We start from the raw sequence: 72,089 nt of genomic DNA on the forward strand, positions 1-72,089 counted from the left end.
AATTCATTTTTATAATATAAAATATTGACAAACAAAAAAATTTAATATAAAATACAAATAATGGTTTTTATTATATTATTTTGTAATAAATATAACACTTCATAACTAAAATGTGCAAATAACATTTCAAACATTATTTTTGTTACAAGACTCAACTATTTAAATAAAGCAAACAAATTATATGTATCGTACACTTATAAACTGTTGAATATTTTTAAAATAACATTGTAAAATATTTGCATGTTTTAAAATATGTACAAATTTTTTAAACAATCTTTAATTTTGTATTTTATTCAAAGATAACTAGATTTATCATTTTGGATAAGTGAATATATAATAATATTCATAGAACTTGCATACATGTGTATAATATTACTTCGAAATGCATTTTTAAGAATTAAATCAGGCAAATAATTATATTATAAGGAAATGTGACAAGAAATTGATTACTTTTGAAGGTACATAATTTACTTATAAAAACAAGATAAACATGAGTTTTTCTACTGACATTTCTTGGTGGAACTGCATTTTAATTATAATAATAAAAATACTTTATAGTTTTATTCCACTTTTATTTATAATTATAGACCGGACCAGTCTGACGATGTCAGTCATGACGAAACTTGGTCACTGGTAAAACATCTATAAAATAATTAGAAATAAATGTGGAATAAAACTTTAAAGTATTTTTATTATTATAATTAAGATAAACATGGTTTAAATGGTCGTATGGATTTATAAAAAGTAATGAAAATATATAATAATGAAAGGAGTTAAGATTGTTTGCTAAAGCAGACACGTGTAGTCGTCTATTTTCTTTATTGGTTCGATAGTTGTTGTAGATGTAAAATTATCGAAGAGTTTTTTTTTAATAGTTTACTCTTGGTGAAAAATTATTGACAAAGCAAAAAGGAACAAAAATAAATGTAATGTTTAAACAAATATCAAATGGACGTAACGAATGTTCATGTTATTTAAGAGTTACGTGAAACCATACTTAGTATTTTATTTACTCATATATATGTAACCTTGATGAAATATACGTACATAATTTTAAAACAATAATTCAGAAACTGAAGTATCATGATATTAATGATTAAAAAATGCACAAAGAATAAAAATAAAATCTTAGTTTACGAAAATGGAAAATCAAGGATAATTTTATAAAAAAATAATAAACACATAAATTTACATCAGCCTTGTAATAGTCAGCGCGTTTGCCTACCATGCAAGAGGTCTCAGATTCGATTCCCGACATGGTTGATATGAAATATTGATTGAAATGATGTTTTTATTCTTTATTTTACAGTCCCTGGACTGGTAACTGAAGCGTATGACTGATCATCTTAGCCTCATGTTTAAAAAATGATCAAGATATGCTGCGATTGGTGTCCAAATGCAGTGCCCTATGCGTCATTAGGTGTAGAAAGGAATTTATGATGATGGTGAAATATACGATACCTACTATAAAACAAGTTTTTAAAAAAAAGATTTTTAAAATAAGAATAGAAAAACGATTAAATTAATTTTAATAATTTGCAAATATAATTATTTATTGATAAAATAGTATGCGTAAATTTAAACATTTTTGGTTTAATTTAAAATGTTTAAGATTTATATTTTCCACATGGCGGTAGAGCTTGTCTGCTTACATTAAAAATCGCGGCGGAAAATGGCGACCGTAAGCGATCGCTTGCGGTGTTATCGTAAAGCTATAAACACACAATTTTCCCAACCCTTGGTGTTTGTGTTACCCCCAAGTACATAAGGGTGGAACTTTCAATATCAACTGCTATCGTCACTCCATGATGTTTTATATTTATTCCGAAATGGATACGTTCAAATGTTTTTCGAGGCGACCAAAAACCCGCTAATATGTGGCACTTTGTAAGGCCAAGAAAGAGTTTCAATATAAAATGTTATTAAACTTTCGAGAGGATTGAAGATAAAAAAATATTTGAGTTAATTCAAATGCTTGCAGACTGGTTGGATTTCCTCTCCAGGGAGTTATTCATATTGTAATTTATTTCAACAGAGGGTAAATGCCTAGACTTCTATATTGCCTTCTGAAAAATGTTTTCCTTCTCTATTGAAATAAATTTAAATATGGATTAAATATAACTCAAACGACGACTGCGGTACCTTTTAAATTACTTTTAAATGTTACCAAATAATATTTTTACTTTTCATCTTAAATAAATAATCGGTAAGTTTTTATTATCAATTTACGTAATGAAAAAACAATACTAAAAAAAAACAAATCAAAAAATTATTCGATTTTTAAAAAATCACTCCAAATTACCTAAATTCGGTTAGTGGACGCCATCTTTCACAATGTGTATAAAACAACAGAGAAAATCAACAATATTTGGAATCCAGTTCTTGTCTACAAATATTTGGATAAACTCAAAATATTGTTCTTAAATAAACCTAGTTCATGAAGAAGTATAGATATAGAAAAAATAAGATTTTCAGGCGTTGCCTAGTATGTAGGTTAAATAATTCAATTAGATGAATCTCATACGCATTAATAAAAGTTCCAGCTCTTTAACTTCACAAACATCAACAAATGAAATAATTGCAGGAATACAGATGTTCAAATATGAAAACAGAATGGTGAATGTTACACAGTGTGTAAAATGGTCTCTTAAACCCGCCAATGACTGGTCATAAGCCCTGTAGATTCCTAGAATTCTAAATTACCTTCTCTAAAATGTTCTTCATCTCTGTTGTAATATGTAAACACAGGAATAGTTGAATACACGTTTTTTTGCTATAATAAAGGTACTTAGCATTATTTTTGAATAATACATATTTTTTTGTTAAAAAAGTTTTTACAAAAATTATCTGTTTTTACCAACGTTCATTTTTAATGACATCATTTTTCTTTTCATACTTTTATAATACTGATGGTAGGTTTGGATGTAATGTGCAGATATATTTTTAAAAAATTGAAAAACTATTCACATTTATGCAAAAAATCATGTTTTATAATAAAAAACATATTCTTTGTAATACATATATAGATATACACATATGTACTGATTATAAAAAATAAAAAAACTTGAGAAAAGATTTATTATTTTTTTCATTTGTTTACTTATGAGCCGCATGTACATTGTTTTATGAGCCTTGTTAAAATAAGCATTCAATAATAAAACCATTTTATCGCTTTCGGAGGGGTAAATATATCTTAAGAATAAAGTAAACATATGTTTATTATAATTATAACGTACTAATTAGCTGAGAGATTGTTGCATTTTTAAGAGCTTTTATAGAATATTTCAGTTTAAATCCAAAGTACCTATTTAACATCATCCATATATCAGGCTTGCCGTATATAATAATAGAAGAATAAATAATGATACGAGAATCCGAAAATAAAAATTAAGATATTAATTTAAGTGTCAATACCACAAAAAGTGTAACAAAAGTAAGTGTTACAATATTCGGTGTTCGCCTTGTAGACTTGTTTCCTTCTATTCTATTTTCTAGAACGTTTTTCGAACCACCTTTAATTTTATGGTTGGAGGCTGGCTGCTTTCCTTGAGGATGAGGTGGCGGAACGTTTCGGACTTTGCTGACGAAGGCGATGTCACTTCCACCACTGTCAAGGTCATCTTCTGCATCATCATCGTCGTCTCCTACTTCTGCAGAGCCGAACTGGTTGCCCAACCCGGCGTCATTCTCAGAATAGTCAACTTCTTCGTTGTCTTCATACTGAGGTGATTTTCTGGTGGGACCGGGTATTTCTAATAGGAAAACAATGGCGTTATGAAAAAAGGGTTGCTTTGAAGGAATTTTTTGGAACCGCTATAGGTACATGACATTTCTCACGTAAAATCCATTTTTTGCATTTTCAGTATAAATATTTAAAATAAGCTTCCATGTTAAGATAAAGTATTGTTATAAGTAATGAGATGAAATTTACAATTCTCAAAATGAAAATAATCGTTCTGTATTAACGTTTTTCTTAAAAAAAAATAATGCTTGATTTATGATTTTTTTTAATAACTAAAAAAGTCTATGATATGATAAAAATCTATGTTGCCTGCGCTTATGTTTTTACAAAATATAAGCCTAGGCAATATTTTTAATATTACGAAACTAAAGTTTCGCACAAGCCACAATAAAACTCTTTTGAAAACACTTTGGCTCTTGTACTGTTAAAAAAAAAACAAGAAATCCCCTAAATTTGATTGAATTATAAAATAAAATATAGTACTTAAAAAAATTAAAATGATTGATGGTATTCTAAAAAAGAAAAAGTGCTTTAATGGATTCCACAAATTCAAACAAAAAAATGGTTTTCGTCATATCGTGTTTGAAATAAAAAAAATATATTACGCAACCTATTTGAATAAAATAATACTAAGTAACAAAAAATAGTTATCAATGGTATTAGTTTTTATGAACTCACCATATAGACGAATATTACTCTCTACTTCACCAAGAGAATTCTTCGCAATGCACCGATATCCACCGACATCAGAAACTTGCAATCTTCGAACTGTTAGGGTCATTTTGGACTCAAACACTGACTTCGATAAACTGTGGACCACGTACTTGTTAGAAGAAATAACCATCTCATCTAGAGAAAAAGAACAAAATAAGATAATTGGTTGCCAGATCATTTTGAAAACAACATTTATAAACTTCCCCGGTTAATTTGAATTATTTTGTTTTATTTGATAAACTAGCGTTTTTGCCTTAGTACGCATCTTCAGGACTGAACGAGCACATAAATAAAACAAAATATAAAACTTTTCCATTGAGATTTATTAATATAATGAATTTGGAATTTAATTATAAAACATGTACAGAAAACATCAATATCATTCAGATAATTACTTTTGATTGTGCTTGTATACATACTATTTTGATATAAATTTTAGGTTAGTATAAATATCGTCGTTGCGCCGGTAATATCTGTTAAGTGACATTTATATTTTTTTAAGAATATTATTTAAACAATGTATCATTTTATGATGAATGTTATTTTAAAATACATTTTTATTGGTGGCAAAAAAATACGTCATTTTATTTTGACAAAATATTTAACTATGTTTCGTTAAATCAAAATTGTTTAATCTAAATGAGAAGTTAAAAGAACCAAAAAAAAAAGATATTGCCTGGCGTAACGATGATATGTAGTATTGTCAACTTCAAATTAAACTTACTGTGCGATAGATGAATTCCACTCTCTTTCCTCCAATTTACCAGTACCTATTTGAGTTAAGTAGCATTTACTCGAGGACGAGGCAATACTTTCGTGTCCCAGCATCGGATCTGTTATCTTTGTGTAAACAGAAATTTGAGATAAAAGACAATGGATTGACACATTGTCCTAGAGATAGACGCCTAGAGGTAACGCGTGTTGTTGCGCATTCATTTTTCTTAGTCTTCTGAGTGTGAACTACGGCCAAATTGTCATATCCTGTTGTGCGGTTAAGTCTTTTCATGAAACTGAGACAGGACAACATGATTCTGTCAATTATATTGTCCTCTTATAAACCAAGCTTTGAAATTAGTTTTTGATAAAAAAGATCCTATTTTTTTTCATGTTTTCATTGCGTCTGAAATTTATAGACAGAATTTTAATCACGCCAAACAAATTATAAATCAAATTTTTTTGCGGTTTTCTAATTCAAATAAAAAGCATAGGAATTTATCAATACGCTGGGCTCCGTTGTGTGGTAATTAAGACGTTTAACGCACGCACGGATGATTACGGGTTCGATTTCCGGTGAGAAAACAATAATTCAATGTGATTTTTCTCAAGCCTGAATGTTATGTGTTGTAATTCATGACTGTAATTGGGTCCCCTGGCTCGTTGTGGTGCCAAAAAATAAAATATGTCAAAAAAAATATTATGAACAAGTAAGACAATACTACAAACTTTAATTATTTATTTTTTTTCATATTTATTACAGCAATTTACAAGTAATTATTTAAACAACAAATTTATTAAGTAGTAAAAGTAAACATATATATTTTTTATTTTTGCTATTGGTTCATCTAAACTGCCTTAATAGGGATAGCTTCCCCGTTCTAAGGCAGTAAATTATGTATTTTATAATAATATTAAAAAATAATTACAGCTTTATCATAATGTGTGCTTTTTCAGTCCTAAAAGTAAACAAAAAATATCCAGAGAAAACATAAATAATACCAAAATCTCTATATCCTAAGTCTTAAGTCATTACTAGTTAATCGAAAAACCAGCTTACGTCCTTCTACATCGGACAACAATTTCTCTGACTCCCTCCGACCAATATGGATTTAAAATGCAGTCAACACCTTCCTCAGCCTGGCAATCCCACCACATTTCCACGAATCTAGGATAAGGTTATATACCCTTCGGGCCTATATAATTTTGATGCTTTTGAGCCAAAAAACTATTAACTCCTCTCTGTAGAATTAGATCCTTATCGGAGAGTCTAGTATTATAAACATGACAAACCCTTGCGTATTTTTCCCTGTTGATATGTGTGACCGCTACTGACCTCAAAATATACTGTTGACGAATATCTAGCACTTGAAATTCTTTGAAGAGCAAATCACTTGGGTATCGGTTCAACCTATTTTTTAAAAAAAGAAAAATAAGTACTTTCAATAATAATGAATTTGATGTAATTGAGTTCACAATTTGACCAAATACTGATGTCCCGAATAATTTCAACAGTCTTAATAAATTTTAATTTTAAGCTTTACATCAATCTTAATTATTATAGAAAATAATGAAAATACTCTAATTACTACACTTGTATTTATAATTTTTACCAGACCAAATCGCATTTTGCTGTAACCGAGATCGCCATACTATTTTCGTAAAATCATGAAATTAAAAATAATCCATTTCAGAAGAGACAAAGTTTGTGACGTCTATTTCACTCACGTTCAGAACTGCAAAAAGTAATCTGTAGAATATTATGCACGATACATTATGAGAGAAGTATTTTATTAGGAATATTTCCTTTGACGTCAGATGATTTATAACAAATGAACGCACTGGATATATGCACATAGTATCCCGCTATTTTCCCATACATATGAACTCACACCCTCATCATAAACACTACACGGGTATACATGAGTATGTAGTTTTGAATTTGCTCCACGTAATAAGCTTAGACGTTTTTATTTTCCATCTGCCACGATCTTGTATTTCTAAGGAAATATGGTGTAGAAGCTAGATGCCGCTAATAGCGTTCATGGCATGTTTACAAACAGCTTGATATATTTGGTTACATTTCAACACTGCAAACCTTTTGCATTTGTGCAACACTAGATATTTTATATGGTTTTAATTTTTATTTGGTCCTTACGTGTTTTTTAGTAAATAATTTAGACAATTTGTTTTATATTTTTTACTTTTTAACTGTCTAAATATTGTGTTTCTATTCCCATTTATTTATTTTTAATATATATTAAATACTTTTATAAAACTTATTCAATTTCAATGCGTGTTTTTAACCTGGCTTAAACTCGACAAAAAATATAATTTTACAAACAAAAATACCATTCAAAATATTTTGGAATATCCAGACCTGAAAAGAATCCTACTTTTACAGTTGTGATAACCTGGTAATTTGACTTGAAATCCCCTTTTGTGATGGAAGATACGTATTTTATTACATATTTGCCAAGAAAACTCTATGTTACATTGATTGTAAGAAATTATTGTTTTGGGCAACACTACAAATGTTGAAGAAGTTTTAACAATTCCACAAAGATGTGTAAGGAAAATGGTAAATGCTGATAAGTATTGATACAGGTCAATATTCATAAGATTAGGTTTATCTAATTGTCATGCCAAACCAAATGCCACCTTTATAACTCCTGCTAAACACCTCTTCTCCTCTACGGATGCGAATCGTGATACCTCACCAGGGCCCAAAGCAGCAAAATTCTGAGTTTCGAGTAAAAATGTCTCAGAAGAGTCTCAAGTGTGCGGTGGTTTGACTTTATAAGAAATTAAGTACAAAAATATAAATACATGATTTAAGCTCCCAAAAAGCCGACTGTATGTGTATACATAGAAATCACCACATTGTGCTCCAGTCAAATCAGAAATCAAATAGATTATTCATTGGTGGGAGAACGATTCAGAAACAGTATAAAACGTGCCACAACATATCACTGAACCGATATCGGATCAGATCATAATCCACTTATTGAGAATAATAAAAAACTTGTATTGGGAACAGAACACTATTATTAAACTGGAAAATGGAAATGCTTTACAAGGTATTCCCATTCAGCGAGGGGTCTGACGGGGTTGTGTTCTCTCGCCTACTTTGTTTAACCTGTACTCTGACTTGGTCTTCAGAGAAGCGCTGATTGGTACAAATCTCGATGTAAAAGTAAACGGTGTAGCTATCAATAATATAAGTTATGCAAATGACACCGATCTAATTGCAGACAATATACAAGACCTTCAAGAGCTGTTTGATAATATTAACTCCGTTGGTGAACGTTTTGGTTTAAATATTAATGGAAACAAAACTAAACTTTTGGTTTTTAGCCGAGAAAGTCATCTAAATGTAAAATTTAAACTAAAAAATGTCAATATTGAGAGATTGAAACAGTTAAAGTACTAAAGCAGTATCATTGCTGAAAATCTAGACCCCGAAATTGTGATAAAATGCAGAATAAAAGCAGCCCGAACAGGATTTAACAAAATGAAAAATCTGCTTTGTGACGATAACATAAACCTTAAGCTGAGACAACGAATGGTCAAATGTTATGTATGGTCTGCCTTACTATACGATGTAGGCACGTGAATTTCTTAAGTTACTATTATAAACCACTTTGAAGGATTTGAAATGTGGATCCACTGTAAAATATTAAGAATGTCTTGTACTGATATGATAACCAACAATTAAGTATTACGTAGAGCCTATACTAGTAGAGAACTATTTACCACTGTTCAGCTCCGTAAGAATCCATATTTTGGCCATGTGTTGAGAGGTGATAAATATGCCACACTTCAACTTGTCATGAAGGGGAAAATCGAGGGATGTAGAGGGGTCGGAATAAAACAGCTTTCCTGGCTTCGAAACATCCATGCATGGACCAGGATTAGAACTGTGGAGAAGCTGTTTCGCACTGCTCAGGATTGAGAAGCTTTCGTCTAAGTGATCGTCAACGAAGTCATCAAGCGGACGTTATTTGGTTAGCTTGGTCATGTATTGTGGATGTCTCCTGAGAGCCTTAACTACTCTTGCCTTTTTTTTTATTAAGGAATAACCCGCTACGCCTCTATTCTTAAGCTTGTCAGCAGGTGGAATAGAAGGGATATGGAAGGGGGTGATGAAAAATACACCACAACACCTAGACCAATTGAAGAAAAATCTTTCTTGGATTTTTTCTTGCAACTGGCGGGAATCGAACACGCGAGGCCAGTTTTACAGTTGGCCGTCTTACCAACTGCGCCACTTTGCGCTTCTTTACAAGTTATCAAATTCTTGACATCCCGGACGTCCACTGCTGCCTGTTCGTGTTAGAAGTACGGGACGTGAACCTGACTCGGAAGGATGTACAGTCGCTTGCAGCCGACAAAAATCTTTGGAGGATCTTTGTGAACACCGTTTGCTTCAGCTAGGGAGCAAACATTGAATAATGATGTTGATGTCCAATTGTAAAATCAAGACCTGGCCATTTTTGTAAACAGAAGAAATAAAAGTAAACTGAAAATTCAAATGGCAAAAAATCCATTCACTAATGGCCAAAAAAGTATAAATTATAATATAAGCCATTAAAGAGAATACGAGAAGTCAATGTTATTAAAACTATCAATTGATATTCAAAAGACAAAACCGCGTAAATGTAAATGTACTTTTTGTTATTTTTTCAGCACTAGGTTAGTATCATAATGAATATAATATTAACAAATTACAACAGGGTCGAAGAACATTTTAGAGAAAGGAATATGGAAATCTAGGCCTTTACAAGGCTTATGACCTGTCATTAGCTGGTTAAGGAGGTTATTTTACACACTGTGTAACATTAACTATTTTGCCTATGTTTAAACATCCATATTTCTTCAATTCTTCCACCTGTGGATTTTAGCGAAATTCAAGAGCTGAAATCTTTATTGTTGTGAAAAGATTCATTTGAACGAATTATTTCACATACTAGGCAACGCCTGAAATATTTTTTTCAATTAAGAAACTGCTTCTTGGATCAGTTGGTTTTACTTCAATAGAGGAACTAATTATTGTATTCATTAAGATTAACTATATAATGCTTATTATAAATTTTTATTTACTCCCTAGGGGGTGAAATCCTGTTTTTTGTCTACAAACATTTGGAAAAACTCATAATATTGTTTTTATATGATATTTCCATGGTTAATTTTTATTTTATTTTAATAAAAAAAATGGTAAGACTTAAAGATATTATCAGGGGCAAAATGTACTCCATTTAACCATAAATATTTGTTTTCCTATATTGTTTATATCACAATTATCATTGTACATAAATTATGAATAATAAAAGATATATCATGAATATTAAATATTTATTGATATTATGATAATACATTGTAATTCTTAGAAACCTGAAAATTAAGGAAATGCTCAAGAAAGTCTTTGAAAAAAATGTATTTTTACTATTGATGTATTATGGACTAATATTTGATCCTCAACACTTTGTATCCCGGAGCCGTGTAAACACGTGATTATATAACCACGCGTTGTGTCCCGGTACCGTGGTTTAACAGCAGTTCAAAAAAGTGCATTTTATTGACATCTAGTTACTTTTATCAGTCCTTTTTTACTGCTGGTAAACTACGTGAAAACACGGGATCGGGACATTACGCGTGGTTATTATTTATTTATTTATTTATTTATTTCATTTTATTTGGGATTTTTACAGCTATTACATAAACAAAATAATTAGAAAAATCTTAACAATACTAAAGCCAATTAAAAAAATCCACTGTAAATATAATGACACATAATATATAAGAAAAGAAGTTTAGTAATTTTATTTGTGTGACGTTTGTATTCATGTGTATGTGAATGTGTGTATGCGTGAATGAATGAGGGAGAGGATACATGTGCGTGTGGGAATGAAAGAGGGAGAGGGTGCGTTTGTATGGGTGCGTAAGTATGAAAATAATATATTTGCTTAAAACTTGTAAATTGTATTAAAAATGGTACAATAAAGAGCTTAGTAAAAAGTTAGAAACCTTTTTGTTAAAATTCAAATGACGAAATGATATAAATTGTTTTTTTTTTTTTAAGTATGTTAAATTTCAAAACCGTATTCTGAAGAACCGTAGTCTTTTTTAAATTTAACTGATACACATCGAATGAATAATGTGCGACGAGTCCTATACAATACAGTAGGTAATCACAAAATGCAGTAAATACGAAATAATGACAACAATAAAATAAGGATTGACAATACGCGAACGTTGATTCAAAACGAACACACAAATGCATATTATATGCACCTACATAATATATAAATAAGAATAACATATAAGTTTAATAGAAATGATTCGGATTATAAAAATCAGGTGTCACAAACAGTTGGCCCGCAGTACGGGGATACATAATTATATTAAAAGATCTTCTCACTATAAAACTTATATATGTTCAAGGATAGAGAGCAACGGAGAGGAGGATGCGGACAAAGACAATTTATTACCTATGGCAGTTTTGATAAATTTAATATTTTTGGTAAATATATCTATTTCGTTAAATTTCCTGTTATACGTATCCATAATACGGTTAATCGTAGCGTTTTTTGACGAATTTGTTCTGCATTTAGGTATGTGGAAAAGTTGTGTATAACGCGTTTGTCTCTGTGGTACCTTAAGATGAATGCGGTTAACCAATTCGGGGGAATCTATTTTATCAGATATTATGTTGGTGAGTAACACTATATCAGCTGTGGTTCGTCTATCAGCGAGAGTTTGGATATTATGAAAAACGCACGCTTGGCGATAATCTGGAAAATTGAGATGTAATCTACGGTTTAAATTTTTTATAAACATTTTTTGAATTCTTTCAATTTTGCAGGAATGAATTTTATAATAAGGAGACCAGACAGGTGAAGAAAATTCTAGTAAACTACGAACATAAGAAAATATAATTTTTTAAGAGTATCGGTATTTTGAAACGGTTTGCCTGTGCGTAGTATAAATCCTAGTGTTCTAAAAGATTTTTCAGTAATACCATCGATGTGACGATTAAAAGTTAATTTTTCATCTAAGAGGATACCTAAATCACGGACGGTTTCGACAGATTTAATATTTGTATTATTTAATTTGTAATTAAAATCGATGGCACGGGTCTTTCTTTTGAATGTTATTTTTAGGCATTTTTCAGGGTTAAGCGATAGTTTATTATTTATGCAATAAACCGACAGTCTAGTGAGGTCCTCCTGCATTTTATGACAGTCATTAGTATTTTCAATATTTAAGTATACCTTCATGTCGTCTGCATACATAATGTATTTAGAGTTATTAAAACAATCGCCTATATCATGAACATATACATTGAATAAAAGGGGTCCTAAGTGGCTACCTTGAGGGACACCAGATGGAAGCAAGGAAAAGTCAGAAGAGTGCCCGCCAACGACGACTGCCTGACTCCTTTTACTGATGTAAGAACCAAGCCAACATAAGAGATCTCTATTAATTCCGATTGCTATTAACTTTTTTAAGAGGATTGAATGATCAACACGATCAAACGCCTTTGAATAATCAGTGTAAATAACGTCAGATTGTAATCCCTTGGCCATATACTCAGCAATATCGGTTGTGAAGAGCGTTAAATTAGAAACTACTGATCGTTTCCGCATAAAACCGTGCTGTTCATTTGGAATGTGTAAAGCAACTTCAGATAAAAGGTGATTATAAACTAACATTTCAAATATTTTGCTAAACACTGGTAAGATTGAGACCGGTCGATAATTCTCAACTTTATTTTTAAGGCCACTTTTATGAATGGGAATGATAAGTGCTCTTTTCCAGTGACTCGGAAAGACTCCATCTTTTAATGAGCGATTGAATATAATTGTTAGAGGTTTGGCAAGTTGATTTGCACATTTGATTGCGAATAATGGAGGAATGTCATCGCTTCCAGCACCTTTGCTAGAATCTAATTTAGTAAGAATTTTACGGACATCGTCGTAAGAAAAGTTAATTGAAGATGTAGCAACATTGCGTGTGCTTTGATGGAGTGGGGAGGTTATGCAGGCTTCATCGATCAAATTGCTTTGAGTATAGACCGAATTAAAATAATTAGAGAAGTGGTTGACTACTTCTTGGGCATTATTAGACACTTGGTTTTTATACTGCATATTCAAGGGAATGTTGTTAGAGTTACGTTTACTTTTAATAAAAGACCAAAAATATTTAGGATCGTTCACAATAGCTTTCTCACTTTCGAGTATGAATTTTTTAAAACATTCTTTTTGTATTTTTTTTTGCCTGGCCCGGAGCAAAACAAATGTATCATAATCACGTGGATTATTGTATTTTTTCCATTTTTTATGATATTTGGATTTCTCCTTAATAATTTTTATGAGAGATGAGCTGTACCAGCGAGGATATGAGTTATTTTTCAGTGTTTTTAGAGGTACAAACTCACTGAGAACATTTTTTAACTCTAAATAAAATTCCCGTGTTGCAGAATTCACACAATCACAATTAGAAAATTTTGTTTCCCAATCAATAGTCGAAAGAAAGGAATTAATACATTCAAATTCCGCGCGCTTAAAATTAAACGCAACACGCTCCACTTCAGGTAGTGTCCGGGCGTTTAAAATATTCAATTCAACAAGAAGTGCTGGATGATGACTATCCTCTTTAACCAATGTAATATCACTACGTTGAACCCTTAATTCTACGTTACTAAGCATTAAATCAAGCAACCTGCCATTTAAGTTCACTGTACCGTTATACTGGTGCAAGTCAGAAAATGACATGCACTCACTCAAAATATAATCTGTACTACCTATGATATGAGGTTTAAGAGGTAGCGAAACAGGATCTCGTTCCCAAGTCATGTGTGGTAGATTAAAATCTCCCATTATTAGGAATTGGTCGTCAGGATTGTCGATGGAGAGCTGGTCTACTAAATCACAGAAATTTTGTAACTGAGAGGTGTGATTGGGGCCACCAGGTATATATACACATGCTACGTGAAGTTGATTGTTATGGTTAAAGTTACCTGAAGGAATGGTGACCCAAGTGCAGTCAGCCTCGCACTGCCAGTTGATATTGTGTTGGGCGCGCAGTGTACGTCGCGCTGCAATAAAGACACCACCTCCGCGAGATCGGCCGGTACTGGATATATCACGGTCACATCGAAACAGATCATATCGATCGTCTATTATTTCGGGGCCAGCTATACCATCAGTAAGCCAGCTCTCCGTGACAGCAATTATATCAAAGTCGTTATTAAGTACACTTTGTGAAAATTTCAGTAGCTTTGTTCTTAAACCCCGCACATTTTGATAGTATACGCTTAACTCGCCGGTGATGGGTAACTCAATAGTTTAAATAAACAGAAGTCAGCATAAAATATAAAATGAGAAATTACAAGTATTATATAGGTGTCGCACATTAAACATTCCATGTATATCAATAATATACCAAGTGTAAGCATTAGAGTAACATAGGCAAAATATAGAATGGTAGACCACTGGTAAATATTAGAGGTATAAAAAAGAAAAGGTATTGAAGTGGTTCTACTAGGAAAAGAAAAAGTAAGAGAATCGAAATAAAATGTTTGCAAAAATAGGATTAAGCATATTGTGTATGAGTATGCGTGTGTTTGTGTAAATGTATGTGTGAAGTATAGTATGTAAACAAATATTAAACTATTTTTTTTAAGTCGTTCTCCTCGCTGATTAGTATGGGTGGCGATTCTTCGTTGCGATTATAATCACGTGTTAACACGGCTCCGGGATAAAAAGCACAAAAAATGAGTGAGACCCTGTAGATATATGTGCAAACATTGCAATGTGGCTCTCCATAAAGGCAAATGTTGGCAAAACTATCATTCAAAAATGACTAATTAAATTGATCTTAATAAATATGAGAAGTTAAAATTGATTTAATCGAGTATTTTCATAATTATTACACGTTGAAGAAACCCTTCACAAAGCATGAAATTTCACAAAAATGGGCCGGGCACAGGGTAAATTCTATGTATATTCGGCCGGTATTCGTAAGTGTACGGTAAATGTTAATATCTTGGTAAAATATCTTATAAAACAGAATATAAAAAAAATAAATTAACTTTTTATTCACGTCAAAATTAAAATAATGAGCTATTAACCACCATGTTATCTTTTGTTCATTTAATTTCAAAGTGTGTTTTTTAACAGTGCATTCTAGAATTTAAAATGTTAACAAGGAAAATTAATCATTAAAATGCTAAACTTGTTTGGAACAGAATGTAGGGAGCATAACATTAACATAAAAATATACTGTCTTTCTCCGCGTTATTGAGAAATTAAACGGGTAATAAAAAGCAACGAAAAACATTTCTCCATTTTCCTTCCTCTACCGGAGCTGAGACTCGATCCGTGGCGGGAAACACTAAAGTGACACGTCTATTTGCAGCTGCACGAGTACTATAGCCCATGGCAGCCATTTGCTTTACAAACTGAATTCTATGATCAATGGCCCTATTTATTTTCTCATTTTCTTCCATTTAACATTTACGAGTTTGCTCCATTACTCCTTGTAAAGTTATCAGAGGACTTTTCCAGATACCGTATGTTATTATTTTCTGAAATACTTTTATATTTTGGAAAGCCGTTCTTATAATGTAGTTACATTCACCCAAAATGCATATCATCGTGGCTTTGATTTCAAATAAGGTCGGCTAAACATTTTAAATTTAAATGGTGTTTTTAATGGCAGTGTTTCAAGATTGTATTTTTAAATCGTTAAGAGATTGAAATGAGAAAGCATTTATTTATTGATTTGGTTTAATTAACAAAATACAAAGATATTTATCACCATCTTCTTTCACGTATTCAGATTCAGTCGTGCATAGGACACAGCATAAGTCTACCAAGTAAAGTATTTATGGATAATTTGTGTTGCATAAAAGGTAAGGTGATCAGTTTATGTTTCATGTGCTTGTCCACGGAGACTTAAATACGAGTATTACATTGTAAAACTTGAAATAAAAAAACTTTTGAGATCAAAATTTTTCGTCCACCTTACATAGAATCAGACAAGGACCTCAAGCATAGTTTACCACATTACGAGGTCGATTTATCTTCCCTTGATTTTTATTATTTTTAATAATACATGAAAATAGTAATCGAGTCAAAAACACTAAATTATTGGCAATGAATCCAAAATAAAATAATATTTTTGGATAAAATTTGACTTATATCTTTAAAAACATACGTAAAAGTATACAATGTGACGTGTTTTGTCTTATTAGGAAACTTGATAACTATATAATGATAGAAGTGAATAATGGAACTAATAGATTTGGGTTTTTTAAAAAAGTAATGATGGTTTCTATATAAACCAAGAAAAGTAAAGTCAAATTCCTCATGAGGGAAAGAGGATAGAACGTCATATTTCTTTAAAAAAAAATGTTATTACTATTTTATTTTATTTTTACATCTGAGCATGTTTTTCATTCTTTATTTGCATTCTTAATTCTTAATGACTCTTACAAATTTTCTTCATTTTTAATATTATTTCCATTTGTAAATACTCACTACAAACAACAAACCTTAAAATATATTTTTTTCACTTAAATTTTAATTTTTAAACAACTTTCATTTATGTTTTCTTTTTCCTTCTCTTTTTTATACTTTCATAATTAACCTTACATTTAATTGCTTTTTAAAAAAATTTAAATCTTAAAGTAGGGCACACATATCATACATATTGTTATGTAACATTACAAATATATTTAATTTATAAATTGTTTTTAATAGGGAAACTTCACTGGTCCATTAGAATTAAGTCCAATTGTGTAAAATATTAAACTTTCTAACTGTACTGTATGTTTCCTGAATAAAAGAAAATAAAAAAAAATAAAAAAATACAGATCTTCTCATCTTCTCATAGACGCGCGCCGATTATTCTGACTTTTAACATATCCATCTCAAGTATTTGTTGGATTTGGTCATGTCATTTCTTTGTCAGTCTTTTTCTACTTCTGCATCCATCAACATTCGCATGGTCAATATTTTTATCCGTTCTTTCGCTGTCCATTCGCTTCACATGTCCATACCAACACAGAGCTCCTTTCTTGATTTTGTCGACAGTGCTTTTCTCAGCCCTCCATAATGTACGGATCTCAACATATTACCAACATTATGCACCTATATTATTTAACAACAATTATTGTTAGTACTTATGAAAGGAAGCTTTATAAACATTTAAGTAAGTTTCATAATGTCTTAATAAAACGAAACGCCTCAATTGTATACTCTTGTATATATTTTTAAAGATAAACAAATATTTAAATCCAATGACATAATTTAACTAAAGATATCTAATACTGAATTAAAACGAAATTCTAACAACAAACTACATTCATCATCATTATTCCATGTCCGCTCCCTAGTTGGAGCATATGGTATCCACAAAGAGCCTCCGTGCATATCTATCGACTGCCAACTTCTTTGCGTCTTCCCAAGTCAGGTTCTCGTCCCGAAGTTCTGACATAAACTGCCAACAAACGTGATCAGGCTCTCAGGAGGCATCCGCAGTATATGGCTGAGCTTACCGCATCGCCTCCGCTTGACGACAGTTGTCACAGGAGTTTGCTCCGTCCATTCTCTGATTACTTAGTTTCTCACAAAGTCAAACTACCGCACACCCAAGATTCTTTTACGACGCCTATTCTCAAAAGTAAGAATTTTGATGTTTTGGTCCCCAATGCGGTACCACGGTTTGAATGGTGCACGGTTGCCACGGGAGGAAAATAGGTGTTATGCAGGTGTTACATAGGCAGCATTTGATTTTGACTGAGTAAATATCGGCCTCGTGGTGTAATGGTCAGCGCGTTAGCCTACCATGCAAGAGGTCTGGGGTTCGATTCCCGACATGGTTGATATGAAATATTTATTTAAAAGGGTGTTTTCACACTAGAATATTTCATAGTCCCTGGACTGGTACCTGAAGCGTAAGATTCTTACCTTCATGTAACAAAAATTATCAAGATACGCTGTGCAGTGCCCTTGGCACCATTAGGTGCGGAAAGGGAATAATGATGAAATATCTGCATTCACAAAAAATCTAAAACACTTGTTTGTAACTGTGTTTTTTGTCGCTTAGACACGGATCGGAACAGATAATACTTGGGTGTATTATGTCTCCTATTTTAAATGTTATCTAAAACCAAATAGTTTAAACGTAAAATATTTAAATCTATAGCATCTCTCAAAAATAAATAATAGATAAATTATGTTTAAAAATATAAATGAAAACAAATTAAATGAGTTTGAAAACTTAAGGGTTTGGCGTACTTACTCAATAAAACAAGCGTCATAAACCGATCATTGAAACTCTTAAAAAATGTTGATGGTATTATATTATATTTCCGTAAATGTTCCGTATCCGATCACATTTGTTGTTTACAAATTTATTCACAAAGCTTTTAAAAGATCAGCGGAATAGGAACAACAACCGATCTGTCACACTTAGGAATAACAAGTAAAGTTTGCCAACAATATGTTTGCATATCGATTTGTTCACCGCATGACGCGATAGATGAGCGCTTACGTTTCAAACTTGTAAATTTAGGCGACAACCCCATTGGAATTTGTTAGTAGTCTTGTTTGATTCATACCTTGGCTCTATTCAGAGGTGGAACTCTCTAGAAATCTCCGTAGCCACCGAAAGCCGTGTACGAGAGCTCAACGCCAGATGTGCCCCTTCGATAAATATTTAAACAGGTAAACTTCTAACATAGCGGCTTTCCCACCTTCACACTTAATAATTACTACTCCAAAGGCAAAATGGTAATTGATTGGCCTCCTCGAGCGAATTCGCATTCAAATGATTTCATATTATAAATACATTTATTCCGGACGGATTGTTCTAGAAACCATTTTCGTCTTTGCCTTTAAACGGAAAACAGACCAGCCAAGTTAAGATGTCAGAATAAATAAATTCAGGGTTGTGTTTTTTCATATATATTTTAAACTATCAAACTATGCTAAAAAATATTTATTAAAGTAAAATTAGTAAAGCCATTAATCGAAAACTTCAAATAATCAATTAAATTTAACATCGAGTCCTCTTTTAAAACTATTCCCGTTATGATTTATTTTATCTTCTTTCTCCCTCTTTCTTAAAATTTTCTGTCTCTTTCATATAATATTTTATTATGTAAATAGCAACGCGGGTAATTATAAGTAAGTTAAATTCCTGACGATGAGGTAGTAAGTGTAGTTAAAAAAAAATTAAGTGGTTTATGCAAATTTATAAACAAATAAGTGTAAAATGTCATACCACAAAGTGAAAAATGTTTTTTTTTATTTTCATGTATCGTATAATCATCGCTACGTTTTTTTCAAGTTTTGTTATTTTAAAATTACTCGGTCCGTGACCATGAAAACCAGTTAAATATGGCTTTCTGGAGATACATCAAAACATGTAAGTGATTGGCTATCCTAAAAAAACTGTTCATTAAAACTTGTGAAGTTTAAAAGTAGTTCTTAAGAAACGTACGGAGAAAGTATTTTTATTATTCTTTTTATACTTCACAGCACAATAAAATGCTCTTATTTTACTACGCCTAATAAAATATTGTTATCTCTAATTTCCTGTAGCTTTGAACTTCCTTATGCAAATAAAGATATTTTTATGGGCCCATTATAATTATTCACATTAAAACTGTGGAATACGTTATAAGGTACGTCGAGAGGAGGCCGTTCGCTGCTGACTGTTCGTCGTAGTTTATTTCAGAACGGGATGCGAACCTTACTTGGAAGGATTCACAGGAGCTGGCAGCTGATAGAGATGCCTTGAGAGTCTTTGCGCACACCATATATTCTAAGTAGAAGGCGAATATGTATTATGATGATGATTAATAATTTTGGTATTGCGGTTATGAACTGATATTCTACATTTACTATGTAAATATGGGAAAGAAATTTAATTTTATTACGTATGGATATTATTTTTATTCCAAGAGCTTTCGATACGTGTTTCAGAATAATTTACGGATTACGTGATTTAGAAAAAATTAAAAATAGCACGTAAATGTATGTAACATGCTGAATATTTTTTTAATCTTGTACTTTAAAGTGTCCAAATATTTTTAAAATGTAGCGCAAAAGTATTAATATGACTTGAATTAAATAAAAAATTGAAATAAAAACCAATTTTAAAATATAACAAATAGCAGCGGCAAAATATATTATGCTTTGTCTGCATAGTTTGATATTATATTATCAATAGGTATAAATACATATTGACCAGAAGATAAGTAAATTAAAGAAATAATAGGAAGTAAAAAAAATTGTATGATGAAAAATTGCCTCGTTTAGCCGGATGAAACTCACCGACATAATAAAGGTTTCAGCTCTTTTACTTCAGAAAAGTCAACAAATGGAAGAGGGAAAGTGGTAAATGTGGATGTGTAAACATAGGCAGAATGGTGAATTTTACACAGTATGTAAAGTGGCCACATAGACCAGCCAATGAGAGGTCATAAGTCCTGTTAGTGCTTAGACTTCCATATCACCTTCTCAAAATGTTTTGTATCTCCGTTGCAGCAAATTTAAGGAAATATATTTCTCAATATAAATAAGATAACCGTCTTATAGGAAGGAACGAAGTCACAGGGTTTATGACCACTTGGCTAAATTAGGTTTTTTTAAAAAAAATACTGTTGAGGGGCCTATTGTTGGTTGTTGGACACCCAGTTCGTTGACTCTATTCTATCTTTGCAGGTAGGTTAGTCAGCGTGCCTAGGCTACGTGGAGATGTTTTTATGCCTGCATTGTAGGCTAAAGTATGGTGAAGGAAGTCAGCGGAAGTCCTACATTAAACATTTCACGCGTGGTCCTCACTTTATTTTTTGAAGGGTTGCTTCAAACATTATAAATAAAAAGAAGTCGAACTTACATAATATTTGAAAATTATTTATTCCAGAAAAAAATAAATACGATAAAGTTAATGAGATACTCGTATATAAATGAATATTTAAATAAAAGAATGGAACATTGAATTTAAGTTTTATACAAATATTTTCTACGACGCGGCTAGCGATAATTTCGGAAGACCTGGTAGTAAGTGGCGGGTAGCAGAGGTAGAGATAAAGGCAAGCGATCATTGCGTCGGTACTTTTATAGGCTTACCTACATCTTACGTAGAATAACAGTGATTACTCAGTCAACGACCATAAGTCCTGTAGATATCAAGACTTCCATATTTCCTTTTTAAACGTGTTTTACATTTCTGTTAGAAGTATACTCGTACTGTCGCCATGAGCAAAAGGTAGATTGTTGACAATAATCACAAAATAAGTTGAATATGAGATAACCATAGAATTATAATATACCAGAAGGCGCGTAGAACCAATTTTGTATACACCGTACTGTGTTCAAAAGTCTCCCTTCTACCCGACACTCCTCTTGCGCGCATGCGTGAAGTGGCCCCGTAATGTTGCCAGACCGTGAACAAAATTTACACAAATATTAGATAATTTCGCGTTACATTATATTTTACTACAAAAAATATTTTCTTGACTGGACTTTAAAAAAACAGCTACTTGTATTAGTGAAGCATAAAAAAAAAACATGAGATAATCGTTTTGTAATTAAGTAAATAAATACCGTTTAATATTATACTAAGGCTTGTTACTAAAACACTGGGTAAAAAAATCGACTACAAGGGTAATACCAACAAAATGTCCACTTTACCCTGTTAAACAATCTGACAGATAGTAAAATAATCGTATTTTCAAATAATACTATTTGTGAATTCGCTTCTTACATATGAAATGTGGTCCTACCGTATTCCTTTTTAATCCAACCAGTATTTTGACATTTACAAACGACACGACACGCCATAGCTGAATTCAAATCTGCAGTTTCGTACTAAGCGACGTCTAGAGAATACCTAATGGCCAAAATGTAAAACTACACATTTATGAGTTGTTTAGTCGGCTTCAGTGAGACGCGCGTACGCGGTTTCTAGATTATTATAATTCTATGGAGGTAATTTTCTACACGAAATTTCGAACCATTTGACAAACTATATAGCAATGAAGTAAAAAATATTTCAGTATGAATTTTTTTTTAATGTTACTATATAATTGTCGACTGTTTGTTTCATTGAAATAAATAAATAAATACCGTGTTTTTCCTTATGAAAAATAATTTATTTAAATTTGTAAAAAATGGATCAATAATAAAAGGTATCACATCTCAAAATATGACTTTTGCAAAAAACTGCTTTTTTGCTAATGACGGCAGGATAACACGTTTGTTTAATCAGGTTTTATTTTTGCTCCCAATGGAGTATATTGCATGTACAAATTGACGACAGGATTTTTATTATTGAAAAATGGCCTATAAATAATGCATAAAGTAATTTTCCCTTATCAAAAAATATCTTCTTTGTTAAATATATGTCAAAATAAATAAAAAATGATCAGATGTTACTATTAATTAATATCAAAATTTTAAATTTACTTACTGTTATCTCGAAGCCAATAATTGATGCTTCTTGGCGATGCTTCCACGTAACACTCGAGAGTGACGTCAGTCCCAAGGGGAGCCCCAACGAGCTGGTTAGGAACTTGTATAACGGGATGAACTGAAAATTATTTTAAATTCAAAACAACATTATTAAACCTAATGATGGGCGTTGAAATCCAATCGAAAACTTCGATACAGTGATAACAATTCAAGGAAAATAAAATTCAATAAAACAAATGCTACATAATATTCAGACTGTAGAAAAAAAAAATTAAAAATATCGTTTGTTAGTAAATTTAAATTAAATATGACGTTTGTTAGTAAATTTAAATTTAAAAAAAAAAACAGAAAATAAAATTTTATTTACTTTTTACGGTCAAACATTTTAACTAATGTAAGTAAATATAAGTATATAACCACTTACTGACTTTTAACGTCTACCGGTTTCAACACGTACCCGACTCCTTGTCAGGACACACACTACACTAACGTGCAAATACTAAAATTCACTTCCACCCTTCCACATAATTACGAAAAAATTAGAAAGATTAGAAAATACGAGTTATAGGGGAGGGATTCGATCACCACAGTGTCCGAACATGCACTAAAAATTTGACTTTTAATATTTAGTCGTATGCTGGAACATGATTAAGGGAGGGGGGGGTTAGGAAGGGGAAGAACTAGGTGGTGGAAAGTTAAGAATGTTTAAATAAAAAAGTGGGTTACATTGAAAAAAAAATATATTAGTGGCTGAATATAATTTTAAATTTAAAACATCTCCATGTTATTCTATTAAAGTTCTTTTTGGGTATTCGAATGTAAAAATTTAACTATTGTATCCTTGTTAAAGTCATGGTCTAAATTTATGAGATGATTGGCAAAGCGACAATTTAAAAAAATGACTAATCGTGATTTCTCAATTTCGTACTACCTTCCCTTCCAAAACCCCTACCATCACCCATTCACCGACATACCACAAAATATAATTAATCTAATTTTAAGTGCATGTTTGAGTATGGTGGTGATATCATCCCCCTATAAATCTGAATTTAATTGATGTATTTTTTGTAATAACTATTTCTAATACTATGGTAATAGTAAAAGTAAAAATGTATGTTGGTGTTTACGTGTTGGTATAACTAGTATTCTGACGAAGAGATGGGTACGTCTCGAAACGGTAGACATAAAAACTGGGTAAGTTATTATTTTCTTATACTTACTAATATTAAGTCAATCAAAATTAATAGAGAGAGATCTTTGTGCAATGACAGCCCATGCACCGTCGGTTTTACACCGATGTGGTCGTACTAAATCACATGAAACGGTAAAATTCAGGTGTATTGATTGTGAATTATATTAAAATTTATTATATAGTACGAGGGTTGCTACTTAAGTTTTGAGATAGACAAGTAAAAACAAATATTGATAATCGGAAATGGATTCATTGTTTTCCAAAATATTCTACTTGAAGATCAATACACTTTTGCATTCGTTTGAACCAATTTTTTAAGCACTTTTTCAAGTCCGATTGAGGTACCTCCAAAACATGTGATTTGAACATTTTAACCGCTTTTTCAGGCGTCAAAAAACGTTGACCTTGCAATTAACTTCTGATAGGAATAAGAAAAAAAATATTGGGTGCCAAAATCAGGACTGTACGGCGGATGACCCATCAATTCGATGTTTTGACTGCTCAAAAATTCACTTGTTTGAGCTGATGTGTGACGGCTTGCATTGTCGTGGTGGAGAATGGTTCCTCTTCTGCAATTGGTTTTTCTTATTTATTCCAAAACTTCTGGCAAACAAATGGTGATGTACCGTTTAGAATAGACCGTTCTACGTTGTTCTAATAAAAAGGTGGTGACATGTCCAGATATTCTGAAAAAAACAGGTGACCATTTGCTTCAAAGTGCTTCGTGCACGAACAACTTTTGTTAGATTTGGCTCATCTTGCATGACCCATTACGTTGATTATTGTTTGGTTTTGGGTTAATATGCATAGATTGATAATTTGTTGCCTTTCACGATCTCAAAGACGTCTTTTGAAGCACCGCTTTTGAATTTTTTAAACATTTGTTTGCACCAATCGACACGAGCCTTTTTTTGAGCGATTGTCAAATTATGCTGTATCCAACGCAAGTAAATCTTTTTGACTACCAAATGTTTATGTAATATTGAATGTATGCAAGTAGAACCAATGCCCAAGCATGCTTCAACCTCACGGTATTTCACATGACGATCTTGAAACATCAGTTCACGCAAAGCATCGATTTTTTCTGGCACTACAGCCGATTTTCGACGACCTTCACGAAATTCGTCCTGTAACGAAGTGCCAGCAAAACACGGTGGCTCGAGATGGTGCTTTATCACCAAAAGTTGCAAAGAGTTGACCGGCGCACTATTGTTGGTTTAATCTACGTGGAAATTCATAGAAAATTATCACATAAAAATGTTCACGATTTAGTTCCATTTTTTTACCAAAATTAATTTTTCAAGTATCTGTAAACAATACAAATACGAGTATCATTATAATTGGCAAACTTTACGATGATAATGTCACATTTCACATATTCATACTGGTGTTGCCATATCTCAAAACTAAGGTAGCAACCCTCGCAGTTATTCAAAGGTGAAACTTTTGGAAAAAGAAATCGACTGTAGATTAAATAAAAATCAATCCATTTCATGTAATTTTACCGTGCCGTGAAGAATATGTATGATCCGTCTGAAATGGTCTTTGTTCTATACGCACTAACATTGTACGTAACTTATTCAGGTCAGTGCGCATGTTCAAAGTGTGGTCACAAGCGAACTATCGGACCATGTGCTGGCATTGCACAAAAAACGTAGGAATATTGTCTTTAATTTGTAGTTTGTGAAAATAGAAACATGTTTAACTTACAATGCACGCTAACCATGATCCTCTTACTGACTGATGGTGGAACACCATTACTTGCTATACACAAATAAGCTGCCATTTCTGATCTTGTTATCTTAGATAATAATAACACCTCCCCTTGATATGTTGTAACTGGAAAACAAATACGTTTTATGGATTATGCCTTTATTTTTAAACCAAATTGTTGAAAAAGTACAAAAACCTGTTAAATTTGTAATATGTGTAATTAGTAGGTACTTATGCATTTGTAGGTTTGTATGCTTTATTGTTCACGAATATAAAATTGTATGTGAGTTATATTTAAAAACATATTTAACCGTAAATCGTTCATCACATTGAACTTAGAACTAATATTGTTATTTATAGTTTACGCAATGCAACACAAAAATTGTTTTGAAAAATAATTTGTTTTGACGTAGTCTTAACATATTCAACAGAAGTGAATAATATTTTAGAGAATGCTTATGATCTGTCGTTGGCTGATTTAAATGGCCACTTTACACACGGTGTAACATTCACCATTCAGCTCATATTTGAATTTCTATATTCCTTCAATTCTTTCATCTGTTGATGTTCGTGAAGTTAAAAAGCTGAAATCTTTATTAATGCGGGTGAGATTTATCTTTTTGAATTATATGTCCTACATACTAGGCAACGCCTGAAAATGTTTTTTTTTTTTTAATTCTATATTTCTTCATGGACCAGGTGGATTTGTCATCAATATTTTGAGTTTTTCCAAATTTTTGTAGACAAGGACTGTTGGACCCCTGTTTTGAAATGTTAATATTAACAGGTCTCCAGGGAGTTGAATCCAGTCTTTGTATAAAAAATTTAGACAAAATAAAAAATATTGTTAACAATTTGTCTCTCAAAGTAACGTTAAAAAAATACTAATAGGGAAATATCGCATACTGCGAATACCGTTACAAATGTTTAAAATGGATTTAAAAAAAAAATCAAAATTGATATGGTAGAGAAATGTTTTCATACGTTGTTGTTCACATGTTGAATGGGGGGCCTGCTATTCCTAGCCGCACTTCCAGTTCTTTTTTAAATACATATAAACAAAGGCCATGACATATTTAAATGGAAATTTACATGATGAAATCAGAGTGACATTATCCAATCACAAATGAAGTAAGGTTTTAAAGTTTTTACATTTAATGTAAAAATGAAAATTTCAAATTTAATTTACCTTTAGACTTGGTACCCAACTGCTCTCTCAGAATAATATCTTTTCCATCTTCTCGCCTCCAAACAACGTGAGGAGTTGGAGATCCCCTGGCTCGACATGAAGCCCTTACCGAGCCGCCTTCTGGCACCATTATGTCACCGGAGGTCTCTTCTTGTATGAAATCTGGAGGCACAACCACCACTAAGGCTCCGAGCTAAAAGTTTAACGAATTCAAGAATCAATCACCATTTTGGACTCTATATGGACGTATATATGTATTTAATTTTCATTTTCGTGAGAATTTAAATTTTCTAAGCATAATTAGAAAAAAAATATATATAATGTAAATATCTACGCAAAACATTTTTTTGTGTTTATAAGTACGAGGATTGACAAAAATATTGACATTAAAAAAAAATCTTTTTAAATTGTTTATAAACTTTCCAAATTTCGATAAATAATTGTTTTTTTTTGTATATTTTTTTAAACATTAAAAATGCAATATTAGATTATGTAAGTACATAAGGTACATAAGGATTGTACTTACATTTTCAGAAATTCTCAGAAATAATTGAGGACAAATTAAATTAATATAACACTCGCAAAAGTCAAGGATGACTGCGGAACAGTTTCAGGAAATGATTTTTCAGTAAGACGTAATTATTATTTACAGACTGAGTGGTATATCATTAATTTTAACTCTGTATAAATTATATTTGTATTTAAATATGTTATTCATTGGTAAGTTTGTGTGTACTCGTACATTATTTTGTGTGTTATTGCATATATCACACCACGGGAATAACAGTGCCACAACTCAAAAAACTATTTTTTACTCGATAGCAGTTACACTACACACGTTGGCACTATAACGTACATTCTCAAAAACAAATGCATAACTTCACCCACTTGTGCGATCGGGTTTTACATGTTTTTACAAATAATAATGGCATAGTGATCACTGTGTCACTATCGTTTCTTGAATTTTAGTATAAAAATGTAGCATTGACCTATTAAATTGACATTTTAGCTTTTAAGGCCATATCAATATTTGTCAGAATTATCGCGTTAATTGTATAGATAGAATATATATTCGGCAGTATTTCTGCATACTGAACTCAAAAACCAGAATTATTAACTTTTGCTATTTGCGATAGCTTGAGAGAGGTATATAGGTTGTTTGGTACAGAGTAGAACATAAAAAGGGGTTATTTGTAAAAACAATGCTGTAGTGGACCGTTTACAAATGTCGGCAATTTATAATTATGATTTTTTAAATGTTTTTGATGTCATTTTTTCAGATTATGGTTTCGCGCCAGTAGTTTAAAAAATCTAAAATTAGTATCAGCGCCAAATAAAATTTTGTTTTCTTCGTTGTATTATAGCATAAATTTGGTGCATTTAATCATAACTTGTTAAGTGCACTGACGTGCATTTATTGTAAATACTTTTTAAATGTTTGACCTTGTGGATGTAATAGTTGAAAAAAAAGGAAGGAGAGCAAGAAAGAAGTAAAAATTTTCTATGTGTGGGTATTCCATAACAATAGGCTATATTGAAAGGTTATTTGATTATTGATTAATTGGACATTATTTTTGAAACGCGTCCTAATGTTTGTTTAAATGAATAATCAATGCACGTTAGTGTTAGATACTAAAATCATGTGTCCTATCAACACATTAGTTTGACAAAATAAATAAGAATTGTTAAGGTGTGTATTTGGATTTTTATATTAGTGTAATTATAACTTTGACCTAGAGGCAGGTAGACATAGAAAAGTCGGTAAGTGATTTTATAAAATTATTACCTAAAGTTTAATGATTTTTTTGGTTTTATTACGATTGTTATTGCTATCATTTTATTTATTTTAATTAACGTTAGTTATCCTTGTGAATTATCATGGTTAAACACGCGTACAGCCTAAAAAGTAAAAATGGGTTCTTTATTACGGAAAATGCGAACTAATAAAACGGTCCGTCTCAAAACCGGTAGACATAGAAAAGTCAGTAAGTAAATAAATGAAATTATTTACAAACATACATTGCTTTTCTTTCTTCTTATTATTAATATTGGTAATATAATTATTTCTTTAAATTTGCTTTATTTATCCTTGTAAATTATTATAGCTTAACATGAACACAATCTAAACAGTCAAAATAGGTTCTTTAATAGGTTCTTATTTAATTTAAATACGTTTACTGAAAATGGATAAAACGAGTAAATAAATAATTTTAAACTTTTTTTTCTATAAAACTGATCTTCAGCTGGTTGTAAAGATATTTATTTAATTTTCAAAAGGTGTTAAATACAATTTAAAAGCAAAACGTGCGCTATGCATAACAGAAATTCCTTCTTAGTAAAAATACTCTACCCGGTGCACTGACATTATCCCAGTTTGTTACCCTTTCGAGTCACCCCTATTTTACGAACTCACATAACGAATATTCTTCTAAGACTTAAAATAAAAACAAAGTAGTCTTCAGACTATTATAATGAACGTCGTTTGTAGTTTCAATACATTGGCAAATGTGTATTGAACGACAAAATTTCTTCAGATAGAAACATTATTATTTTAAATCGATACATTTGTTAGTATCAACTTCACCCTTAACTGATTTTGAGCTTCTTTCACTAATCAAATAATAAATTTTCTCTTTGAAAATCTTAAACGTGCATTGACTGGTGTTAGTTAATTAATATGTCCTGAACTAGTCCTTAAAGAGACATATTGATTTTTATGAAATTAATTTTCCAGTAGCGCAATGAAAATATAGATATAATGGAGGCCTATAGATCCAATGAACACTATGGAATTTTTCAAGTAAATGATGATAAACGGTTTCAGGTCCAAAATCTTTTTTTTTTCTTTTTATTTTTGTAGGAAATTTAATATACATAATTATATTCTAGATATTGAAATTAGCATCTTATTATTGAAATGTATGTACACTTTGTAAAAATTGTTTTTTTTTTTAATTTTTGCTTGAAGTAAATTGTGTTTGGAAGTTGAAGTTTGGAAGTCGGGTTGGGGTCCTGTGGCTAGTGTCTCGAACTCACAGATCAAAGGTCCATGGTTCGAATCCCTCTTTACCCCAACTTGATTCTTCCCATTTTCTAATAGTGAGTTATTTACAGTTCGTTGAAAATGGCCGTCAAAATTTAAAAAAAAAAACAGGGAAACAGTGTATTTAAAGGTGACTTTTGTGGAATAAGTGACCATTGAAAAAAACACTTAAAATCTGTCATGAGAAATGTTGCAGTCGAAGTCAAGAATGTTTTATAATTTTTTAAAAATAATAATTTACGTTTTTACATTTATTCGGTTAAAAGATTAATTTATTTTAACTCGTGATGTTATGTGCTCATACTATTGGTTGATTTGAAATAAACTAGGGAAAAGTTTGGTTTGTTACTGACGAAGATAATTTTTAGACCGAATTTCATGGAATTAGTTTTTTCACTTCAAAAAGTTTTGTTCAAAATGTTTTGAAAAAATATGTATTATTTATAATTCACTTATTAAAAGTACTGGAATAAGTGCACTTTGGAAACAAAGGTCTGATAACAAGTAAAGTTTGAATTCCCTTTTCTGACAGAAAAAGTTATTATTTTCTACTATTAATTTGATCAAAATTGTAGTATTTGGATAAACCGAAAACAATGTATTTGTAAAAAAAATAAAAACGTCATGCATTCCAATTGTGTGAAATTGAATGTGTAAACGAGTAAAAATAAGTAAAAATGGTTAAATATTTTTTAAAGAGTCAACATTTTTCAATATTTGTGATTTGATAAATATGTTTGTTTTATCTTCTAAGAGCAAGTTTCGTTTTTATTCCCCAATGTCCAGAATGTGTAGATTAGTCAGTTCGTCACACAACTTGGAATATTTTGGGATAGATCGTCCAGTTTTTTGGAAATGCCACTAAAACACTGGGTTAAGATGAATTTACACGGTTAAGCTTGAAATCTTAAACTTTGACCGTGGTTATAAAAATAATGTTTACCATTATTTCATTACCCTTGTTTATCTTTGCTACATAGTTTTATGTTTAGTTTCTTGTACATATGTTTTTTCATATAACTGTTGTAATTGGCTTAGGCCGTATACATAATAAATAACAAATTAATAAAAAATACGTTTTTGCTTAAATTAAGGCAATAAAAGTAAAATTTTGCTTTATCTTCCTTGTGATACCTGTATATTATGTATTCATATAATACGCAATACAACCTTCTCAACGAATTATGGCCACGCGGAAATTTACACAATTTCTCAATTCAAGCTATATTTCCTTAATTTCTCAGAATAACTTTAAATTCCCATTCCCTTTCCGCCCTTAATGCTGCAAAGGGCACTGGATTGGTAGACCAACTGCAGCGTATCTTATTTATTTATGTTTTTATGAAGGTAACATGATCAGTATTAGGCTTCAGGTGCCAGTCCAGGAACTATGAAACATTATAGTGTAAAAATACCGTTTCGAATAAATCTTTCATATCAACCATATCGGGAATCAAACCCGAGTTTTTTGCATGGCAGGCAAATGCGCTGACCACTACTCCAAAAGGCCGACTATAACTGAATTTGACGATGACCGAAACAAATAACACAAGTTTTACTAATTGAAAAAGAAAAATACAGTTTAAAGACGATATGAAGAAGAAACATGTTTTTTTCAATATTTTCAATATTTTATGTATTAATAATACTGCATTAAATTGTATTTTTTTCAACGTGAAAACCCCTAAGAGCCATCGCACGGTCGGAAAAATTCACACAGCACGATACAATTAAAAAAGTGAGATTTATTTTTATTAAATTGCAGCTATTGTTTTATAATTTTAAATTATTGAATGCCAAAAAAATGCACTAATCAGTACACCATGAGACCGATTAAACTCCACTTAATTTCTTTTTGCAGGATTTATAACTGAGATTAAATAAAAAATAATGTCGTTTAGATTTGTACCACCACACGCGCCACTGGTATGAAATCGGCGTAAGGTGTAACAAGGAACAAAAAAAATAAATTAATGTATAAGTTATAATTTAAATATTTTAATTAAAAACTGATTTGAGTCGAATTGAAATTATTCATTTAATTTTTAAACACAAAACAAAAAATTCGGAAAAAAGCCTGGCTTTGGTAGGACATTTGCGAACAAATTTCTTTCGAAACGAATTTCAAATGGACATACGTTTGAAATGTCCCGACAGGACGAAACCATTGTCCGAATATTTTTTTTTTGTGTTAAAAAATAAAATTTACGATTTTACGTTAATACAAATTAGTGTTTGATTATATTTAAAAAGTATGTAATGAAGTTCTACAAAATAAACCCGAAGTCAATAAAAAAAAATATAGTTTTTAAAACTAATACTTATTTGAGAAATTATTTTGATTTTGGTTGACAAAATTACCACTAAAAGTACTTTAAAGATTTACGTTTGTTGAATTTCAACTAATCAAATGAAATAACCAAAATTTAATAAAGAAATGTACATAAGACGGCAGAGTGTTTGGTATATTATACGTACTCTAGTAAATTTAAGGAAGGGGAGGCTAATAACATCCACTGCGCAAACGAAGGCCGTTTGTCGGAAGGCTGTGTTGTGTTAAATATAATTAAACCTGTGTAGGAAGATTACAGGACTATTTCAGTATCGAAATAGTTAGGAAATTAGAACCTGAACATCTGAATCGTAAACCCATCAGTGATGGATAAATAACAACTTGTTCACATTACGTTCCAGAATTCGCGCAGTTTTTAGGGAAACATGAAACGCTGAAAAGTGGCGAAGTTATACAAATAAATGAGCGTAATTAAAGAAGTTATTTATTTTGTGTAAAGTATTATGAATATTACTATTATAAAAAAAAAAAAATACACCTTAGGAATATAGATTCCGTATTCTTGCATGCAGCATCGCTTATTCAAAAGTAATTAACTACTTTAATTCAATCAAGACCCTCTTTAATGATTTTAGATAAGTTTAATAGTTTCAAGACCAAGGGTTTGAAAAGCAACATTTCTTTGATGGAAAAAGATTTCACAAAACAGTTTTTCAGTTTATACCCAGAAACATTAGGCGCTCCTTTGACAATATACAAAATTTATCAACTATTCTCCACATTCAATCAAATATGAGATTTTGGGAAATATCGGTTACTATGTTATGGGTCATCCCTGAGAGTCTCCCATTTTTTAATGCAAAAGCCGAAAGACTGTAAACAATCAGAAATTTCTACTCTTTTAAAACTAAGCTAAGGTTTTCAAGGGACTCATCTGGTAACATCCACAAGACTGTCTAACATAACTTCCCTTTCATCATTCAAGAATGGACATTGCAATTATACATGTTCAACCGTTTGATTTAACGTGGCGCAAACCCAACTAGGATCATTAACAGAAACAAAATAATGGCGTCTACCCCTGAATTTTCCGTGACCTGATATTATTTAAACTAAATAGTGATTTATCTTTTGGTGACTAAATTTGATATTTGTTTTTAAAATTGTATTATATTTACAATAATACTGTAATGGGCATTGACTATTGTAACTGAATTAGATACAAGTAAACACAGTTGTTTTTACTACTTGTGTTAGCAATATGAACTGGTAAGGCTGAGAGCTGAGATAGTCCCAATGGGCCCCGAACTATACTGTGGGTTGCCTAAATGTGCTCCTCGTAATGAGCTAAGGTCATGGCCAGAAAGTAGAGTGTAATGCTCTGGCACAAAGTACTCGGTCAGCAACATGCGAAGTAATTGATAAAAGGGTACTCGCAAATTTTGATTTTGACCTAATAAAGCTCAGCCGAAATTAAATGAGGGTTATCACTAGAGCCCGCCCAGGGCACTGCAGATTGAACAAACACCTTAAAAAAATAAACCTTTCCGAAACTTCTAGATGTAGATTCTGCAGTGCAGATGAGGAAACACCTATAAACATTATATGTGAATGTGATGCTTTACATCATAAAAGGAGCCTTATCTTCGGAGAACCTGAGAATTTTAAAAAACTCACCACCTACCTAATAGCTCGATACTTTACGAATCTGTGCTTGGGGGAAAGATTTACCAAAATGTAAACTCTCGCTTTCCTCACAGTAGCTAGGCTCTTTATAGACCTGGGCTTAGCGGGCGAGAACTATTCACGGAGACCCGTCACAATAGATCTTCACAGGTTGCAGTGACGTCAGAAGCTTGAATAGCACTGACCTCCACCACTGAGAATAAAAATATCAATATGCACAAAGGCCCTATATGCAAATTGTCAAACGCACTGTGAAAGGGGTAGGGTAGTGAAAGTAAAAAAGGGAAATTCAATAAAAATCGTGGTATTTAAAATTTAAAATTTTTAAATAGTAACAAGTATATTGATAGAAAATATTGTTATTTTTGTATGAGTTAAACCGATAGGAAGACTCATGGTCTTTGAAATGGTTTTTGAATATGTGGAGAACATATAAAAGAGGTAATAAAATGATAATAAAAATACGAAAAAAACATTATTCTCATTCTTGGGGGTCAGTGCTATATAGGTAAGCTTCCGACACCACTGCGACCTGTGTACGAGTTGATCTATTGTGACGAATTTTCGTCAATTTATTTCCGCTTTCCAAGCTCAAGTAATTAAAGTATTGGATTATTAGGTAAGAGGCATGTGCTCCAATATTCTCAGGTTCAATGTTACACTAAAATGCGGATTCTTTTGTTACATAAAGCATTATATTTACATATATAATATGTATCACAATAGGTGTAAATGAGTTTTATTGTCCGCACTAAAAAACCTGTATCTTGGAGTTTCAAATATTTTTTTTTAGCAAGATGTTTATTCAATCTACATTGCCATGTAAGAGGTCTAATGCTAACTTTAACTTAGTTTAATTAGGTCGAAAGCAAACTTTTGAGAGTTTTTCAGTAGTTTCTTTGTCTAGTTCTGATAATGAGTATTATGTTTTGTTAAAATAATTAATTTTACACATTTTTTCAATTAAACATAAGTTTTTGAAGGACCAAATACACTGTTTCTCCGCAATAGTAATGATACAAAGTGTTGGAGTAAAAAAACATTTGTTGAAAAAAACTAATTAAATCAATTAAAAAAAAAACACTCATTCACATTTTTCGTATTTGAATATATACTAATTATATTTTTAAAATTTAATTAAATAAAAAATAAGCTGCATATAAAATGGTTAAAATAAAAAAAAATGGTTTGTTTGTTTTGAAATAAAATAGCATTACGAAATACCAAATATAGGTTCCTGTTAAACAACGAAATATTAATAGTATGTACAAAGAAAAAAAATCACCTGACTTTTCATAGGATCCGTGTTAATCTGGCACATGTACTGTCCCTGGTCCTCTTCAGACACTGCTTTGATGTGAAGGTTCCAAGTGGAGTGGTCACTGTGAGACACAGACACACGTGGGTTGTGGGTAATCACGTGGTCGTGGATGGCTTGGATGGCCTTTGTGTCCGCTTTTACCCATCCCACCTAAAAAACAAAAAGCTATCATTTTATAACCTGCTGGTCAATAACATATTATATTGGTACATTAATTTCAGTTTTTTTTATCATTTGTCAGTACTATGGTTAATGTACCAGTCCAGAAAAAAATAAATGTGTTATACCTCGCTTTGTCGGGTCTCATGCATGGTAACCGAACATATACTAAACTATATGTATATAAAAAATGCAAATATATTAAACTTTGTCAAAATACTACAAATAATAATCATGAAAACTACCAGCATTAAATATGGAAAATTTATAATAATTAATTGAAGTTCATACAGTACACATTGTTCACAAAATAAATTCAATTACCTATACAAATTAACAAAGAAAAAAAAAAGGAATTTGAGATGAATAAGTCAATAAGTATCTAAATTCCTAAATTTCACACAAGTTATGGTCAAAATAGTTTTGCTTTCATAGGAATACAGAATTATAATAGTCTCCCCAATAAAAATAAAACAAATTTTTTAAAAAGACAGCGTTTTGTATAACCATATTTATTAAGAATAAAACAATAACAAAGATCAATCATTAAACGGAAAAGCGGATAAATAAAGGAATAGTATTGTTTATGTGTTCATTCTTTATCATAAAGCATTAATATAGTATCCAAAACTCATGGATAAAATATTTTGAGTTTGTATAGTTCCGTATAAAAAAATAGATAAAAAATATACAATGGACGCGTATAATTTCATCGTTAGATTAATTTATAAGATGTTTTTTTAAGATTGTGGTTAAATGGTTGTTTTGTGGTGTTATTTAGCATAATTTGCTGATTTTACAATTTGTGGCGGGTAGAGTGAAATTGTACATTTAACATCATTTTTGCCCTGACCAAACACAATTAATTCTAAAAGATTGATGATAATCTGAAAATATGTTTTTCATTTTGTATTGAATTAATTCAAATCGTAAGCCGATATAATAAAATACTCTTTAAAAAAACGATGTCATGATCACGAACTCTTTCTATGAGAATAGAGATATATAGTTTTTTTAACAATTTAAAATTAATAAGGGTCTATGAAATGCTTTTTTTTTAAAACTTATTAGTAGCATAAAAATTTTCATTTATTAGAAGATAACGAAATGTAAGAGTAGTGTTCTTATCTATAAAACAATCAAATGTCCACACATTATTCTCTGTTCTCTATTTCTGTTTTATGTGAAGTAAGGGAAATTAAAAATTTACAAATTCTTCAAAATAAGGCAATAAGGATTATTCTCAAAAGAAATATGTAGAAAAAATGCACAAAACAATTGGCTTGCTCACAAAAAACTAGCAAATAAAATGTAAAGAAGCAATTTTTGTGCATAAAATAATTGAGGGGATGAATAAAATAAAAAGAATAACAAAATTAAACCAACAATGTCATACATATGAAACTAGGGATAAAAAAAAAAAAGATTACCAATGAGAAGAAAAACAGAATCTTAAAACTCATTTTACAAGGGATTAAAGCTGTAAAATGAGTTACCTGACGAAATAGAAATAATTGAAATATTTAAAATTCATTTGAAAAAATATGTTCTTGAAAAATTTTGATAAAAAATTGTAATGTTATTAAAAGTTTATATTAGTTCAAAATATGTTATGAACTAACTTAATAAATTGAAAATAACAATTTTAATTCCCGAAAAACGGTTTACTGCATTGGCCACGCCCGTACTACGTCACGTTTAAAATAAATTTTAAACTTTGTTTGTGACCGCTTAAATTTAAATTAAACATCGCCATGAATATTGACGCCACATTTGTCAAGCCAAGGCCAAACATGTCGTATTTTTGTATGGCAACATTTCTCCACAATACGAATATATTGATTTTGAAAAAGTACAATTCATTTTTCAAAATCTATTTCAGATGTTTTTATCGGTATTCAAAGTATGCGATATTTCCTTATTAAAGACATATTTTTCAACAATGTCTCAACATTCCATGTCTGCTATATAGCGTCCCGTAGTTCAGGTTAAGACATGATTTGTCGACAAACTATCAGTAGTTAGCTTCTAGTTCTTGCAAACTTGATGCATTGTAAAGCAGGAAGGCGTGGTTAAAGCTTTTGGAAGATTTTCGCAGAGGCAATACTTTTGGAAGATATTTGCAGTGGCTCAGCTAACCAAATCGCCTCTGCTACATATTGTATTGGGAGTTAAAGTAAGTTGTGTCTGTTTTTTTCCAAATTTAAAAATAAACATTTACAGTAAAACAAAACGCTAATATTTTAGCGTCATTTAAAAGATAATTTTGTGCTTTATGCTTTGCTTTCACGTTTAATATATTATTTTATTATATTATATGCTTTCAAAATATAATGTCAAATATACGAAAGTGAGCATTTTTAAAACCTCCTTCTGTTTGCGTTCAATCGAGGGAATAAAGCTGTCAATGCTGCTCCCGACATTCGAGCAGTGCACCATAGAAAATAAGAAAAATATTAACTTATGCCTTTTAAAATAATAAAGGAGAATACATAATTTATAATAAAAAAAAAAAAATGCTATTTTGTTTAAAGGAATAACCCACAAAGCCTCTATATAGAGGCTTGTCAGTAGGTGATGTAAAAGGAATATGGAAGGAGGTAATGAAAAATACACTACAACAGCCAGACCAATTGAGAAACAAAAATTCTTGAATTTTTTTTCTTGTAACTGGCGGGAATCAAACCCGCAACGCCAGTTTCACAGTTGGCCGTCTTACCAACTGCGCCACGGCGCCTGTCTTCCAATTTTTATTTTATATGTCTCTATATCTCCCTATTAACACAATATATTTCTTAATGTTTTCTTAATTTAGTATACCCATAGGCTATGTCTACGTGAGATTTTTTTGGTTAAATAAATGTGATAATTATAATAATAATGAATTTCTCCAATTTTTAAAGCGTCGTTTTCATAAGTTATCATTGCAAGAGCGCTGTATATTATACCTGATCAAAAAAATTAAATAAAATCTACCTACAGACTACCTACCTACCTAACCCAACCTAATATAACTTAACCTCACTTTTAGACAAATTTTACAAATGATGTAATACACATAATATGTTTGTACTTCTAAACAATTACATCTAGAAAGTAGCACTTTTAAGTCAGGAAACGATTTCACAAATAAACAAGTTGTTAGTTTTTTTTGAAAGGGGATTATGTTGCACAATTTCGAACTTCTGGAGTTAGAGTATATCAATGTAAAAAGAAAGTGTAAAAATGTAACCAAAAAAAAGGCTAAAAAAATATAAACAAATAAATAAATATAAATCAACTTACCCTGTATCCACCCAAATGTGCCACAACACATTTGAAGGTTGCATCTCTTCCTTTTGGTATCGTCAGATTTACTATTAGTTCACCAAACTCTGGCTGGAATGCCTCAACTAAAATCGAAAACAATTTGTTAAATGCAAAATACGTTAGTGTCAAACTGAGGTATTAGGTCAACTATTTTTCGAAAGAACTTACTCCAAACAAACAGACTGACAAGCCAAAAGCCCCATGATCGTGCACCATTTATCTGTTTCATATTTACAGAGAGACAAAATGATTTTCATCCTCGGCTCCGATTTGATGGGAAATCTAAATAAAGATTGTTTTAATTATTCATAAACAGAATATCAAAATATGTTTTTCTAATCATCATCATTTCCTTTCCGCACCTAATGGTGGATAGGGTATTGCATTGATATACCGATCGCAGTGTATCTTGATCATTTTTTGTTACATTAAAGTAAAATGATTAGTCTTATGCTTTAGTTACAAGTCGAGGGACTATAAAATCAAGCTGTAACTGATACTCTGTCGATAAATTCATTAATTGAAAACATTCAGAGTAATTTTAAGGAACTTAAATCATCAGAGGGATCAGTATTCAAATATAATGTATAAGAGGACATGCTGGTATCGTAGGAAATGAGAGAGCAGATGAACGAACAAGAGCCGCAACTTGTAAAAGAACAGTACCTTTATTTTCAAAATCTCCCCTTAGCTTTGCTTAAACGCTGTGTAAAACAAAATACGCAGCAGCGTTGAGAGGATCGTTACCGCGCTTCTTCTACAGGTAATATCACTAAAATGTTGTTCCCAACGCTGGCTGATGCAACAAATTTCTGTCATCATCACTAAAGTACTTTTGAAACGACCCAAATTTTCACCGGACACGGAGCTATGGAAGTAACCTATATATTAAATAAATGAATGATGACTATTGTCCATGCGATGATATTTTTTCAAACATCTGTTCTAACGTAATGGGGAGGTTTCGTGGCTTTTTTGTGTTTTTTTTCTTAATAGACTAATAATAACAGAGTAAGAATATAATTTTCCAATTTTTATTATTAGCGCTACGATTTTTCAAAACTCCGCGTGTGACGTCCGAGGTTCTATATCACTTATTCTCAATCAGTTCTTTCCATTAGTCTATCCATGGTATGCAAACCGGAAATCTTCCAAAGCTCTCATATATAAGGTTGATTCATATGAACCAGTGACGTTATTCAAAGAAGTGCGTTCTTGTTATTTTTTTCGTACATTTTTGGGAAACTTTGGAGTACAATTTAATAAAATTTAATGAGAGGCGCCGTGGCGCAGTTGATAAGATGGCCAACTGAGAAACTGGCGTCGCGGGTATGATTCCCGCCAGTTGCAAAGAAATCCAAAAAAGATTATTTTCTCAATTGCTCTGGGTGTTTTGGGGTAATTTTTATTACCTTCTTCAATATCCCCTCTATTCCACCTGGTGACAAGCCTCTAAATAGAGGCTTGGCTGGTTTTTCCTTTAAAAGAAAAAAATATCACGCGCAGCAAAACATTTATTGTATCCAATTTACTGTAGGGCTGAAGTTTCTCATTGTTTAAGTAGTAAGGTAAGTCTTTGTATTGTTAAAGTTTATTGAAAAGTAATTGGACAGTCCTGAATTTGTGTTTGTTTTTTTGATGTGGTGGTGTTTTTGTTGTCTGGTATTATACAGTGTGTCTTCCGGCAGATTTGACACATTGAATTGCATTGTTTCTGATTATAGAGAGGCAGCAGAAACTAAAAGTTATTATTCGATGTGAGAGAGTCACAGATTTTTTATTAGTCATTAGTCCTTGGACACGAGTCCATTAAGCTTTCGCGGTTGAGGCTTATTTCACAAACAAAAGTTCGACCAATGCAATGTGGAAAATCGTCTTTTTTATTCTCCGTTTGATATCCAAAGATTAAGTAATGGCCGTCTAACCAATTAATATGGATGTGAGTGCAAAAATTTAATGAACGGCGCTTAGAAGTTTAAGCGCCGAAAAAAAATATCCTTAAATAAAAGGTTTTTAAATATATTTTCAAATTACTGTTCTGCAATATCTATTATGTGAAAAATTTAAATCTGGTGTTACAGATTTCAAACTGTTTTCAAATAAAGTTATATTTTATGCTTTAATATTTAACTGTTAATCTAGTCGTCATTATATTATTATACTCGTATTAAATAAATTGTTATGTAATTTATAAGTTCTTTTTTAAACAATGGTTCTGTAATTAAAATAATGTTTGTTTTTAAATAAAAATATTACATAGTTATGTATGTATTTTACAAATGAAGCGCGATACAAAATATTATGTACATAAATAATCTTAAGTTACATAAATAATCTATGGTTTACTGCTATACATTTTGATACAAATTGTTTTGAGGAGAGCTTAAAAATCTTAAAATATTTAAAAAACTACAAAACAACATTTTTGTTTCAACATAATGAGATTTCTCTGGGGAAACAAATTTTAGGAACTCGGATTATAAGATTAATTACACCCTCCTTCAAAGAAGGATGAAAAAATAATTGATTGACGGATTCTGTGACTCGAATTTACACCGCTCAATTATTAAACATCCCTGAAGTATTTTCTTTCTCTCTTCTCATTATCAAAAGCTCGCCCTTAATTAACGTGCAATTAAATCCGGGGTATAATTGGAAAAGGTTGTATAACGTGGACCTGGGCGATGAATCTCTTTGAAGCTGAGAAATCTTGCATTAGTCAAACAATGTTCCACCCTGCGTAATTTAATAGGGGCTTGATTGTATATTATACAGGTCAATTGTTAAATAAACAACTTCACTTTAGATGGAACGTTTTTGATTGGTTTGCCTCGAGGATTTATTAAAATTTCGAAATTTAGAAGAAAATACAAAAAATGACGCTTTGTACATTCTTAGATTTCTGTAAAAAAAAGGGATAAATTAATCCATTGTTGTGACGAATTATTTAATACATGTCAACTTTTCTTATTTATTTAATTTTTATTTAACTTTTTGTACATAATGTTATTTTTACATTGGCGGGTTTATTGCCAAATGGCAATTTCTTCCAACTAACAAATAAAATAAAAGTTTATTTTTTTATAATTCAAGTTACAGAACATATTCAGTGGAAAAAAAAGATTAAAAAGCTAAAGATATATAAAAATAGAAATAAACGTATTTGTTTATAAATAACCTCAAATCAAAACTATTACTCAATGGGAAAAAGGAAAAAAGAGGAAAGGCCTTATGGCCTACCATCAAACATAATGCTTTCATTCTACTAAATAAATAGAAACGAGTTCCCATGGACGGGACAGATCCTCTTCGATACATCAGCACCACGATAAAAAATGGATTATTCAAAATACGTATTAAGACTGCGGCGTGTACCTTCCGACGCATTAAAAAAAGACTGCACGATGAAGGGAAAAAAGTTAAATGAATAAAAAATATTTCATTTTCGGTGAGAGCACAACGATTCAATTATTTTTTAAATATCTAGATAATATCGAGAACATTGATTAAAGGAGTATTTATCTATAAATGCCGGTCAATAACAGTTATTTTTGTTCTTAAAATTAATCTAAGCGGTAAAGAAAAACAATCTAAAATATTTACAACAAGACAAAGGTAAAGTCGACTAATGAAAATAGCAATATGGCAATCGTAGGGTAAAATTACCACAAATATTTAAATTACAGAAGACAAAAAATGTAACCGAAAGGATCTCAGTTTTAATTAAACTAACTATCCAAATTAAAATTATATTGACATCGTTAACCCTTTTAGCCCGGGTGCTCATTCAAATAAACACGAAACTTAAGACTCATTTACTTCTGTATCTACCGAGAGAAAAAGCGCCAAATGCATTTTTTAGTAACTGCTATTCTTATGTACGTCAGTCAGCCTCGTGGTGTGGTGGTAAGCGCATTTCCTTACCATGCAAGAGGTCTCGGGTTCGATTCCCGACATGGTCGATATGAAATATTATTTAAAAGGATGTTTTTACATTAGAATATTTCATAGTCCTTAGATTGGTACCTGAAGCGTGAGACTGATCACCTTACCATAATTTTACAAAAATAATCAAGATACGATGCGGTTAGTGTATCAATACAGTGCCCCATGCACCATAAGATTCGTAAAGGGAATGCTGATGATGACGATCTCTAAGTACGACTAACTTTTTCTGCTTATGTTGGTATTTGGTATTAAACAGAAAAGTTATTATTTTAGTTTGACAGCTAGCCTTTAGCTAGTTTCTTTTTTTTGCAGCAAATTCCTGTCATCTTTCATATTCATAATTAAGTCTAAATAAAGTCCGTCAATGTACAAATAACATTATGTACAAAAATTTTAATAAATAAAAAAAAATTAAACACTGAATTAATAAATGTATTTTATATAAGACAATTACACATCTTATAAAGAATGGAGACGTTTGGAAGAGGCCTTTATCCAGGAGTTGAGAGAACATGGCTCAAGAAGAAGTAACAAATTACGACATGTTTTATGACTTTTATCAATTAGTTATTAGTTTTAGACCCAGTGTTAAAAATCTTGAAATTATTAAATATACAAATGATTTAAACATACAATAAAATGATTAACAGTTCATCTAGGTACATAGTATATACATAATTGTTTCTATATCTGTATCTCACCCAGAAACTAACACCCACTGAGCCTGACCAAATATTGTCCTAAAAAGAGTGCAGAAAGTGAATTGTTAATTTTTTGTACGTAAACAATATAATCAAAACATCCAAAATACTAATTTTCTAGCACAAATGTTACATTGCTGTCAGTAAAGAAAATAGAAAATGTCCTCAATTCTCTATTTAAGAGTATAAAAAATACCATGAATAATTACAAAAAAGTAGTAATACCCTAAGGTACCATCTGTAGAGTTAAGTGTAGTTCATCAGTAACAGATTCTGTATTATGTAATTCAACATGCAATAAATACGCAATGGAATCTCAACGTTCAGTTTTCTTCTGTCATCTCCGGCTGGTAAAGGAGCTTCCTGCATCAACACGCATTAACCCTTTTTTAAAAAAAAAAAATCAGGTCTGAAATCGTTAAAATGCGTTAGCCCCTTGATTTATTTGAGATTCAAAGAACCCAGAAGTCTATTATAACCAACCCCGTACAAAGTGACAAAGTAATGGTTCCCTGTATAATTTAATTGGTGTGACAAAGAGATGAATATCTAACGATGGAGGTCCCTTATCCCATAGTACGAACTCCTTGAAAGCGTAGATATAATAATTCAGTTAACATTGTATTGATAACAGTATAATCATGTTTCCGAATTCACAACTGAAGTTATTTTGACATCTTATTTATTGAATTAATCTGGTTAGGTACTGATGTTAATTAATTAACTACTGTATTCCTAAATTGCTTTATGTTTCTGAAAATGCGGATATGAAATTCCAAAATTTCTGAAACGTCGTCTTTCTTGGGCGATTATTTGATAAAACTCGTTTTTCTCTCTTTTTTCCAACATTTAATTTAGCTTAATTATTTATTGAAAAAGCATCATTGTAAAATAACATCTTCAACTGAAATACTCATAAACATAATAACTGTGAAATGATTTTATAAATACCCTTAACAAAATACTTCAATATTTTATGATTTTATTTTACTCCAATTGCAGCGTATCTAGATCTTTTTTGTTTCATCGAAAGTAAAATGCTACAAGTACCAGTTCAGAAACTTCGAAATAATGCGGTGTAGAACTGCGTTATAAATCAATATTTTAAATCCATCTTGCTAGGAATCGAACCGAAGACCTCAAGAACGGAAGCTGAATGCGCCAATCACTATGTAGGTGGACTTTATTCAACCCAATTTGTGATATCTGGTTCTATTTCACGCTCAAAACTTTATTCTTTATTTGCTTGGATGCAGAATAAAACGGTTTAGATAATTTTTTTTGAAATTTTTAGTGTAATGTCCGTTTCTAAGATCAAGAGTTTTCACCTTTTAGGAAAGACAAATATATATTTTTTTTTAAATAATTCAATACAATGCCACGTAGGTTTTAACTTTAGTAAAAAACGTGTAAATACTTGTAAAGAACGATAATTTATCAACACATTGACAAACGTAAAATAATTGTTATTTATTTTTATTATTTTATCCTCTTAAATAATTTACACTTTAATGTTTAACGGCATTTGAAATTTCCGCCTATGACATGATAAATTTCAATAAATTAATTGTATTGCCAATATTTGTGTGTGTATTAAGTGTTATTCTTGGTTGTTTTAAAAACAGGAAAACATTCACTCATTGATGTTAATTTTTTTTAAATATATTTCTAGAAGGAAAAAGACGAACATTGCTGCGTATATGAGTTTAAGAACTTATGTGATTATTGACTAAAACAATTACATAAATATATCTGTAAACAACCCTGTAAAAAGTAATATTTATATTGAAACAACTTATTTCAATTTGTTTTTTATTTATCGAGATTGGTAAGCATTCTCGACAAACTTAAGAAAAGGTTTACTGTCATGGTTTGTACATGTATATCAAATTAATAGTGAAAGAACGGGTAAAAAGATTTACAGTAAAATTATTTGATGGGTGCAAAAAACGAAGAACACAGACATAATATGACAAAATGAAATCCAACAAGTTTTCGACGCTGAACATGTCACAAGTCGAAAGAATCAGCGTACGTTCATGAGAAAATATATAATAGAGATAAAAGTATAAATGCATAGAGTGATGTGACGTTCCATCGCCTCTACCTACCCCTAAGAGGAAACGGCGTGATGGTTTGTTTGTTCTTATTTTTAATTTAGAAAAAAAAGTTTGCTTTTTATTATAATTAATCAAATGTAATGGTAGGTTTTTTGGAATAAAAAGTTTTTATACAGAAACTAAAATCATTAAACATATAAAGAAATATTAAACTTTTTATTTAGAATATCTTTTATTTTTTTTAATTCTATAATTTCATTTCATTTCTCTTTAAATAAAGAAAATAAAAAAATACGATAAAGTCCACCAGCTACAAATGAAAAAGATTTAAAAAAGAATAAATGACAATTTTATAAGATTAAGAGTCTATATAGAAAATGGATTAAAATAGTTTTGAATGGTTCTTACTCATAATTCCTAGCGTATTACTTACGAACATCTTAACTAGTAAAGTTTAAAATCTATCCAATCGCGAAAAAGTTTTGAAACTTTGTTCAAAAAGTGCGCAAGGTTTGTTTTTAAGGCATTTCAAACACGCGACCTTCCCCTTCGGAGAGTGCGGAAATACTAACTGCTAAAGCTTCGTTTGTGATTCTTTAGATATGAGCCATGGGTTCTAGACAGGGTTGGTAATATGCACCGAGTGTAAAAAGACCCACTTGTCTCAGTTGACAGCTGTGATTTTATCGTCAACGCTCTCACCACTTTGACGAGAGGCAAGTTGCCGAAAAAACTAAACTTCTTCGATTTCAGTTGGAACTAGGTAAAGACTACTTGGAAAAATATCTTGAAGAATCTTATATATTTTTTTGAGTACAGGTTGCAAATAGCAAAAGTGGTTATTATTGACATTGTTTATCTTTTAACATCGATGTTGTGAGATATGAATTGATATATCTCTTTTACGGTGAACTTCTATATTGTCTGAACTCGTCTTGAGCATTCTAGAAAGGATAAGCTTCCACCCCTTCGGATTAAGCCCCGCCCTTTTATATGCATCTCTTTCCCATTCACTGAATCGGTTGCATTTTTCACAAGGTTCTACAGAATTCTATTACTGTTAAATCCTTATTGTGTATGTAGGAAAAATATTTTCTTCAAGTTTAATCCAAGCGGAGACGAAATCTTTTACATGTTATTTCTTGTTATATTTTGGTTCAAGCATTTTCCGCCGGCATTTTTAATTTTCCATGTGAACGCTTCGAGTAATGTGACATGACTCCATTTTTTTATGAAAAAAACATTCCAAGTCACGCGAAGAGCACGTGACCACACGTATTCGGCCCCCTGTTTTTACACCCTTGTTATGGAAAGTAACTGAATTTTATGAAAAATTGTTGTTTGTTGCGAACTGTTCCTTCCTGAAATAATACTGTGATAGAAACACGTGCTTAGCCAATAAAATCATTAAGATAAAGCAAAGCGGTTTATAAAACTTACATATAATACACAGATTAAAATAAAATACATTATGACGATAAATTGAAAAATTATCTTTAAAAAGCACAAAAATTTCGACTTACCTGGCGTTAATATTTTTAATATAGATGATAAACATAAAAATAGTTTTGTTAAAAAAATAAATTATATTTTGGTATTTAATTACATCTACACAGGAAATCTTAAAACGTCAACCTAAAAATCCAAATTGAATTAATTACAAAATTAAGCTAACATTCAACCCTTTATTTATATAATTCGTTGTTTGAGAGTTATTCCCGATTTAAAAAAAAAATAAATTCAAATCGGTTTTTTCATTATTTAAAAGTAGTGATTTTAACCATAAAACGCTTTTTTTTTTTTTTTAATATTGGTATATGCATTTACATTATTTATTTTTTTGTTAAAAAGTTAATTTGTTTAAAAACTACGTAGATTGTTTACCAGGAATAAAAAAAACATAACATTAATTAAGAGAAGATTTGAAAAATAAAATGTAAAAAGTGTTTGAGGAAAAGAGTGTCATAATAATCCCTTCATCGGTTTTTCGCATAATTATGTAGAATCACAGGTAGTTCGCACGGAAGGATTGCCCTAAAAGAAAATTAATTTATGTATTTTATACTTCCTTCACACGTCAAAAAGATAAGCCGTAAAACAAAAAAAACCTCACACCTACTGCCAAAATCATGGGCTATAATTAAACTTAAAGGGTTATAAATTTATCGTAATACATTTATAGTAAAATTTATTTTGCACTAGCGAGCGTGGTGAGTTCCGATTCTCTACACTTTCTTACAAAAGAATAATTAAAATATTTAAAAAATATAAATTTAAATTATACTATAAAAATCCCAAAGATAAATGCTGGATTTAGCCCTCGAAGTATTTGATCAATAAATATGTATACTCGTAGACCGAAATAAAGATTTTAGTTAAAAACATTAGACAACAAAATATTGACATTGCTTCATAAACCTATTTGAAAATTGTATGTTCGTAATTATGCGTATGCATTTATGTGTTTGTGTGTACTTTTCAGCGATCAACAAGAATAACTGAAAAATATTATTTTAGATCTAATTACAGACATGGATTAACAAAAAAAAAATAAGGCTTTTCTGTTTACAAAGCCTATGATTGCCTTATGAAAGCGTGTTTGCACATTCCAGTTTAAAACATTAAATCTCAATATCTCGACTTGATTTTTTTCTAATAGGCGATTTTGCACTTACCCAACTCCAACGATATTCTGTACTAACATTTTTTTTAACATGAAACAGGCCCCAAGATAGATTTTCGGCAAGTTCATCACAAAATATTTTAATATATATAATTCCTCTGTACCAATAATAAATTTCGTCAATTTTTATATCGCTTTTTTCGTGAGTAATTACTTCAAGGACGCTGTACATTATAATTAAATAAAAAAAAGGTCTATTTACAAGCTAACTCCTCCTTACTATTGACTAACAGACAAATTTTACAAATCATGTAATACACATAATATGGTACTTTTAACAATTACATCTGAAAAGTAGCACTTTTAGAGTCAGGAAACGATTTCACAAATAAACATGTTTTTATTTTTTTTCTAAAAAGGGATTCAGTTGCACAATTTCGAACTTCTGGAGGCAGAACATTCCACGCCAAAGGTCCGGCTATTGCAAAAGCCCGTGTGATGTCACTGAATACTGAAAAAAAAAAACATGTGATGTCACTAAACTCCTAAACAGCTTAAACGATTTACGTGCGGTTTTCTGCGATATGTAGATATTTGCGTTGCGCGCGTTCGTAGATAAAATAAAAAAAAAGTAAAATGTTCATTTCGATCTGTAAAAAAAGTAAGAAGCATAAATCTTTTTTTTAACGCCCAACTAATGTTACGTTTGACGAGAATGCGGTGCGAAGAAAGGTGTATAGTGGGTTTTGCATTTTGGTTTGCATGTTGGTTTAATTGGTGTTCTGACGAAGAGACGGGTGCGTCTCGAAACCGGTGGACATAGAAAAGTCGGTTAGTGGTTTTATAAAAACAATGGTATACAAAGACGAATAAGTCATTAATAAACATTATGATACATATAGAGGAAAAGTTTGAAACATGTAATCCCAGAATGGAAAAAATCCACTTCTCTCGGTAGGCTGTTCAACTGACCAATCATTCTTCCCACAGGCATTAACAACGATAAATTTGTCCTGTATTCTGGAAGAACAAATGGTCTGTGTTGCCTAGCTCTTAAATATTTGCTCGGTACATATAATTTAATGCGCTCCAAAATGTTGGGATTGTAAATTAACCCGTTCAGAAGTTTAAAGGCCACCATAAGCGCGGCAATGCTCCTCCTGGCCCGCATACTTGTGATACCAAGCATACCTAAAAGGAACAATGCTGGGTACTGCAATGGGTAGTATCCGTACTTTATCATGTAGAGGTAACGAAGAATCTTCTTCTTGTCTTAAGAAGCCTGAAATCGTTTCCACTTTTCGCTTGATGCTTGTGAAAGTCCGTATTGCACTCGACACCACACAATGTCACTTAGTAATAGCCCGTTTTTAAGTTGAAGCAAAAACAATAAATAAATAAAATAATTTCGCGTTTTATTGGATAATAATGATCTTATCATCCATGCGTATGTACATTGTACATCCCAGGTTTTTCTATACGGTTGCTACGTGAGCCCTTTATTTAACGCGCATAATGAAGGCGGATTGTTATTAATGTTCCTTCCGGCCGAGTGTAACCGAACATTGTTTCTGCATTAATATTATTTTCATAGCGACATTGTGATGCCATAATGTACATTGACAAAGTTTGGAACCTTTCCGAGGGCGTGAGCGGCGAACATTGTTCTGACTTTAGGTGACACGATACATACAAACCTCGCGTACAGAACAGCCGATACAATTTTATGTTTGTCTGGTATCCTACATTATAGACGAATTTTTTCAGTACAGTTTCGTACTTTTGCTGATAATGCATTGTCTAAACTTTTAGTTGAATTTCAATGAATTTTTAAATAAATATATTTTCTAGGTGGTAGGGTACTGTAATCCTTATTTTATAGTTGTTCAATATTGTTACGTTTATTTAAAATATCAAACCTTTTTTTCAACTATAAAATTTTGAATTTGTTTAAATGATCTAAATCTCTGGTCTTCTTTATTTTATGTTTGATTTTGTTTAATTTATTGAAATATTATAGAATTTTGAAAAAAAAACGTTATGATAATAACTTAATCTAAAATATATTTATAAATAATAAAAAATTGAGTCGACTTTTATTAACTCTTAAAGTCCGATTGTCAAAAAAAAAGTGCGTTAAACTTCTTTTAGTGGGTGTTTACTTAAATATTGATTTATTTTACACTTTATACATATTTTCAACAAATATACAAATGAGAGCGTGCATATTTCCTTAAGGCAATTTCTTTGTACCTACCTAAACCGTTTAGTTTGTGAAAATTACAAGTGCATGGACATATTCTTTAGGAATTATACATTTATACATTTACATTTTTTTTTTGCACCACAACAGGCCAGGAGGCCCAATTATAGTGGTGAATTACATCACAGAGCACCCAGGCTTGAGAAAAATCACATTTTAATTTTTGTGTACTCACCGGGAATCGAACCCGGAACCTTCCGTGCGTGAGTCAAGCGTCTTGACCACTACACCACGGAGGCCGCAGATTATACTTTATATTATAATTTTTTACAAAATAAAAAACAAAAATTAACTGAAAAAAAGTACTTTACTATATAGAGAGGGGAGGAGATGGGAAGGAAAGAAAAAGGAGAAAGGAACCACTCAAATATTTAGATTGTGACATTTCAATCTTGATTCAAATGTATAATAAATATTCCGTATTGTGTCTAAGTTAAGTCTAAATTTCAAGAATCGTTATCTGCCAGTCGAGAAGTCATTATAGTTTATTTATGTAAAACTTATAAGTTTGTTCTTTTTGAAATATATCCCAAATTTTAATGAGAAATAAATTTATTTAAATATGAGAAATACAAATTACAAATCGGGTTGCGGTCCCGAGACTAGTTTTTTGGACTCACGGATCAGAGGTCCGAGTTAGATCTAGACTTTACTCCAACTTGATTCCTATTTAATAATAGCGAGTTATTTAAAACTTGTTAAAAATGGCTCAAAAATAGATTTTCTGTGTAAACCATAAGAGCGCAAATATTTGTAATTAAAAAAATCTAATGTTTATTAACTTTATTTTTTAAAATGGCAGAATCGTCCTTTTTACCAGGTAAAAAGGTGTTGTCTTAATATATAGCATCGAGATCTTCCGAAGTAAGCTTATTAATTCTTCCAAAAATAATAAAAAATAAATCAACTCTTTTCTTCATTTAATTAAAACAAACATGTTTTTTTTTAAATCAATTTATTTATTATGTTTATGTCCTCAGCGAATTACAACAATTATAGAAGAAACATATGTAAAAGAAACTTAACAAAAAGCATAAAAAGATGTAGCAAAGACAAAAAAGGGCAATAAAATAATGTTCAACAGTGTTTTAAATAAACACGGTCAACAAATAAGACTGAGCTAATCCATGCCAATCCATCTTCATCTCACACTGTACTATTGGCGAAGATATTTATGTAAAGCTCCAAGATCTATTCCAAAGAATTCAAAGTTGTCCAAAGAATGAAATAATCTACTCATAATAATAAAGTTTTTGAAATTAAGTGAATATTTTAAAAACGAAGCATGGAATATATGCATTACGCCATTATGAAACTAGTTAATGAAATGACTACTCATGTTTGACTGTATTTATTCGTGAAATTTAATTAAAACACATTTTTTATTTCCTTTAGAAGGATCACATATTTATGAACAATGAAGTACTTTACGCTATGCAGACACATTTTATGCACTCCTATAAATTAAAACACCCTTTTTCACCCTGTCACTGCCATTCTATAGGTGAGGCTGGAAAAATTGGCAAAGAGTCAAACCTTTCAAATTCGTGAAACGTTTATACCATATAATCGCACATGACTATTGAAAAAATATTTTTATATAACAATTATGCTTTTCGTGTACTTTTTAAAAAAAATATTATAAAACACAAACTTTTTTATTAGTCTGACAAGTTTATTATTTTAAATAACTGAACAATAGTTTTGAGAGAGCACTCCTCCCATTGATGGGTGATACAAAACTAAATTTTTATTATGTTAATACGAGTACATGTAATCAATTATATTCTATACAAAAATCCAACGTGATTGAAAGTCAAGTTTGATTGGTGGGTGGGTATTTCACTTATATAAAGTTCAAGCATATTCTTAAAATATGGGCTTTAATCTAGAGGAGAGATATAGAAACACGATCAATCAAAGTGAAATAATGTTAAGCGGAATTCGATTAATTTAATCTAAAAAACTAGTAAACGTGACAATAATAAAACTAAGTATTCCTCCTCCCACCAATCCAACTTTTGTTTATTCTGATACCATAATTATATAATAGTGCATTGGATAATGTATTTATACACCAATAACAGCATTTTATTAATGACGTGAGGGCAAGCTGCTAAGCCTGACGCTTCAGACGTCAGTCTAAGGATAAGGGAACATAATTAAAAAAAAAAGCTAATTTACTTAATTGCTTAATGCACCGAGCTGTAGGGTTGGGTGGGAAGAAAAGTATCCCTTTTTACTTTAAATTAAGTAATTCAAGGGCACGTGAGTTAAGAAAAATTTGGTTTTTACTAATATGTAGTTTAATTGATGCAGAATAATTTTTATTTAGAAGAATTAATGTACTCCCCAAACCAAAAAAAGTATTCCCATTTTATTGGATAAATCGATTGATGCTTTTAATAGTTCAAGTTCTGGGGTGCCGCATGAAAAGTGCCAATACATACAAATTATTAAACAACTTGCGTAAATAACAAAAAATAATCCTTCTAAATAAAAAATAAAAAAAATATTTTTTTAACGTCATGAAAATCACAATATTGGCAAATGAAAGGAACAGGTCTCCTTGTAATTGAATTCTCGCAGGCTCATTATTTACATGAACCACACTGAACCGACTCTCTTCCCGTCAAACTTCCGTTATAAGACTCGCATCATAGTAAGTTTAAGTATTCTTTGTCTTCTGCGCTCAAAGAACTCGAGAGTATTCTTTCTTGGGGGATTTTTTTCTTCACCGGCGTATTTATCTTCTTCTGGTTTTCAAAACCCCTTATTCATTTAATGATTTTATTCGAAGGCTTATTTTTCGGGAGTGTGTGTTAATAAATCAGTTTGACGATGCTTTCTTCCTCTTGTTGTCGTTTTTCGTGGACAGCTTTTTGGTGGGGGTTTCGCGTCCTCAGAAAAAATCAGATGATTTGATGCACGTTTTGTTAAATCTAAAGTTGCAGTGCCATCTACGATATTCATCTAGTATGGACGTGGCATGCCAATATAAATAAATATAAACCAAACAATATTGAAGAAATTAAGTTGCGGGGAGAAAAGTGTCAAATGCCACTTTTCACTCCAAGAGGAGCTATGAATATGAACATTTAAAAACTGTCTGAAATTTTAAAAGTAATATTGGCTTAATTAACACATAATAAATTAATTTAAAAAACTAACATGATGTGGTAATGTGTAAAAAAAAGTATGCGTAATTAGAAATCTATCAAAAATTCTTTGCGATCCAAAAAAAATACGTTTTTGACAATAAAAATATACGTTCCTTTGACCTCTAGGACCGGCAAATGGCGATAAAATCAAAACACGAGCCCCTGCGTATGATGCAATGTTCATGAAAAAGATGCATGCATTTGAAGGTAGCCAAAACACACCAGGTGGCACTTCTTACCCACGTCACTTTTCTTCCCCCCAACCCTTCACAGTACATATTATTATGGAACACTAAATAAAAAAAATCATTTTAAGTTTAAAAAATGTAAATCTAGCATATTATTAAGCTTTTAAAAACTATATAGTATGTTACAATTGATTAATAATGTATAGTTTACTGACAACAAAATTTAAGTTTATTAAAAGACATTCATTAAGTTATGTGCATACTAGTGTAAAATTAAAAAAAAATAATAAATATGAATTATTTTACTAAATAGGAAAAAAAATAATTTTTAGGTTTAAAAAAAGCTGCAGTTGTAAATGTGAATCCATAATAACTACTCCCATATTTGTCAGCACTAATAATATTTCCTTTGAAAATGCAACCCATTGTGATGGCTATTTTAAATGAATTATTTGCTTAAGCCTAAAAGACAGCTCGTAACTACAATGAAAATTTTGGCTTTTGTGCACGTTCACAAAAGTAATTTGATATGACATTTTAAATTTTGGAATAGTTCAAAGGAATCCGTTTAATATATAGAACGGAACCATTTAAATTAGCATAGTACGTTTAGATACATTTGTATTTCAAATAAAGACAAATAATTATTTATTGGTTAACGAGATACAAGAAAAAATGCAAGAAAAATACATAAATAAAAAAATTTGGTCAATTTAGGTAGTGGAGATTACAAACTATCGTTTTTTGTTAAAATGATATTTTTTTATGTAATATTCACTCTTTTAATCACGAAATTTCTACTCGATTTTCTTTTTAGAATTTGCACCTGAGCCATCGAGTCAAAAACACATATCTAGGGTTCTCGTTCTATGTATTTTTGTTTATTTATTTATTTTTTTTTTCAAATCTACAGTCATATACACAATAATACGGTTATTATATAATATGTACTTAAAATTAGACAAAAAATTATTTCCAACTTTTAGATTTTTTTACAAATTATAACATGGATGGAGAACATTTTTAAGAGAAGGGAATATGGAAGTCTAAGCATTTACAGGGGTAATGACCTGTCAATGGCTGGTTAAAGTAGCCACTTTGCACACTACGTGGCGGTCATTATGTTTGAACATACATATTTCTTCAATTCATCCATCTATTGATTTGTTGGCATATATGGGGAGATGGACGTGGTCTTTTTTACTTTTCATCAGACACGGGATGTGTAGTAAGTTCTTGGTGTTTGACCATCATACCGCACAAATAGTTTCAAGACATAAGGAGTTTAGAGACAAGCTTCATAAGCTTGAACTTACCCCTGTCTCGAGCTGTGCTTGCGGAGATAACCATCAATCGGCCGAACACATCCTGTGGCACTGTGTGCTATTGGATGATGCTGGAGATGAGATGCTAGATGGTTTGACAAAGGTCATGCGATCAGCATGAAATGTGGATCTGATGGCCAACAGTACGAATTTTGCACTCTTTCGTAAGTTTGTCTGGACTTGGGTATTGCGTTGGGAGCTCCTCCGCGGACGCCTAGGTGGGTAACATATGGTGGGACAGGCAACTGTTCCTGTGGGATGCTCATTCAGTTGGGACTGTGCTTCCTTCCGAGTGGAACGCACACGTTATTTTGTTTTGTCCTCCCCTTATTGAGGTGGTATTCGGATCCTCTGCTTCTGACCACCCAAGGAGTCCTTCTTTATCCAAGGCAGTTCTTTCATTGTAAATATCCGTGTTTTTACTTATGTTTGTTGTGTAAGTTATGTTACTATAGTTTTAAAACTTTGTTTTTTTATATTTGGATACGTTTGTTTATGTAAATTGTTTGTGTGAATACATATTTTTTTAATGAAAAGAAACAATGGCATTACGGAGATCCTGAGGGGTGGGTATGACGTGTTGGCCTCTGTCTATACATCCTCCTTCCCCCTCCTTAATCTGCATAGATTTTGTATTCCTTAGGAATATTTATAATAACTTTCCTCTATGCGCAGCTGAAAGAGAGTCCCCCAGGACTCTATAACAGCTGCAAGTGGATGGTGTTCTTAAAAATCTCCCCTCAATGTTGATTTTAGTGAAGTTGTTGTTGCAATTTGTTAACCCTAATGACTCCCTTGGGGGGTAAAATTCAGTTTTTTGTCTACAAACATTTGGACAAACTCAAAATATTGTTGTAGTGAATTATTTTACTCATATAACTGTTTTCTACATTTCATGCGAACACAAGAAGATTTCGTTACATTTCTTATAAACTTTTGAAATGTTTAAAAAAAACAATATTAAATTTATTGTGATGTTTTTTAATTGTCATTTTGTATTTATAAACGCATGACCCTTTTGTAGGGCTTTAACATTTATAAATATTTGAAATTTATAAAAAAAACGGTTGACTTAATGCATGGTAGAATATGGAAGTTTTGAAATTCACATAGCTCATGACCAGTCATTGGCTGATTTAAGTGGATTTTTTACACACTTTACACACTGTGTAACATTCACCATTATGCCTTTGTTTGAACACCCACCCATATATCTTCAATTCTTCCATTTGTTGATTTTACTGAAGTTAAAAAGCTGAAAACTTTATTGTTGTGATGAGATTCATTTGACTGAATTATTTCACATACTGGGTGAATGTTACACAGTGTGTAAAGTGGCCACTTAAACCAGCCAATGACAGATCATAAGCCTTGTAAATGCCTAGACTTCCATATTCCCTTATTTAAGGTATTCTCCATCCCTGTTGTAAATTGTTAATCTTAATGACTCCCGAGGGGGTGAAATCCAGTCTTTTGTCTACGAACATTTGGACAAACTCAAATATTATTATGTATAAATTTAAAAAAAAATGTTGTTTCCCTAAAATAAAGTTATCATGCATTTTACTATTTTTACTTAATTAAAAAATATTATCAAATAATAATGCTTCTGGGGCGTCTATGTACAAATACACACTCAAGTGTATAAACCTTCTTATTTTTTATAAAAAATATATTTATTCGCAATATTCAGTTGTAAATTAAACCTCTCCCATTACTCGAAGCAGTGATTAGAATCTTGCATTTCCGAAAACTAGTACCATTGTACAGTTCCACAAATCAGCTCTTTACGATAGTCCACTTGATTGCACCCGGAGAACAGAGATGAACAGAGGACCCATTTAACCTAATTACCCGGGCAGACGTCCTTTAATGTATGGAGAAGGACAGATACTCCATTAAGGGGACATTATTCGCCGAGATGGCTCTTGGCGTCCCAACTATGAGCCTTGAAAGAGATTAAGTTATTTAAGACTTTTTAAGAGACTCGAAATGAGTTTGCTTAAAAAATTATAAATTATCTCATGCAAAGGAATAATGTCTCTAATCTCAATTGCTGATTATTTTAAAGGTTTATTTTTATTCACTGTTTTTTTGAATATTTTTATACCGTTAACGAAAAAATTTAGTTTTTCTGTCCTTCGGATTAAAAAATATGTTTTTTTATTAAGAACATGTAATACATGGATATATATTATTTTTTCTTGTGATGAGCACTCTGAATTTGCGCCCTATGTTCGGAGTGAATTCAGATGTCAATAAAAGGGCGGGCGAAGCCGTTCATATCTTCTTTCCTTCATTTTAAACGAATATTGGCTAACGCAAAACTTTGCTAACTAACGGCTTACTAGCCATCGTTTTTTTTTATTTTAGTTTTGTAATTATGTTAACCTTAGTAAAGTAACTAGTTTTAATAAAACATGAAGCATTCGGAACAAAACGATCGGCCTATTTATTTAACTAAAAACATACAGTCTTTACTTCAACATTTTTCTAAATATTTTTTTTAATTAAAAGAAACCATTTTTTAATAATACTCACATTTTATATTTAACGATGAGCTGTGGTCCCGTGTGTAGTATCGCGGTTTCCGGATAAGAAAGCCCGTGACGAAAACCTTCTTATTCACCTATAACCATAACTTGTGTCAAACACAATTTGTTTGCTTTTAAAACGAACGTCATGTCATGAGAAGTATTGTTGATACATCTACCTACGAAAAACTTGCGTTTGTGCAACGTTTAAATAACTGAAATGACACGTAGTCAATTAATAACTGCCTTTTTATTTGTGACAATACATATTTTATAAAACTTTGATGAAAAAAACAATTGCCACAAAGGTGACTTTTAGCATTTTATTTTTGTAATAAACGACGTGCATCACCAACATGTGAGATTTTTCATCATGTATTCTCGTAAACGACTGAAAAATGCAGCAAAAATTCTAGCAAAGTTAATTTAAAAATAATAGGGACAAGCACATCTCAAAGAACGAGTTTTTGCAATATGTTTTAGAACACTAATGGCCGGTCTATTTAACAGCAAAAAATGTTGTTCTAACTTCTGAACAATAACTTTTCCTTTTAATAAACTTTCAACCGACAAAGCAAACTACACAACAAACAACTACAGACTTCCTTTGTGCAGAATAAAGCTGGATTGCAGTTTCGTAAACAAATAATATCGCTTCTTCCGTTTCATGTAATACTTTCCGGGACAGACTCAATGAAAATCAAGTCATAATAATTTATTATGACGTGTAATTACTCGAACCTGCGCACGGTGGCCCTATGCGTTAACCACTAGACCTCAAGGCAAAGATGTGTTTACAAAAAGGCTTGAATTACGTAAACTCTTTTAAAATATGATTTTTGTTTACCAACTGCCAACAGGCTTTTTTGCATATATATAAACATTAGACTATATTATTTTATTTATGCCCTTTAATTAATAAACCAAATTATTTTATTAAAAAAAACTCTCAATGCATAAATAATTGGGTAATTTTGCAGTATTGGTGTTAAATAGAAACGTATTTTTAATTAATGCATTTTTGTGAGTCAAGTACATAAAACGTATGTTAATAAAATAAGATGATGATCATGTATAAGTAAATGTATAAAAAATAACAAAAATGATTTTTAATAACAAAAGGTATCAAAAAATATTTTCAATTTTGTTTGCACCGTAATTTGCCAGGAGGCCCAATTACAGAGCTTAATTACAGCACGAAAGACCTAGGCTTTGGAAAAATCACGTTTAACTTTTGTGTTCTCACCAGGAATTAAACCCGGAACATTTCTTGCGTGAGTCAAATGTCTAAGCCATTGTATTAAACTTTTAAGCTATTATGTAATTTAAAAAATACATGAATTTTTTTTCCTTATAGACGTGGAGTTCATTAAATATTTATTTTCAAATTTTATAAATAAAACATTGTGCCGTCGACTTTGACATTGTACTTATTTGACTCATGATGAAAAATAAACGTAGAAGATAGAAATTTCATAAAATAATACTTCTCATTATTTTTAATCAGTAGATATATATAGTTTTCCTCGTTAGGAAACGAACAAAAAAAATGTAGTAGATTCAACTGATTATCATTTTTTATATGAACGGATGAGTTTTTTTGTTCGCCTTGTTCAATGCTCAGGCCCAGCTTTGTTAGAAGTTCCGCTCCACCATATGTCTCATTTTCAGTTTATACGTCAAAGTTTCCCAACAGTGGATTGTTCGCAGTCTACTAAACCTACCCTACACAGGCAGCTACGGCGATTGCGTCACCCTTGCCTTATTATGTTCGTCATAACGAAGAAAAGTAACGATTGATCATTAGGGTACAATGAACGTCGAACTAGCAATATATTATCTTTTGAGATACGCTCCAAACATCGAAGAGTGGAAAAAGTGTGACAAGCAACTGCTCTTAGGATGAAATAGGGTTGATTTAAAGGAAACAAATTATTAACCCGGCCATTCCTGAGATGTACCTGGAATGACAAATAACATTCAATTAATTAATATTTTGGCAATTAGTATAAATATTACCACGATTTTAAGAAAAAAAATCATCAGATAACTTTAAATTCAATGTTTCGTCCATCAGGATCTCCAAAAACGACAAAATATCGAGTACCCCGAGACAAATATATTTTGAAACATTAAATTAAGAGAAATATTTGTAATCTCATTAGATTACTAAGAAAAACACTCGTTGAATTAAAAAAAAAAACAAAGAAAGACATTGATTATCGGGCGATCATTTCCTAACCTCTGTTTACCACATTTTTTAAAAAACAGTATGTTGAAGGTTAATAAATATTACAAATAACCATCAAATTTTCTTTTCCGCACCCAGTAATGCATAAGGCACTGTTTTAGTAGAAATATATTTTGATAATTTGTTACGTGTGTAGGTAAAGTGATGTCTCACACTTCTGGTGCCAGTACAGGAATAGTGAAATGTATATATTACCAATCAGACCGAATTTCCTTTTAAATGGAAAAAGTCTACGAATTAGCATGGATTATGACTTAATGTAAGCTGATTTTAGTGATCACTTTACATACTTTATTTCTTAAAAATCAAACTGATATCATTAAAGGTTTTAGCTCTTTTGCATACTCATTAACATATAGAAGGATTGAAAAAATACAAATTTTCAAAAATGGATATATAAATAATGTGCACAGTATTAAAAGTGTTTACTTAAAGCGGCTAACGACAGGTCATAATCCTTGTAAATGCCGAGATTCTGATATTGACTCCTTTTTTTAAATATAAGCTTTACCTGTCTCTTTATTCTTGTCCGGGCCGATCAAAAATACAGTTCAGAAATAGAACCAGAACCCCTGATGAGTGTTTTCGACTTTGATTAATGAAGGTCAAATTCTGAAACAGTTTAAAAATAAATCAAGGGTCTGCTTCATAGCGTAGTGGTTGGCGCTTTCGCCTATCATGCTAATGTACAACCTAGGCTAGGCGTTGCCTAGTAAGTGAAACAATTCAGTTAGAAATAAATTTCCTCCACATCATTTAAGGTTTCAGCTCTGTGACTTGTAAACCAAAAATAAACACATGGAATAATCTAAGAAACATGAATGTTCAAACATATGCAGAGAGGCGAATGTTACACATTGTGTAAAATAGCCACTTGAACCGAAATCAAGATCGACACCTGCTCATGCGAGGGTGAAACTCTTTAAGATGTCCCTCATCTAATGATGCATTGCCCCTTTTTCAGCTTTCACAGAAAACAGCTGGAGGCGCGATGCAGAAGCCGGGTGAAAATCTAAGGGACATCCTATCGGTGATAGGTAACAAAGAACTCACACGCGAGGTAGTATTATACATGGTCAACATTGTGCAGGCAATTGGTAAAATAAACCAAAGTAGGGAACACAATGCCGAACACTCTTCTAGTGGAACGGTACTGACAGTAGTCAACAGGCCAGCTTCTCCTGAAGAGTTTTAAGTGATTTCCTCTCCACATATGCAAATGCTTAGAAGTTCCTGACTGGTCCACTCTCAAATATCTTTTCTGATCCCAAAAACTCATCTTAGGATTTGAAGTAATTTAATTGCGGAAAAATCCTTTTTTTGATATATAAACCTTTTAAATTATAAGCAAAATAAAAAATAATGCAACTCCCATAAAAATATTATTGAACATATTTAGGTTGTCTACAGTGGCCTGAAGATCCGCGGCTGAATCATCAATTATAACCTCATCATCGGCATACTCTAGGTCGCAGAGTTTTTGGGAGGAAGAGATAGATATTCCTCGATCTAGTGGAATTTACTTCCTTAGAATAAAGTTCATGGGAATCGTAAAAAAAAATGGTGCAAGAACGCAACCTTGAAAAACTCTGGTGGTGACCTAAAACCAATCTGTGACAACATCGTTGATTCTGATTTGACATTCGCTGCTTTGGTGGAGGGGTTTGATAAGTTCTACTTGTTTTATAGACACCCTATTTGTCTCTGGTATTTTCCAGAGTGTAGGACTGTGCAAACTTTTAAACGCTTTTTATTACACAATACAAAAATAAATAAAACACAACTTTGTTTTAAACCAATTATTTTTTTTATTTTTTTTACCTTCTGGTTTCAAAGCTACACAAGTTTCTTTATCACCGTATATTCAACTAATGAATTCTGCCCTATTTTTTTTTACAGTGATAACAAAATATGCAATTATTATGTCTGTATTCTTTTATTTAAATTTTAATAAACACTATTGTCTAAAGACCCGATAACAAACTATTAGTTGACAGCTTATCGAGATGAATATTGTTTAATAATATGTGTTTTATATTGTAAATTAATACTGTAATAACTATTGTATTTTCTTGAATAAAGACTCTCACCGTACACTATACACCATTAAATAAAAAATATTGTTAACCTGAATTGATGTGTTTTATATCATAATTACCATGTTATAAAATATTGATCGGTTTTATACAATAAGATAGCTTATTTAATCTTCGATTAATAATCGTTTAATCATCCCGTTAAATGTGTTGATTCTCGCAACAAAACTTCTAGTGGATATTCCTCGTAAACTAAAGATGTTAATCATGTTGTCGCTATTATGCGTTTTAACGATTAGTGATCATAATTTACTATGACATTATTTATGATATCAAACCACATACTATGGATTTACTCATATGTGGTAGACAATTTCGCTTACCACTAGTCGAATACAATGAAAAATATGTTTGTTTTTATTTATTTCTTTTTATTGGCAACAGGCTAAGAGGCCCGATGGAAGCTTGATGCCACGAAAAATTGCCCACAAATTTTTTTACTTACGCCTGGTGAAAATTAAAGCATGAAATTGTACGGCGAAATTTCTTGAAAATGTTACTTGAACGAAGTTACTAGTTCCTCCAAATCAACCAATTGAGGAAAGTTAAGATAGATTTCCGGTTTACAGGAAGCAAAATATCGGCAAAATTTGATAAAGAATACCTGTAACCTCACACGCGGTAATTACAAAAAAAAATCAAAGCGATGATAATACTATAGTCTTTTAACAAATATTTTTTTTAAAACCACTGAACTTCCTCATTTCCGTGGTGATTTGCACTAAACATCTAGGCTTGAGAAAATGATCTCACTGGAAATCAAACCAAAACCTCTTCACACATGAGACAAGCGCCTTAGCCAATAAACCGCGGGGGCAGTCACAAAAACTTCTCCTTTACGATAAATTGTACGAAACAAAAAATAACCATTTGTACAAATCTGGAAAAATTACGCTATTACAATACCGTACTCGTATTTAATCGAAATCCAAATCTCTCGTATTTCTTAAACTAAATTTCCGTGTTTTTATATTGGTATTTCATATTTATACAAATACTTTTCTTCCGTTTTAAGGATTAATACGGATTGCGGGTTTAAGGTCAGAGCGCCTTTGTCAATCTTCTATAACAAAACACATTCATGGTATATTCTGAGGCTATAAAACCTTCGATAGTCCTAGCCATAAGCGCTGTGCTATCGCTGTACAATATAAAAAAAAACTATTGAAATATTATAACCCACGAATAGTACGGTATGATGCAAACCGTTAGTTTTACAACTGCCGGAGTTTCATAACGCTATCCATGAAGTTGAATCGATTTAAGGAGATAACATTATATTTCATTCATCATTGTTTAAATCAAATGCACGAATAAAGCGAGAAGATTAAATGTGTTAAAGAATATGATTTTAGATGATGCGGAATAGATAATAAATAAAAAGAAATCAGAAAGTCCACATTTTTATAGAACGTATCACCTCTCATTGGCTGGTTTAAAAGGTAATTTTACACACTGAGTAACGTTTTTCCTTTTTTCATTGTCAAAACATAAAATTTATTGAATCAAATTATTGATTTCATAGTTTTAAAACGTACAGAGGTTCTTCGTATTAGGTCTTGACCGGCTAAGAAATTCCTGTATTTAGGTAAGATCTTATTTTTAACATGTGTTTTTTTATCATTTATTGATTCTTAAAAAATCAAATAATAACATCAAAATATGAAAAACAAATTAGCAAACATACCGACAGTAATAAAATTTGAAGCATAAATATAAATTAGAAAATAAAGTATGAATAATTCAAAAATTAAATAAAAATTTAAATTCGATAACATCATCATCATCATTCCTTTAACACACTTAATGGTGTAAAGGGCACATGAAGGCTCTTACATGAAGGTAAGATGATCAGTCTTACGTTTCAGGTGCCAGTCCAGGGACTATGAAATATTCTAGTGTAAAAACACCTTTTTGAAAATATACCAATAATAATAAAAATAAAAACCTTAAATATAAATTGGAAAATAAACCATTTATTAATTAAAAAATAAATATAAATAAACAGCGCTTGTGCACCTGTGCCCAAGTAGATGAAACACACAATATTGTATTTAAATATAACCAGAGCCATGGACAAGTGTTTTAGATTCGATGACAGTAGGTAAATATCCTGAAATAGTATTTTTCTACCATTTCTGAGGTCTTGGGTTTAATTACTGGCAGAGCGGATGTATAATTTTGATTAAGAGGTGAATTTAATTGATATTTTTTTTGTTGCTGGACTGTTACCTAACGCTCAAACCTAGACGCTTAATTAATTTTGAATGCAATTTTTAAGCATGTTTTTCAAAAAACATCTGAAAAAAATTGTTTCTCGTTAGATTGGAGATCAATTTAAATAGAAATTCGAAGAGGGATTACTGTTCTACAATTTAATTTTTTGCCAATGAAAGAAATTTAAATAAATCAGAGCTATGAGAATAATGCAAAAGAAAGGTAGATAATGTAATAAAACAGTAAAAATGCGGGAAAAACTCAATTAAATACCAATAAAAAAAAGACTGATTAATAATATGCTCGTTTTTTTATATAATTTTATTGACAATCGAATGCTTAAATATTTCATCAATAAGATAGTGTTAAATAAAAAAATTCGTAAGTATATGACTAGAAATGAGGAAAAAGTAAGACTGCAATTTAAAAAAAAACAACGAATCCTTAAATCGCTTCATAATACATAGTATAAGGTTTAAAAATGAATTAAAAAATTCCTGAATGCATAAAAAATGAAAAGAAGAATGTCATGTTTACTGTTAGATAATGTAAATAGATATGAAGTTAAAGTTTCTCTTAATTTTAGTTATTTAACTAATTGTTACATCAGATAACTTTAAAGCATTAAAAAATAAGCTCTAAACTGATAACACACCTTTATGTAAAAGTTATTTGAAATATGCTGCATTATTGCACAAATACAGTACCCTTTGCATCACTGGGTGCGGAAAAAAAAATTACAATGATTTATTGAATCGCATACAAAGTAGCTTGATAGGATTCCGCGCGTTCTTTCTAGTATAAAAATAGCTTACTGAAATACCGAATCTTTTAACTTTTTCGCCTCTCGCGGGGGCGCGTCGAGTTATGACTGAAGATGTCGTTTACATAGTAATTTAATTTATGCGCATGTATTGAGTCTTCATTTTTCAATACCACGGTCTCGGTATTGGGTCTCAGTCATTACGAAAAATCTGAAATCGAGGCTCGACCGTGCTCTGATGTGAAATAAAACGGCAAATGTGTGGGGAGAGATAGTGATTTCGGGGGTTGGAGGGACAGGGTGGCAGGAAAAGTTCTGTTGGAATCAGAAACGGATAGAAAAAGGTTACGAGACACGAGTCGTAAACGGCGCTGGAGCCTGCTCGTGCTTTTCTTATAAACTTTTAACGTTTAGAAATGAATTAGATACGTACAGATTATTATGCTTAATTTTTTATAGTTCATTATTTTATAAAACAAGTACAGTTGTGTTTTAAATGCGTAAAAAACACTTAAAACTGCATTATTCTTGGTGGCCAGACACTTGAGATAACAAATTTAAATTGTCATATAACACACATAGACTTATAAAATAAAACATTTAAGTTTGTAAGTGAAAATTCTTGATAGAAGTTCATTGTAATATATTTTATAAATAAAAGAAGTGATACTTTAATCCACAAATTTAGAATATCTAGTGACCGGTTTCATCGCTTTTGCGACATTTTCGAGACTGGTATCTTTATTAAAAAATTCAATGTATTTATACAAAAAAAGAGGTAACAAAAAAGAATTCAAAATTATATAAAAGAAACCAGTCTTGAAGATTTCGCGAAAGCAACAAAACCGGTAACTGGATATTCCAAATTTGTGGATCAAAGTACCACTAGTCTTTTGTTTATAAAATAAATTGTAAAGTAAAGGTAAATTATTTAAAAACCACAGGAATACAATATATATATATATATATATATATATAAATATATATAAATCCAATTAACTTTTCCACAGAAAATACAATTATAAATATCCAGTTCAGTTTGATATTAATAAAGATATGTGCAAGTTTTTGTGTGTAAAGATGCGTGGGTAAGAGAGTGGAGTGTGGTCTTGATAGGTACGTGAATATGTGTATGAAGGTATTCGGGTGTGAGGGTAAGTTTGTGGAAAGGGTGAGTGTGTGTTCGATACGAGTTAAAAGAAACATCTTAAATTTATAATAACATTTTACAACAGAGATGAAGAACATTTAAGAGAAGGTAATATGGAAGTCTAGGCATCTACAGGGCTTATGACCTGACAATGGCTGGTTTAAGTGGTAATTTTACACACTGTGTAACATTCACCATTCTGCCTATATTTGAACATCTATATTCCTTCATCTGTTGATGTTTGTCAAGTTAAATATTTTCAGGCGTTGCCTAGTATGTAGGTGAAATAATTCTATTAGATGAACCTTACCCGCATAAATAAAGGTTTCAGCTCTTCTCAACGCCTGAAAATATTTAACTTCACAAACATCAACAGATGAAGGAATATAGATGTTCAAATATAAGCAGAATGGTGAATGTTACATAGTGTATAAAGTGGCCACTTAAACCAGCCATTGACAGGTCATAAGCCCTGTAGACGCCTAGACTTCCATATTACCTTCTCTTAAATGTTCTTCATCTCTGTTGTAAAATGTTAATATAAACAGCTCCCCAGGAAGTTGAATCCAGTCCTTGTCTACAAAAATTTGGACAAACTCAAAATATTGTCATTAAATTTATAATGTTAAAACAAATTATTATAAAGAAACGGAATTTTGTAAAAATAATTGTTTTCGAATTTTTATTTTAAATATGGGTTTAAAAATATATTATTGTTATTAAAAAATACATTATATTTATGCACGGAGTGAATCAAAAGAGAGTTTTGTAAATTGTTATGTCCAATAAAATGTTGACCGTTTTCGAAGTATCATTTTTTTCCTGTTTATTCCAGTTGTTTTCGCTTTAGTTAACCAAAACAATGTAATTAATAAAATAAAAAAAGTATTTCTGAATATAATAAAGAAAATACAAAAAAATGTTGAAAACATCATAATTCTTTCCCTATGCGCACTCAGCAGTGCGAAGAGCATTGTTTTGGTTCACCAAATGCAGGGTAGCTTAATTAATCCTTACATGAGTGTAAGATGATCAGTCTAACGGTTCAAGTGCCAGTCCAGGGATACTGAAATATTGCATTGATTCTCCTTTAAGAAATATGTTTTATGTTTACTCTGCCAGTAGTCAAACCTGGAACCTCAAGCATAGTTTTCGAGCGCAGCAACCACATAACTACTAGGTGGACTTATCTCCACTCGATTTTTCTTTTCAGGAGTTTTTTTTGATAAATACAAAAGTGATTTTTTTGGCTTATGTTTTTCACATGTTCTTTAGAAATAATCTCTGAGCCTTTCGTTTCCATAACATAGATTTAGTAGACTTTTTGATTTTTAAATTATATTATTTATAGATTAAAAATGATCAAATGTGTTTCATAAAGTTTTATTTTGAAAACAGAGCCGTTATGTATATTTTTCTAAAGAGAAATGTAAATCATAGGCACTGCCGCTATGTGCCAGTTTTAGTTTAAAACACATCAAAACTGATATCTATCTTTTATTCAAATATAAATGGTACCTACCTAATTAACATAATTAGTAAGTTAGTAGTTCAATTTGAAGTAAAATTGACAATAAACGTTCCCATTTGGAAAAAATAAAATACGGTTTCACCAATTTTCTTGGAGTGTAAATGTACTTTTTATAAATAACAAGTAGCTTATTGATTATTGCAATAGATAATAAATTATTTTTGAAATAAGTTAATTAATTGCAGCAAATATTAAAGTACATAACAATAGCCAATTGAAAGTTCGTACACTGTGGTGAAGTGGTCAAGACGCTTGACTCACACATAGAATATTCCGGGTTCGATTTCCGATAAGATCACCCACAATAATGTAGTTTTTCTCAAGCCTGGGAGTTTTGTGATATAATTCACCTCTGTTATTGGGCCTTCTGGCCTGTTGTGGTGCAAAAATAAAAAAGTTGAGTCCACTATGGAACTGTTGTAGAAAGGGGCTAAAATAACGGCTGTGAATTGTCTTAATACCCTGTTTTTAAAGTGAAATAGCAAAGTTTACTACTAAAAGCACAATCACAATGTAAACCCTTGATAATTTTTACGAGTTTCAATGCTCGTTACTTGCACAAGAGAATTTTTTTAATGAAACAAAAGTTAGGCGCTTTTTCAACAAAATAGCCATTCTACGTACATATAGTACAATAAATAATCAAGTTTTGTATTTGTATTACATGCAAACTAAATGAAATTTTACCAATTATATTTGACATTAACAGTTTTTCAGTTCTGCCAAATAGTTTCTCAGCTCATTGCAACATGTTGTTTCAGGATTTATGAAAGGTTGTTTCAGGCGTTTGCTACTGAAATGGTTTTGGGCGTACCAGCTAAACTAAAACCGTACCTTTTTCATACAGCAGTTGTTAAAAAAGGCTGTTTTTCTGTTCTCTTAGCAGAAAAAGGTTTTGAGAATAAATTTGCATTTGACTTTTTTTAAACTAAAAATAACAATATACGGACGTATATTTTTTTCCGTTCAAATCTAAATACTGTTTGAGTGATATTTTTTTCATTATCTTTCAAACATAGTTTTTTAATATTCCATGTAAATATTTTTTGATTAAATATGTTCCTCTTATAAATCACATACATATTTTAATTTGTCTTATTTACACCTTTTTTAAATTTTCTCTTTGTGTTACTCAAAAGTGTATTTTGTCCTACTCTCGTCGTTTTTAGATATATTTATATTTAGAGGTATTTAATTGTGAAATGTAATGCCAAAATCGATTAAAAATATATTTTTTGAACATATTGTACTCAAAGTCTTCTGTTGTTCAAATATATTAGCTTTTTGTGAAACATATATTTTTGTAAACCTAGATAATCGTTAAATATTTAGAGGTGTGAATTTGTTAATACCAATAAATGTGTACATTTGAGTAGGTATGTTAAAACCAAAACTTTGCTAGAAATCAACAACAATTTAATTTAAAATATGATATAACATAGAACAATAAACTTTAAATAGCAAGAATCTAGGTAGGAGTGACTAAAAAATATTGAAAAAATGTTTTTTTTATATTTAAATTTATTTTAATTTTAATTAACTCTTCTTCTTTTTGTGGTGCCTTGTCAGGTTTATCCGACGTTGGCAATCACTTCAACGAAAACATCTTGGTTCTGCGCTTCTCTTTTACTACGCAGCCAGTACAACTGCTTATTGAATGTACTCGTCATAGTGATTCCTGGGAAAAGATGACCAGAGTGATTTCCCGTTGCCTTCTCTGGTGTATTTTTTTGTCGAAGTTACCTTCCATTAGCTGGATGGTTCTGGTTTAGAGGCGCCAGAAACTCGCTTTTCATCTTCTCGTTATCTGCTGTAATCACACAGATATGAATGTTTTTATTTTTAGTTATTTATTAAATGTTTTTATTTTATTCAGAAAACATACAGTCATACATAATTAGTATAAAGAACAAAGATTTTCAAATCTAAAAAGACAAATTAAGTTTTCATTAATTAAGTAAAATATATAAAAATTAAATGTGACAATAAATAAATAACCTAAGCAAGAAAAATATGATTTTACAATTCATTGCTCGGATATTGTTGTCTTTTGTCAATGTTTATTGATTTTGTTTTCAAGATTTAGTTTTTTGTTTACAATTTAACTTTTCAACTTTGGCTAACTAATATACATATATATTTTTTTCCATAATTTATTCAGGTTTCTTTATGCTATTTGTTGATATTAGTGTATTTTAGAATTTCTTATATCATTCCTGAACTCTTTTTAATTTTTTATAAGTTGTAGTTGTAGATGTTGATTGTCTCTTTCTTTAGCCATTTTTTTATGAAGTTTATTTTTTAACATTACTTTTTAAAATATTTCTTAATTAACCTATGACGTTTGAACAATATTATTTTTAAAGAACAACAAGTCCACTATATAAGATTGCTGCAAAAATAAATGTATAATTATTACCCTGATATCTATACACATATTTGTGAATAAACATAATAATGATGCTTAATAATTTATAAATATGTATTTTTACTATTGCCTTTGAAAAAAAGAAATTATTTATAAATGTGTAACTGAATTATTAAATTAAATACTGTGCGATATAAATGTTAAATAATTTTTATTATGAAAATTTGTATTTACATTTGTTGAAATTGTACAATTATTAAATTACCAAATTTAAGATATGTTTTTTGAATTTTGACATACTATGTCTTATTGAATAACTTATCTCTATTTCATTTTTTGATATGTTTAAATTTTTATTTTATATTTTGCATTTTGATATAGGTCAAAATATTTAAAAATCTATCTTTGCAATGATTTAAGTACATAAGAGTCCCGACTTAACGCGTAATTTTCTAGCAAGTCGGGACGTAAAAATGAATAATTGTACAATAATGAGATTGTGTTTTTATTAAGTGTATTTATAAATAAATTGTGTATTGATAAATAAATGAAAAATTCACTAAAGTTGTTTGAACAATCAAATGCAGTACCAACAATGGTAGTAATAAAATAAGGTATTTTGTACACATTCACTATGGTGTTTGTTGGTAGGATATGAAATTTATACATTGTAATTTGAGATCCGTTTGAACAAAACATCTTCTTCATTTTAACAATACATTATTATTGTTCCTTTATCTGCACCTATTGATGCAATTGTTGCATGGTACGCCAATCGTAAATAAACAGCAATGATTAAATTTGTGAGGTGTTTTATCATCTAAACATTCAAATATACATACAGCAATAATCTGATGGAGTCTAAGAAGAATATATATTTTAAACTTATTACGTATTCTGAGGACTTTCAATACGGATTGAGCATGCACATTAAACGGGTTGAACTGCTTTGCAGTCGCGGTTTCCGGGCGTCTTGGGCGTCTCGGCACCGGAAATGGCACCACGTGGCATTGCTTCCGGCCAACGCTAGTTCTAACAGACTGAATGAGGCGAAATTCCGTTACATAATATAACAATAAAATAATTACATCATTATTGTTATTTAAAGAAGATATGTTTGCAGTAAGATTTATTGCAAAACAAACATCGAAGTGCATTTTAATAAGCTCAAATATGCTCCTGACCTCACTGTGAAATATGTAGTTTTATTGTGACGGGTCCCTGCGAGTTGACTTTTGCTCTCCATCTTAGATCATAAAGCACCGGGCAACTAAGAGGTGGACTAGTGCTTTAACACCCTTAAATTTAATGAATGGTTTCCGAACATGGAGCTTCTTTTTTTAAATGAAGCATCACGTTTACATAAAATGTGTAGAGGTATTTTATCACCTACACAGCAAAATATAAAAATAGCAATTTTAGAAGAGTTCGTTCTAGAAAATTTAATTTGCAGTGCCCTGTAAAAGCTGTAGTTATATATAGATTCTACAGAAACCATTTTTTTTTTCAAAAGCAAATATAGAAGACTTAATTAATTAATTTACAACTTAACTAATTTACAGGGCTCATGGCTGGTTTAAGTGATCACTATACATATTGTGAATCATTATTCTTTTTGCCTTTAAATGCGAGTTTATGGCTATATCAAAGACATTTTTTTTGTTTTTGACCACTTGATGAACGTTATAGTATTTAAAGGATTTATAAATTGTTATTGACTAAAAATTTAATATTGCCAACTCAAAAATAGGTGTTATCTATTTTGTAATAAACGCAAATTTATTATCGCTAACTTTTCATAGAAAATTAAAAATATATAAATATTCGAAGATCTTTATTATAAGTAAACCATCTTGATAATGAGACACAATTTTTTACGAAGAAGAGATTTTTGTACAACCAATTCGTAAGCTAGGGATTAGAGAAGGGTTTTCGTTTGAAAATGTTCATTTCGTTAAGTTTCCTTTGTTTGCAAAAAGCCAAAGAAAGGCAGTTTCATGGGGATGTTACATCACTTGAATTCTAATATCTCAATTACGAGATGTACTGAAAGAAAATAGGTCAGAATATGATTTTAGGAAATAGGAAATACAACAGACTTAAACACCGAATGTGTAAATAATGATGGTTGATTGAAAGTAAAAATAATTTAATTTGTCAAAATAAATTTTACAGTAATGTAGGTGAAATACTCATGGACAGAACCCTAAGGTGGTGTTTTTGACTTGATGCCTACTTTCTTCAGATATAATAATTTTGCTTGAAAATAAGGACCCCTGATTTGTAACTTCACGGAACTAAAATTGGCCAATAAAATTACAAATTATTTTTCAACAGTCAACC

General features: G+C 30.9%; 1 protein-coding gene across 1 annotated transcript; it reads right to left on the reverse strand.

The window, feature by feature from the left end:
* Window positions 1–3,045: 3,045 nt before the first annotated feature.
* On the reverse strand, window positions 3,046–45,823 carry LOC148281243 (lachesin-like). Its single transcript, XM_088226983.1, has 9 exons — window positions 45,685–45,823; window positions 38,736–38,849; window positions 38,544–38,650; window positions 35,064–35,249; window positions 26,757–26,949; window positions 25,565–25,693; window positions 22,661–22,780; window positions 4,421–4,591; window positions 3,046–3,752 (listed from the first exon to the last, which is right to left on the reverse strand). Exons 2-9 carry the CDS (start codon window positions 38,794–38,796, stop codon window positions 3,388–3,390), a joined length of 1,332 nt encoding a protein of 443 aa, XP_088083109.1. The 5' UTR covers window positions 38,797–38,849; window positions 45,685–45,823; the 3' UTR covers window positions 3,046–3,387.
* Between the last annotated feature and the right edge of the window lie 26,266 nt (window positions 45,824–72,089).

Source organism: Micrasema longulum, unplaced genomic scaffold (assembly GCF_059751315.1).
Source record: "Micrasema longulum isolate JH-2025_06_02 unplaced genomic scaffold, ASM5975131v1 h1tg000482l, whole genome shotgun sequence".
Classification (NCBI taxonomy): domain Eukaryota; kingdom Metazoa; phylum Arthropoda; class Insecta; order Trichoptera; family Brachycentridae; genus Micrasema; species Micrasema longulum.

Bases quoted from the DNA above. Each gene is read 5' to 3' on its own strand.
- LOC148281243 (XM_088226983.1), bottom strand. From the start codon at position 38,796: ATGAAACAGATAAATGGTGCACGATCATGGGGCTTTTGGCTTGTCAGT. The intron at 26,950-35,063 runs GTGATTTTTTTT...TTAAACTTTTAG, and splicing joins CGGATCCTATGAAAAGTCAG to CTCGGAGCCTTAGTGGTGGT. The intron at 22,781-25,564 runs GTAAGTTAAACA...AATAATTTTCAG, and splicing joins GATCATGGTTAGCGTGCATT to TTCATCCCGTTATACAAGTT.